The sequence below is a fragment of the Heteronotia binoei genome, chromosome 18, assembly GCF_032191835.1.
Source record: "Heteronotia binoei isolate CCM8104 ecotype False Entrance Well chromosome 18, APGP_CSIRO_Hbin_v1, whole genome shotgun sequence".
NCBI classification, from domain to species: domain Eukaryota; kingdom Metazoa; phylum Chordata; class Lepidosauria; order Squamata; family Gekkonidae; genus Heteronotia; species Heteronotia binoei.
The window spans coordinates 28,891,570-28,963,495 of NC_083240.1; the positions used below are offsets into that span (position 1 = coordinate 28,891,570).

The following is a 71,926-nucleotide window of genomic DNA, read 5'->3' on the forward strand; positions in this document are numbered from 1 at the left end:
AAGAGGGAGTTAGATAAAAATATGGAGCAGAGGTCTATCAGTGGCTATTAGCCAGTTTGTGACACAGAGTGTTGGACTGGATGGGCCATTGGCCTGATCCAACATGGCTTCTCTTATGTGCTTAAATGGGAAACACTGGGAAAATGCGGACCTTCCCCTACAAAAGTTTCTTTTCCTGTGACCTCTTCAGTGGTTCACCATGGGGTTAAAACAGTTTGGGTGAGATCATGTCCCCATCCCAGCCGTAGCCAGAGTTTGTGCCTGTCTGTGACCATTTTAGGTGTTCTGTTTGAGGTCCCATTTGGAGCCTGCAGCTGCCTGTAAGGTCAAAAGACTCAAAGGCTTTATATCGGCTCTCGACAATAGAGACCCACCAGCTGCCAGATGCCGTTTGCTTTTCTCTCTCAGACGGTGGTCTGGCTAAAACGGGGATCTGATTTCATTGGTTCCCCTTAAATTTTTAAAAGCGAGTCTGTGGCTATTTCAGCCATATTAAAAGCTGGCATCCTGTTACTGGTGGTTGCTGCCTGGAACATTTTGCAGGATCAAAGCAGCAATGCAACATCTGTGCAGAAGATTAGAGGGAGAGAGGCAAAGGCCTCGTGCCAGTCTTGACAAGGGCACATTCACCCCCAAGCATGACCCCACCCCCCATAAATCTCAAAGCACAGTAGATGCAAAATCATTGGGAGTACTTTGGGCTGATTCACTGCAAAGCTCTGGGCAAGACATGGGAAAATAACGGGAACTCTGCAAGGGTGGAGGAGTTGGATGTTTTAAAACTAAGCTGGAGAGGGGGCTACACATATAGGCCACTAAGGCCACTTTGCCCTGCCCTAGGTGGCCCAGGCTAGCCTGATCTTGTCGGATTCTGGAAGCTGTTGGATTCTGGAAGTTGGTCCTGGTTAGTACTTGGATGGGAGACCACCAAGGAGGTCCAGGGTTGCTATGCAGAGGCAGGTAATGGCAAACCTCCTCTGTTTCTCTCTTGCCTTGAAAACCCTACAGCAAGGGTGTCAAACGTGCAGCCCAAGGGATGGATTAAGCCCCCAGAGGGCTTCTATCAGGCCCATGAGCAACTCACTGTCATCTGCTTCCTTCTCTCTTGCTGCCTTTTGCATCACAAGTTGCTTTGCCAGGCTTGCTCAATCGCACAGAAGCTATAAAGCAAAGGCTCTATTTTCTCCATTGGCTGACCAGCACACGAAGCAACTTATGTACAAAAGCTCCCAATGCCCAGCCATTTCATGTTTCCCCCTGGGTTTTAGGCTCAAAGCATTGACCATGAGCTTTCTTCAATGAATCTCAATAAATCAAAAAGTAGGTTTGCAACTTACAGACACACACCCGAACAACACCTGAACAGCATGCTCAAGATTGCTACAGACATTGCCTTCAGATTTTGGTGCAATAACTCAGAGCAAGAGGTGTCATTTATTGGAAACTGTTAAACAAAATATTGCAAAAGCAATAATCTTTTAAGCATATTTTATTTTAAGTTTTTTTTTTAAAAAAAATCTTTATTTGTGTTTGTCTGTGTCCTTTATAAAGTGTACCTCTCCACTACCTGGCATTACATTTTATGACACACGTGGCCCAGCCTGACCAGGCCTCATTTATGTCAGATCCGGTCCTCATAACAAATGAGTTTGACATCCCTGCCCTACAGGGTTGCCATAAATCAGTTGCGACTTGATGGCACTTTCAACTACCACCGCAGCTGCTGCCGTGTTCCTGGGAATAAATCCCACTGAGTTACATGGGATTTACGGTACCTCTGAGTAGACCCCCCTAAGATTGCTCCTTTTAAAGTCGGCACCAAAATTCTGAATTCTGCATCACCTTAACACTGACCTTGGTGACCTGTATAAATTCCATGCAAACCAAAAACATAGCTGCCGTTTCCCCTTCTTATTTGAAAATAATTTATTCTTTGCTAATCACGGTGAGAGACAAAGAATGCTCAAGGATGATCCCTCCCACCCACTGAAAACTGAGCCTAACACCCTCTATTAAGAGTATAAGAAGAGTCTGGCGGGATTAGTCCAAAGGCCTGTCTAGTCCAACATCCTGTTTCCAAGATCCCCAGGAAGGAAGGAAGGACACAGAACAGGATAGAAAGAAAAGGACAGACAACTAGAAGGAAAAGAGGGAGGGAGGAAAAAGAACGGACAAAATTAGACTGTATTCATCTTCATCTTGTATTTCTTTTAATCTTTTTCTCTCACCTACTTAATTCACCCCGTCCCCACAGCCACCATGTGACTTTCCACCTCCAGAGGCTTCAGTCTCCGATTGAAAGGCTTCCTCTTGGGATGGGGTGTCTGTGTTACTTTGAAGAAGCTGGCAGCAACTCATGAGTAGAGATGCCAATTCCTTGCTTCAGAGTCGCCAGAAACGGGGTGGGGGGGGGAGGGGAGGGAAATGTCTGCTTGGCACTTCATTATTCCCTATGTGGAGATCGATTCTCATAGGGTATAATGGGGAATTGATCTAGAGGTATTGGGGATTCTGGGGGGGGGGGGCTGTTTTTTGAGGTAGAGGCACCAAATTTTCAGTATAGCATCTAGTGTCTATCCCCAAAATACCCCCCAAGTTTCAAAACGAGTGGACCAGGGGGTCCAATTCTATGAGCCCCAAAAAGAAGGTGCCCCTATCCTTCATTATTTCCTATGGAAGGAAGGCATTTAAAAAGGTGTGCTGTCCCTTTAAATGTGATGGCCAGAACTCCCTTGGAGTTCAATTATGCTTGTCACACCCTTGCTCCTGGCTCCGCCCCAAAGTCTCCTGGCTCCACCCCCAAAGTCCCCGGATATTTCTTGAATTGGACTTGGCAACCCTACTCTGCCTCTCCCCTGCAGGGGGCTTTGGAGAAGGGGCCTGCAGGCTGCAGTGGGGGTTGTGGGTGGCGGGGCAGGTGCTCTGCCTGTGAGATAATTTGTGAGGCCCCCCCCCCCCCACAAGATTTGGACTGCCTACAGGCCTCCACAGGGTTTAATTCGGCACTGTATCAATTTTGTGCCCCGCCTCTGCTCTTAAAACACTTCTATCTTTGGCTAACCAGGAGAGTCCATCAAAGCAAGTGTTATTCATTCCCCTTGTGTGATTCTGCTGTGATTCTTCTGTTCTTTTGGCTGGGCTGAACTGTTTAGTCTGAGGATTCCTGCAGACACTTTTGGAAGCTTGGATTTCCTCTTTCGCACCAGTCAGCTGCTGATGTGCTTCGGTATACATCAGAGTACATACATTTCGCTCATCTTAGTAAGGAAAGATTTATAGTCCTTGTAACACTCCTTGACATATGGGAATTCCCTCTGGAATGGGATTAGGAGCAAGTGTCAAATTCCTCACTAGGGCATCTGAAATACAGTTAGATTGGAGTCTAAAGAAAAGGTAGTCCCCTGCCAAGCACCAAATCGTTACCGACCCATGGGGTGACGTCCAGGCCCGTAGCTAACCAGGGGCCCACAGGGCCTGGCTCCCTGACAGTTTTTTTAAGGGGAGCTCACCACCAGGCTGATGCCTCCCTCCTGTGTGATTTAAATCACATGGGAGGGGCATCCAGGAGCAGCTGTTGCCCCTCCCATGCCATTTGTACGGCCCAGAAATCAGTTGATTGGTGGGGTCTAAATTATGCAGGAGGGGTGGCAGGAGCAATCACCATCCTCCTGCATGATTTAAAGGGCCCCCTCCCCCTGCGGCCCCTAGCTACATGGCTGGTGACGTCACATCATGACATTTTTGGCAGACTTCTTACGGGGTGGTTTGCCATTGCCTTCCCCAGTCATCTACACTTTTCCCCCAGCAAGCTGGGTACTCATTTTACTGACCTCGGAAAGATGGAAGGTTGAGTCAACCTCGAGCCGGCTACCTGAACCCAGTTTCCACTGGGATCTAACTCAGGTCGTGAGCAGAGCTTGGACTGCAATACTGCAGCCTACAACTCTGTGCCACGGGGCTCCTAGATTGTTGCCTAGGAGCACCTTAAGAGAAGAACAAGCATGGCCAATGGCTGGGGCTGATGAGAGTTGTAGGCAAAAAACATCTGAAGAGCTACCATTGGACACCCTTGGCCTAGGCTATAAGAAGATTGCCAAGACGCTGAAACTGAGCTGCAGCACAGTGGCCAAGACCATACAGCGGTTTAACAGGACAGGTTCCACTCAGAACAGGCCTCGCCATGGTCGACCAAAGAAGTTGAGTTCCCGTGCTCAGTGTCATTTCCAGAGGTTGGCTTTGGGAAATAGACATATGAGTGCTGCCAGCATTGCTACAGAGGCTGAAGGGGTGGGGGGTCAGCCTGTCAGTGCTCAGACCATACACCGCACGCTGCATCAAATTGGTCCGCAGGGCTGTCATCCCAGAAGGAAGCCTCTTCTAAAGATGATGCACAAGAAAGTCTGCAAACGGTTTGCTGCAGACAAGCAGACTAAGGACATGGATTTCTGGAACCATGTCCTGTGGTCCGATGAGACCAAGATAAACTTATTTGGTTCAGATGGTGTCAAGCGTGTGTGGCGGCAACCAGGTGAGGAGTACAAAGACAAGTGTGTCTTGCCTACGTCAAGCATGGTGGTGGGAATGTCATGGTCTGGGGCTGCATGAGTGCTGCCGATACTGGGGAGCTTCAGTTCATTGAGGGAACCATGAATGCCAACATGTACTGTGACATACTGAAGCAGAGCATGATCCCCTCCCTTTGGAGACTGGGCGGCAGGGCAGTATTCCAACATGACAACGACCCCAAACACACCTCCAAAACGACCACTGCCTTGCTAAAGAAGCTGAGGGTAAAGGTGATGGACTGGCCAAGCATGTCTCCAGACCTAAACCCTATTGAGCATCTGTGGGGCACCCTGAAATGGAAGGCGGAGGTGCGCAAGGTCTCTAACATCCACCAGCTACGTGATGTCATCATGGAGGAGTGGAAGAGAACTCCAGTGGCAACCTGTGAAGCTCTGGTGAACTCTATGCCCAAGAGGGTTAAGGCAGTGCTGGAAAATAATGGTGGCCACACAAAATATTGACACTTCGGGCCTCATTTGGATATTATCACTTAGGGGTGTACTCACTTTTGTTGCCAGCAGTTTAGACATTAATGGCTGTGTGTTGCATAATTTTGAGGGGACAGCACATTTACACTGTTATACAAGCTGTAGACTTCATTACTTTACATTGTAGCCAAGTGTCATTTCTTCATTGTTGTCACATGAAAAGATATACTTAAATATTTACAAAATGTGAGGGGGTGTACTCACTTCTGTGACATACTGTATATCTATTTCTCCTGACAATCCACTTCATGCATCTGCTCAAGTCAGTTCTAATCCGTGAAAGCTTATGATACGACAAGGCGACAAAAGCCTAAGAACGTGTTCTGGGGAGTAGCCTACACTGAAAAAAATGGTCCTTATTTCTGAGCAGACCTGCTTAGGTTTGCCCTCTAAATCACTTTGTGTTTAAAGAGACTACGGCCGTTTTCCCATTGACCTTACTCCGGAGCAACGTCCCTCTTCACCGCGCAGCGTCTGCGCGGATTTCCCACCAACTGCTGCGCACAACCAGGAAGTGCCGCGGCTTTTGCGTCGCAGATGTAAACCGCTAAAAACCAGTTTACATCTGCGACGCAAAAGCCGCAGCTCTTCCTGGTTGTGCGCAGCAGTTGGTAGGAAATCCACACAGACGCTGCGCGGTGAAGAGGGACGTCGCTCCGGAGTAAGGTCAGTGGGAAAACAGCCGACCAGATTCCAGCAGCAGTCTGACAAAGGTACATGCATTAGACTAAAATAAGGATGTTGATTGTATAATTCCCCCCCCCCCTTTAAGTTTTTTTAAGTCTACCAACTTAGCTGAAATTTCACTGGAGGTTTTTGTTTTGTTACAGCGTTCCCACTGCAGGTGCTTTTAATATTTTATGCCAATTGCAGTCAACAGCTGACTTATGGCAGTCACAATAGGTTTCAAGGCAAGAGATGCTCAGAGTTGTTTCTGTGGAACTATCCTGGCATTCCTCAGAGGTCTCCCATCCAAATGGGAGCCCAGGCCAGACCAGGCCAAGTCCTGCTTAACTTCCAAGATCTGACAAGATTAGGCTAGCCTAGGCTGTCTGGGTCAACCCAGTGTTACACTGTTTCTATTGGTTTTCTGCCTTTTTTACTTGGAAGCTGCCTTGAAATTATCTTTGGTAAAGGTGATATCCAAGCACACTAAATCAATATATTAAATAAAAATGCAATGACCTGGTTTTGCAGAAACCAAATACTTTCAGCATCTAGGGAATGTATCTTCAGCAAAAGACATTCATCTAGTTTTTTCATATCCCATCCTTGACAGTATTTAACTGAAAATCAGCTAATAGATTTTACTTTTTAAGGCTTTTCTGATTCTGACACCATCTGGTAAACACTGAGCCAAGGGCTTACTTTGACTACTGGAGCAGAGGGACCTTTGCTTGGCATACAGAAAGTTTCAGGTTCAGCCTCCAGCATCTCCAGTTAAAAGGACCAGGTAGTAGATGACATGAAGGACCTCTACCAGAGACTCTGGAGGGCTGCTGCCAGTTCAAGTCGACCATACTGACCTTGATAGACCAAGGGTCTGATTCAGTATAAGGTGGCTTCTAGCCTTCTAGTGAAAAACATGTTGATTTTGACAATTTACCAGTCAATTCCAATGCAATAGAATTTCTCGTTGGTATTATGGTTGACTTGGTCTACAATAGTCTTCGATCTGTACCCATGGAGGAAGAGAGAACTTGGTGCTAGCTGCCATTAGGATTTGGCACATGGAAAGCACCAGGCCTTTTTTTGTAGCAGGAATTCCTTTGCATATTAGGCTCCACCCTCCTGATGTGGCCAATTCTCCAAGAGCTTACAGGGCTCTTCTTACAAGGTCGACTGTAAGCTCTTGGAGGATTGGCTACATCGGGTGTGTGTGTGTGTGTGTGTGAAGCCTATTATGCAAAGGAGTTCCTGCTACCAAAAAAAAGCCCTGGAAAGCACTCCTTAGAAGTGGCTTGGCATGACCACAGGAGTTCACAACCGGGACACGGGGAGGCAGAGGGCTGCTTTGGTCTGATGGATGCTCCCCCTTGTAACCCACACGCTCTGTGTCTGTTGTGGCAAACGGAGATGTACAAGAAAGGCTCAGCACTGCCAACGAGGCACTCTTTGGCAGCCAAATCGAATCACGTCACTCGCCCTCTCTGTTTGTTTGGATTAGTCTGCTTTTCATTCACGACAAGATTATCCCTCTTGACGCAGTGCGACAAGCTGTAAGTAACAGAAAGTGACCTTGGAGGATGAAAAGGAGCACCGAGATTGTCGGATTGGATACAGACTCAATGTTCAGGGCAAGACAGACTGACACGTATCCGCCTTTCCACTGCTTGGCAATCGCAATTCACAACCAGCCATTGTGGCAGTGGCATCTGGAGCCCAAGAAAACCACCTATGTAAAAAGAGCAGGCCACAATCCTCTATCTCCAGATGAACCGATCATTGATTTATCCACTGTGTTTATTTACCTCTTTCACACACACACATACCCAAAATTTTTCAGAGCAATTCACAAATAGCACTTGAGCTCCAAAGTTTCCAATGCAGCCAAAAAAGAAAAACAAAATACCAGCCTCCCATTAGAACCTTCCTTTTCCACTGTCCCTGGCCTAAAAGAGGCTAAGCTAAATTCCATCAGAGCAAGAGCCTTCTTGGTGGCAGCCCCCACAATTGCAGACTTATCGCAGTTTTATGTTGTTAGCTGCCATGAGTCTTTGTAGAATGGGTGGGATATAAATCTAATAAATAAATGAGGAAGGAGAACATGCTGTCATCACAAGCAATTTATGCCAACCCCTTCCACAGGGTGTTCTAGACATGAGATGAGCAGAGGTGGTTTCCCCTTACCTGCCCTTGTCTAACTTGGATGTTCATAAACAGCAGCTTCTGGGTTTAGCATAAAAACAGGCACGTTTGGGAGCTGTTCCTCAAAGTTGGGCTGAACAAGAAACTCCAGGCTGGCCTTCTGAAGGAGCAAAAGGTGGCAAAAGTAGCCACTTGGAGCTGGTTCTGTCATAAAGGAACTGCTATGGAAAAAGCTCTGTTCCTTGTTGGTACCAGATATGCTTTTGCTTACAGTGGAAATGAGAAGAGGACCTCAGGAGTGGATCTCAGTGACTGAGCAGGAGAGGTAGTTTTACAACTGGAAGAAGAAGTACTTTACATCAGGAGAAGAAGTACTTTTCTCCCTTTCTTACAATACAAGGACTAATGGACACTCAAATTGCTGAGCAGACGGGTTAGAAAGGATAAAAGGAAATACTTCTTCATCCAAAGGGTGATTAGCACATGGAATTCACTGCCACAGGAGGTGGTGGAGGCTACAAAGGCAGCTTCAAGAGGGAATTGGATAAACATATGGAGCAGAGGTCCATCAGTGGCTATTAGCCACAGCGTGTTGTTGGAACTTTCTGTCCAGGGCAGTGATGCCCTGTATTCTTGGCCCTTGGGGGGGGGGCAACAGTGGGACGGCAACAGTGGGAGGACTTCTAGTGTCCTGGCCCTACTGATGGACCTCCTGATGGCACCTAGTTTTTTTGGCCACTGTGTGACACAGAGTGTTGGACTGGATGGGCCACTGGCCTGATTCAACATAACTTCTCTTATGTTCTTAAGATGGATTTCGAAGTTGGCCCCACGTTTGACTGCTGTCTTCTCATGAAGTTTCACGTTTAGAACAAGAAGTGTGAAAATGACCTGGCTGCGTCCGCAGCTTTTCTAATCCCAGTATTTTAGACTACCTATTTTCTCTGCCATGTGTAGAACTTGAAGCATTTTGACATTCCATTTGGACAGTCATGGTCACTTCCAGTGGTTTCTGTTTCATAGAGAAATACCTTAACAATTTTGACATTCTGTGTAAGCATCAGAAATCAACCTTAGCTGCACAAACTCCTCTTTTGGGGGAATTTATATATGCCATCTTGCAATACAAAACTAATGAAATACTTTACAACAAAATCCTAAAACCCAGTGTGAACAATTCCTCATGCCTGTTTGCCCAAGCTCTTGATACAAGGCTACAAAGTTGGTTTGTGGGCAGGTAGGGAACCGGCTAATGTAGTATAAATGAGACCAGTGTGGTGCAGAGGTTAGAGTATTGGACTAGAATCTGGGAGACTTAAGTTCAAATCCCTGGCCAGTCACTCTCACTCATCCTAGCTTACCTCATAAGAACATAAGAGAAGCCATGTTGGATCAGGCCAGTGGCCCATCCAGTCCAACACTCTGTGTCACATAGTGGCAAAAAAAAAAGTGCCATCAGAAGGTCCATCAGTGGGGCCAGGACACTAGAAGCCCTCCCCCTGTTGCCCTCCCCAAACACCAAGAATACAGAGCATCACTGCCCCAGACAGAGAGTTCCATCAATACCCTGTGGCTAAACAAGGCCGTGGTGAGGACATCATGAAGAAAACAGAACTATGTATGCCACTCTGCATTCCTTGGATGGAGAGGGGGTTAAAAGTTACTATATAGACTTCTGCTAGGGTTGCCTGGTCTGTGTTGGGAGACACCTTGAGATTTTGGGGTGGAGCCTAGGGAGGGTAGGGTTGGGAGAGGGGATTGATCTCAGCAGGATATTAAGGCCACAGAATTCACTTCCCAAAGTAGCCATTTTCTCCAGGGGCATAGGTCTCTGTTGTCTGGAGACCAGCTGTAATTCTGGGAAATCTCCAGCTACCACCTAGAGTTCGGCAGCCCTACATCCTGCACCTCCCACAAGCGCTCTCACGAAGGGAAGGTTCACCTGTTTGGAACTCTTTGGGTTTTTTAAGCCTGACCTAAAAGAGTTGGTCATCCTTTTCCAGGAAGAAATTTGGGTCAAAGAGCAACACCCATGAATCAGTTACCGGTAATACTACCCGATCTGTCTTGCTTACAAAGGAAAAAAAAACCCAAATCAGCTACCCAAGCAAAGAAAGAGTAGAATGGAGGGGGGGGGGGGGGGAGGATCCTGGAGCCAGACAGAAACTTGGTAGTTAATATTTCAGGTGAAACATTCAACATCAATGATCTTTATTTCTCTCCCCACCCCGTATTGCATTATAATGAAATTGCTGGCTATAGTCTTCTAATTACTCAATTGAATGACTAAAAATTTTAGGGCAATTAGATAAACAACCTCCCCCCTTTGTCTTTTCTGTGATGCCTTTCATCCACCTTCCTCTCCTTTCTAGTCTGGAGCCGTTTTCCTAACTTGGAAATGGTTTCAAGAGGAAAACAAACCTTGAAAGCAAAGACTTTTTGTCTCCCAGAATTCCCCCATGATTATGTCGCAGAGACTAACAAGGAGAGAGAGCAGGCAAGTTTCTTCTTGCTGCTGTGTAGCTGGGACTGCTTCACAAATGTGCAAAGAAATGGATGTTATCTGTGACAATGATGATGTGTTCAGTTTTGGGCACCACATTTTAAGAAGGATATAGACAAGCTGGAACAGGTCCAGAGGAGGGCGACGAAGATGGTAAGGGGTCTGGAGTCCAAGTCCTATGAGGAAAGCTTGAAGGAGTTGGGGATGTTTAGCCTGGAGAGGAGGCAGCTGAGAGGTGATATGATCACCATCTCCAAGTACTTGAAGGGCTGTCATATAGAGGATGGGGTGGAATTGTTTTCTGTGGCCCCGGAAGGTAGGACCAGAACCAATGGGTTGAAATTAAATCAAAAGAGTTTCCGGCTCAACATTAGGAAGAACTTCCTGACCATTAGAGCGATTCCTCAGTGGAACAGGCTTGCTCGGGAAGTGGTGGGCTCTCCTTCCTTGGAGGTTTTTAAACAGAGGCTAGATGGCCATCTGACAGCAATGAAGATCCTGTGAATTTAGGGGGAGGTATTTGTGAGTTTCCTGCATTGTGCAGGGGGTTGGACTAGATGACCCTAGAGGCCCCTTCCAACTCTATGATTCTATGATGTGAAAATAAGCTTTTTCCATTGGGTTGAGTCTGCGGCTCAGTGGTAGATCATTTGCTTCGCATACAGGCAAACCCAGGGTCAACATTTCTTTCTAAAACAGCCTCGTAGCAGAACTGAAGACCCTAGAGATAGCAATGCCAGTCTCTAATGACACCTGGAGATCTCCTGCTATCACAATTGATCTCCAGGTTACCAAGATCAGTTCCCCTGGAGACTATAGCAATTCTGGAGGGCAGACTCTATAGCAGGGGTGGCCAAACTTGCTTAATGTAAGAACCACATAGAATAAACATCAGATGTTTGAGAGTCACAAGACATGAACACCAGATGTTTGAGAGCTGCAGGAAAGGAAGGAAGGCAAATGGAGGAGGGAGAAATGGAAAGAAAACAACTTTAAATGCATTTCCAAGCTGCTGGCTGGTTTGGCTTGGAGAAGTGATTTAAAGAGACAAATGTCTTCTCCACACTGGCCAACGGGGGGCTGGGGGGCTTTGAGAGCCACACAATATGTGTGAAAGAGCCACATGTGTTTCCTGAGCCACAGTTTGGCCACCTCTGCTCTATAGCATTATTTGCTGCTGAAGTCCCTCCCCTCTCCAAACCTTGCTCTCCCCAGGCTCCAACCCCCAAATCCTAACCCAGAGCGAGGAACAGCTGCTGCTAGTCGGAATGGACTATACTAACCTTGATAGACTAGCAATCTGAATTCAGAACAAAACAGCTTCATGTGTGGGAACTATCAGTGCCGTTCTAAGCAGACTTACGTCCTTCTAAGTCAACTGAGGTCAGTGAGTTTAGAAAAGGTATCTTTGCTTGCTCTGTATGAAGTGGAAATAGTACCTGAATTTTTTAAACATGGAAATCTTCCACCATGTTGCAGTTACGCATAACCTATGCTAATATGGACCTGGGCTATGCTGTTCATGTCACCTTAGACCTGAATTGGTCTGGACAGGAATGTGGCTTCTCAGTCATCTGAACAAGGGTTGGAATTGCCTTCCACATGAGCAAGGCTTTTTTTGTAGCAGGTACTCCTTTGCATATTAGGCTACACCCCCCCTGACGTAGCCAGTCCTCCAAGAGCTTACAGTAGGTCCTGTAAGAAGAGCCTTGTAAACTCTTGGAGGATAGGCTACATCACCTAATATGCAAAGGAGTTCCTGCTGCAAAAAAAAAAAAGCCCTGCTCATGAGGAAATGAGTTTGGGACTTCACAGCTTAGAAAACAAGATGTTTGGATGGAACATGATACAGCATGTTGTAGAGAAAGAGGAGGGAGGTAACTTTTCTTCCCTGTTCCCCAGATGCTCCTGTCCCCCAGTGAGGATGATGGGTTGTAGATTAGGACAGATGAAAGAACATGGGAACATAAGAAGAGCTCTGATGGATCAAACCAGTGGCTCATCTAGTCCAGCATCCTGTCTCACGCAGTGGCCAACCCGTTCCTCTGGAGGACCAACAGGAGGGCATAGAGTCTGAGGCCTTCACCTGATTTTACCTCCTGGCACACGGATTCAAAGAAAAGCACTTTGGGTTTTTTTGTTTTTAAATTATCAAAAGATGTGATCATGTCCATTATGTTAGTTGACTTTAAAAGAAGACAAGACAAATTCACAGAGGGCAAGTCCATCAATTACTACCAGCTAGGATGGCTATGTAGAACATCCATGTTCAGAGGCAGAGTATCTTGGAATACCAGCAACTGGGGCCACCAAAAGAAGAAGGCTTTGGGCTCCATGGTCTTCCTGTGGGCTTCTTAGAGGTGTCTGATTGGCTTTCATGGGAAACAGGATGCTGGACCTAGATGGACCTTTGGTCTAGCAATGCTCTTATTTTGGTCTAGCAATGCTCTTATTTGGTCTAGCAATGCTCTTTTTTTTTTTTATTTCTTCTGGAATGGCAAATTTAAAGACATTATGCTTTAAGCTTTGTTTCCTATTACCTCCTTTATATTCTTGCCATGAAAACATGTAAATTACACACACTTTTAATATTTGTACTTGACTACATTTGTACATGCATACATTTTATGAAGCTGAAGCTCAAATACTTTGGCCACCAAGTGAGAAAGGAGCACTCACTGGAGAAGACCCTGATGCTGGGAAAGACAGAAGGCAAAAGAAGAAGGGGACAGCAAAAGATGAGATGACTGGAGAGCGTTGCTGATGTAACTAACACAAATTTGAGCAGACTTCGGAGCATGGTGGAACTGGCCTGGTGTGACTTTGTCCGTGGGGTCACAAAGAGTCTGACTCGACTGTGCGAATGAACAACAAAAACATTTTATGACTCTTCAGTTTTGGGAGGGAAACAAGATCTTGGTTAATTAAAATTGTGCTTTCCAAAAACAGCACTGAAAAGTTACTGCAGCTTCTGTGGAGGGATGTCCTTCTGTTTGGCTGTGTTTGCCTCTCCAGCCACATGTACGACTTGAATGCCGTGTGAATTCTACGGATGCAAAACTGTTGGTGGGCAGCAAATGCTTGGAATGGTGCTGAGGTCCAGTTGGTGTGCTTTTCCAGGCTTGCCTCTATTGTCTAAACTTAGACTGGACATGTTTTCACTCCTGAGTGATTCTATATATAGAGGGACAATAGCCATTGTGTGGTGCTGGCTTGCTGGTTGGCACAGAAGGTGAAGAGCAGAGTTTTCAGCATGGTAGGTTTTGTCTTCTGTTCCCTTCTTTCCTTCATTCTCTCTTTCTGGTCTTTCCTCTCCTCATAAGAATCCTGAAAGGCAAACTCATTCTTGGTATTTAGTTTTGCATCCTCTCTTCTTTCATGCAACCATCAGCTTCTTCTTTCTTTTTGATACTGTTATGAGGTGGGATGATTCCTAGTTCCCAGACCCAGTAAGGAGTCCACTCTAGGGATGCCAGCCTCCAAATGGGACCTGGGGATCCCCCAGAACTACAGCTCATCTCTAGACTACAGAGATTAGTTCCCCTGGGGGAAATGGATGCGTTGGAAGGTGGACTCTAGAGCATTGTACCCTACTGAAGTCCTGCCCTCCTCACACTCCATCCTCAAATCTCGAGGAGTTTCCCAACCTGGCTCTGGCAGCCCTTCTCCCCCCCACATTCCCTGCCAGTGGGCAGGTGGGACCTAACAACCCAAAGTCAACTGATTGAGCAAGAAGCACTGCCATCTTGGCTCAGGCCTTCTGCCACTTAAGAACGTACCCCCAGAATCCTTTGTGGCAGTGCAAGGGATTCTGGGGCACATTTATACTTCCCCTCTGCCTTAACTTGTTATACCTTCACCTCAAATCCCTCAACAATGAGGGGACTGATGAGACCAAGTTGCTAGAGGTGCCCATCAAAAGTTTGCCTAGCTAGTCAGCTAGGAGCAGCATCAACCTAGCCTATGTCACCATTCCAGGCTGCATGTTTTGTTCACAGCTTAGTTTCCTGTACTAAGCACCAAGGTATGGGGTGAGGGTCCGTACTGACTTGCACTTTGAACATTACCTGGGATGTTTTTTGGCTGGTAAGTTGCCAGCTCAGAGGCACTTGGAAGTTGGATGAGAAATCTCTTGCAGTCGTAGCAGAGACACTGAAATACCTGCGACTATCCCTCCTAAGAGAGACCCACCTCTCTCCCTCCTTGCAGGCTTGTAGGAAGGCAAATGAACTAGGTTTTCTTTAGCAGAGTAGACATTTGGGCTGGCCAGCTGAGAAACTGTAAAGACCATTGCACTATATGATGCTTGAGGGTTCTGGCGAGGCTGCCTCTTTCATTTTAGCGGTAAGTGCCGCCAGTTACTTTATTGAATGTTTGGCTTTCAACTGCTTTCTGGGAGGCTGGAGCCTACCACTTTTTCACAATTTTTGTTCTGTGCAGCTCCTGTGTTCCTTCACTGCTTTGATGTAGTGATTTTTTTTTAAAAAAAAAATCTCATTCTTGTCTTTTTAAAGCCCTGAAGGCTCAGGCTAACTTTGATCTTGTCGGCTCTCAGACGTAGGGTCAGCCCTGTTTAGAACTTAGATTGGAAACCACCAAGGACGTCCATGGTCTCTATGGAGAGGCAGGCAATGGCAAGCCACTGCTGTTCCTCTATTGCCCTACAAACCCTAAAGGTCGCCATAAGTTGATTTTGACTTGACCGAACCTTCCACCATGCCTCCTTAAAGCCCCGTGAGCATGCAAATGAGGATGAAAAGACCCCTTTAAAAACAGCTGTGCCCTGATGTTTAGAAACTCCTGACTTTACAATGACAAAATTAACGGTTCAGCCCTTTGCAAAGTTACCCCAGTGTCAACTCCTTGATTTCAAGGGTCTTAGATTGGCATAGGATTGCACCATTAAGCCCGCTGTTGTGTTCAGATGACTCTTTTGGAAAGTTGTGTTTTGATCCTCACAAGTGTTTTTAAAAACCCACAGCATTATGCAGAGCAGTGATGTGCATTAAGACATGATCGAACCTTGTCGCTCTGTGCCTTGTATAAATGCCTAGACCTTTTTAAAAAAAGATGTCTGTGAACATCTAGTGGCTTTGGTGTGTCAAATAACTGAAAATGTGTGTGTGTGTGTGTGTGGGGGGGACTTTTCAAAAGATAAAAAAACATTCAGAAACCATGCTCTCCAAACCATGCTTCTTTCCCTGCCTCCTAGATAAAGTTTTTAATGCCTATCTGTTGTGCCAGGATTTCTCTCTGCATCCTCTTTCATTCCAATTTAAATGGGAATGTTTACAACATTATTCTTGGAATCGCACCATTTGCCACATCTTCCAGTTCCTTCTTGTACAACTCCCCCTTACCATGTGAGAGAGCCAGTTTGGTGTAGTGGTTAAGAGCACGGATTCTCATCTGGGAGAACTGTGTTTGATTCCCTACTCCTCCACCTACACCTGCTGGAATGGTCTTGGGTCAGCCATAGCTCTTGTAGGAGTTGTCCTTGAAAGGGCAGCTTCTGGGAGAGCTCTCTCAGCCCCACCCACCTCACAGGGCGTCTGTTGTGGGGAAAGAAGATAAAGGAGATTATAAGCCAATCTGAGACTCTGATTCAGAGAGAAGGGCAGGGTATAAATCTATGGTCTTCTTCTTCTTGTTATCAGTGCACACACGTGTCTCAGTGAACCACTGTTGATGTGATCATATGTACAGCCTTTGTGTGACAGTGTTTGCATCAAGGTTATTTTCGTGCAGTCTTTTACTGATGGGAGGAAAAAACACCTCACCCAAAGAACCATGTTGAAAACAAGGACTGCTTTTTTGGAGGGGAGAGTCAGTGTTTTATCAATGCCCACACGCACATCAGTAATGCAGCAGGGAATAATGTGTATGAATGGATGAAGTTGAAAGCTGAGCATGCATAATGTGTATGGTATATAAAAGAGGGGGGGGGGGTGAAAAAACACCCCAGAAGGTTTCAAAGTGTCATATTTCCACTCAAAAAACAAAATCAGGTAAATTCAGAACTCCAGACTTTGCGGTGAAATTTATAGAAGCAGAATCTTGGAGGTGCCATTTCTTTAGACAATCTTGTCCCAGTTTCATCCCCTGGCTTGCTATATGGAGAGGTTCCTCCTGGTTCCCCCGCCCCCCATGTTGTTGTCAGAATTTGGGGATGTTCTCTATAAATTCTAAGCCTTTTGTGTGCCAGAAAAATGCTTTTCGGAAGCACCTGGAGTCTCGAAGAAACATCCGACAGATTGGAAATGCTGGAAGGAAGGAACTCAATTCTCCCCCTTCCCCGATCTCCCCAACTGAATAATGATGGTAATAATCCTAATGAAGCAACCTGAGGATGTCTGTAGATAAGGAAGCGATCGTTCTTTATTAATCAGAGAAATGTATATGCAATTATGCTAAACGAACTCTGCAGGGAGGTTTTCCTACTCCCCTTGCAGCCCGCCCCCCTCACACTACACAATGTCTTTAAAAGATTTATAAAATATCACCCAGGGTTCGTGGCGTCGTAATATTTCAGCTGTTCTGCAATATGCAGTTCAAAGGGCTATTGGCGACAAAGCGCCATTGTCAAAATGGGTGTGGGGATCGTTAAAAGGCCAGGGACTCTGGCAGTCCGGAAATCAAGAGGCTGAGGAGAAAGAAGGTCAGCTTTTGAGCTAGAAACATCTGCTGCTATATACTGGACTCTATGTTTGGCGGGTAGTTTTCACACGCACCCGGGCTACTGTGGGAACACTAAGGACTCTGGGATACATTATGAGTTTGGACTTCAATAAGAAGCCAATGAGCAGTTCTGGCACAAAGCCTGACTGCCGTGATTTGGTATGGGGATCTGGGGGGTGGTTCTTGTGCGTGTATATAATAGGGCTACCAAGTTCCTGGGCCAGGTGGGGGTTCCCCCATCCTGGAGGTTCCCAACCCGCCAGTCCACATTGGGCTGGTGGGGGGATCCTCCCCCGACATCACCGGCGCGATGACGTCACTCGGAAGTGATGTCATCACATTGTCGATGTTGAGCGCTGGCCACTTTAGGAGCGTCCGGGAAAACTCTATGGTACTGGAGGTCACGGGGGACTTGGCAACCCTAGTATATAAGCAGGGTTGTGGCCCCACCATGTTGTCTTAGTATATAGTTACTAATAAAGCATGATTCCTGTTTTTCTCCGATGCATTGAACGCAGTATTTAACACCTGCTTTCTGACATATGGGAGGACCAGAACGGGCACTGTTGTATTGCACGTACCAACAGTCTCAGTTTACGGGGACATTCCCTGTTTTCTGGCACCCAGCCTTGGAAAACAGAGTTGCTAACTTTAAGGTGACACTTGGAGATCTCCCACTATTACAGTTGGTCTTCAGGTGACCAAGATCAGTTCCCCTGGAGAAAATGGCTGCTTCAGAGGGTGGGCTCTATGGCATTGCGCCCCACTGAGGTCCCTGTCCCTGTTCAAACCCCGCCCCCCAGGTCCCACCTCCCAAATCTCCAGGTGTTTCTCAACCCAGAACTAGCTACTGAGATATTTGGTTAACATAGGAGAGTTTTGCTCAGTCATAGAAGCATGATACTGAGTGCAGTGAATATTTATTATATGTATGTAACACTTGGCCCCTCCCCTAAAATCTGTGTGATTTAGTTTGGCCCTATCAAGTGGAGCTCTTGTTTCAGTTTCCAGTTTGGTATGTTAGCTGAAGTTGTTGGTTGTTGGAGTTGTCTCCTTGCAAATAAATGGCTGATCTTTTGAGCCAGCTTGTCTCTGCTGAATGGGCCTGAGAACATGTGCCTGAGTGAGTACACTACCCTGGGAACCCACAGCCAAAGGGAGACGTTGCTATCTGTGCTCTCTACTTGGGAAGGATTGTGACTCAGTGGCAACACTCACGTCTTGCAAACGGGAGATCCCAGCTTCAATCCCTGACTTTAAAGAATCTTAAGTGTGTGTGTGGGGTGTGTAGGTGTGAGTGTGGGTGTGGGTGGGTGGGAATAAACTGTCTGCCTGAGACCATGGTGATCCACCACCAATCAGAGTAGAGAATACTGAGCTCAACAGATCAATGTCTTCATATACAAAACATAGTGATGACCAGGGGCCATTTTGTAGAAAAATAGGTGATGGAGTTCATTAATATAACTCATTAGCATATGCTGCCCCAACCACCAGCCAAAAGCAACCCAGTGCAAGAAAGGAGAGCCCCGGGCAAGTGAGGCCTGCTTGGGCTGGCTAGAGATCCAGCCAACCAAGCAGGCCTTGCTCACCTGGGGCTCTCCTGGGCCACCCCCCCCCCCCAGTCAAAAGGCCAGCAAGCAACCCACTGCCCAAAATCACATAAGAAGTGGAGAAAGGGTGGTGTGGGCTTCTCCAGGGGTTGCTGGGAGTGTGGCAAAGCTCCTGTTGGCTGGCTGGCTGCCCGCTGTCCTAATCCAGGGATTGTTATGCAGCTGTACCTACTATTCAAAGGACAAGGTAGGTGGGGAGGAGGAGAGGGGTGCTGTCAGAAAGGTTCAGGGGCTGCGCTCCTGTGAGCTCCTGCTGAATTCAAGGCCTGGTGATGACCATAAGATAATTTTATGGCATGTAGGTTGCTGGCTAGCTGCCCTGACCTAGATGTTCCAGGCTAACCCGATCTCATCAGATCTCAAAAACTAAGCAGGGTCAGCCCTCGTTTGTACTTGGATGGGAGGCCACACAGGATGTACATCCTTGCTATGCAGCGACAGGCAATGGCAAACCACTTCTGTTCCAGTTCTGTGCCAGTTTGGTGTAGTGGTTAAGTGTGTGGACTCTTATCCAGAAGAACCAGGTTTGATTCCCCACTCCTCCACTTGCACCTGCTGGAATGGTCTTGGGTCAGCCATAGCTATCACAGGAGTTGTCCTTGAAAGGGCAGCTCCTGTGAGAGCTACTCTCAGCCCCACCCACCTCACAGGATGTCTGTTGTGGGGGAGGGATATAAAGGAGATTGTGAGCCGCTCTGAGACTCTGATTCAGGGAGAAGGGCAGGGTATAAATCTGCAATTCTTCTTCTTGCCCTGAAAAGCCCAGGTGAGAAGACAAATGGTACAAAGGAAAGAATCTTTAATGATTGTATAACCCCTACATGTTTTGCGTGCAGCTTTGTCAGGGGGCATCTTTCAGATTCTTTTTAGATCTGTTCCCATATGTACCACTTTAGCAGGCAGTAGCTAGAAGCTAAGATGACTACAGGAACTTTCACATTCAGAAGCAGTAAACCTCTGAATACCAATGCTAGAAGAGAGCACCAGGGAAGGCCTTGGCATCTATGTCCTGTTGTTAGCACTCCAGGGCATCTGGCTATTGTGTTAAACAGGATGCTGGGCTTAGATGGACCGCTAGTCTGATCCAACAGACATCTTCTGATCCAACAGGACTCCTCCTTCCCCAAACATTCTGGTTTGAATTCTTATCTCCTAATTTTGATATCTCCTAATTTATCTCCTAATTTTGATCCAGATGGCCCAGGCTAGCCAGGTCTCATCAGATCTCAGAAACTAAGCAGGGATATAGAATCATAGAGTTGGAATGGACCACCAGGGTCATCTAGTCCAACCCCCTGCACGATGTAGGAACTTCACAAACACCTCCCCCTAAGTTCACAGGATCAGCATTGCTGTCAGATGGCCATCTAGCCTCTGTTTAAAAACCTCCAAGAAAGGAGACCCCACCACCTCCTCAGGAAGTCTGTTTCACTGAGGAACCGCTCTGTCAGGAAGTTCTTCTTCATGTTGATCCAGAAATTCTTCTGATTTAATTTCAACCCATTGGTTCTGGTGCTACCTTCTGGGGCAACAATTCCACACCATTTTCTATATGGCAGTACTTCAAGATGATGATCGTATCACCTCTCAGCTGCCTCTTCTCCAGGCTAAGCATCAGCCCTAGTTAATACTGGAATGGGAGGCCACCAAAAAAAGTTCAGGGTTAGTGCACAAAGGTAGGTAATGGCAAATCACCTCTGTTCATCTCTGGCCTTTAAAACACTGTGGGGTCACCCCTGTAACTTGACATCACTTTCCACCAAGCTGTCAACCATAATGCCTGTTAACCATAAGCACTACACCTCTGAATACTGGTTGCTATGGAGCAATAAATGTGAAGGCTTTGGGCTCTGCGTTCCTGTTTAAGAGCCTTCTGGTTGGCCATTGTGGGAAGGAAGTTGCTAGTGGAAATGGATTTGTAAGTCAGATCTGCTAAGGTTTGATAGAAAGGCATAAGGCCAGGTCTGTGTGTTCTCAGCCAGTCTTTATATTTAAATGTCAGAGTCCAACTCTCTCGCCACAAATCAGTTCAGGTTGCTGACTCCATCCTAGCTCACCTTCTTCCATCTCATGCAAATGGGTCGTGGGCTCTTGCACCAGTAGGCAGTTGCTTCTCTCTCCCTACCCCAGAAATGTTTTATATATTCAAAGATCTCCTCTCACTGATGAATCTAACCGCTCTATGCTGAAAGGAATCTGAACACGAAGCCCTTTTCCGTTCTCAGATACTCAGGCATCACTTTATTGGCATGCATTGTGATGTCATAAACCAAGACGCTTGGATTAGATTTATCATCTAATTATAGCAGAACTGGAAAAAGGAGGGATAAAAAAGAAATGATCATAGGTATGGAATGCTTTCCATAAAAGGAGAGGATCAAAAGATTACAATACACTGACTGCAAATGGAATTGGTTCCAGTAGGGTGGAGGGGCAACCCAAGATGTGGATGGCTTGAAAACAAGGTAGACCTAGGTGGCTGTCTAGGGCAGCTCCTTTTAAAGGGTAGCCTTGTGGCTGTAGAGCAGATTGACAGGAAAGTCTTCCAGACCCTCTGCTGTGTTTCTCCATGCAGTCAATTCATGTCTGCTCCTTGGACTTGAGTGCAATTATAGACCAATTGGCTGGCTTGCGGACAAATGGGTGACCCTCTGGACTAGATAATAATAAAATAGGAGGCACTTCTGAGCATGTGCGGTGTGTTTTGCTCAGCCTTTAGGTTTTCTGGGCTTCTTGACCTGGTGTTTACAATTCAGCATCCCCCAGAAGAAGCCATACTCTCCATCTCTGATCTTTACCCTGAATGGCAGCGCTGATTCATGTTGTCAATCATCTTTTTCAAAAGTTCCAGGAGCAGGGCAAACCACAAAATATTGGGCGTGCATCCTCCCCATGATTGTCCAGATATGCACTGTCTCACCACGTTTTCTTGAACATGGAAATGTGTGCATTTTGCATGTGCACAAAGCTTTGTTATGTGCAGACCAGAACCCTAGAAAATCCCGTGGTCAGTTTGTACAAAGCAAAGAGGTGTATACATGCAAAAGAACATGTCCCTCTGTTGAGACAACATGGTGCCTCCTTCTGTCAGGATGATCTATGTGCAATGGATTGGTACATGTGAATAGGACATCTGCATTGGTGCATGGTTGGTACATGTGAATATACTTCTGAAAACCATTTGTGCCATTTTGCCTAGGGGCTCATGTGGCTCTCAGCAGCCCTACCTGGATGTGTCCACCTGGGTCCAATATCATTCTGGAACAGCCGGACAGTCACAAGGGGGTTTCCAGAGAGACGCTGTGGCTGCAGTGAATGTCTTTGGCTTCCTTCATGCTCACACGCTCAGCTGTTGGAGGGCTTACTTGAGAGACTCTCATGGCTACCCTCCCCCTTTGACCTTCATAAGGCAGGATATAAATATTTGAATGAGTAACATGAAACAAAATACATAACCTGCCAGGTTATAGACAGTTTTAGCAATGACTGATCCCGTGGAAACCCATGGGTAAGATACGCAAAGCCATGATTTGTGCAAGCCTGGGAATCATTATTCGCATCAGGCTTTGCCATTCTTAAGTTTAGATCAGTGGCCCCCAACCTTTTTGGCACCAGGGACTGGTTTCGTGGGAGACCATTCTTCCACAGACCAGTGGGGGAGACAGCACTGGGGTTTTTGCCCCTGCCCACACCACATCCCTGCCCCCCATGGGGGTCTTTAAATGGGTGGGGAGACTGAGGCTGTTTATGCCTCCTCTCTCATTTAAATACCCCCACCAATCAGCTGATCAGTGGAGGTCTATAAATGAGGGGTAAGCTAAGGTCACAGCAGCGCTGCCCCTTCTGCCAGCCCAGGACCCGGGCGGACGAAAGAGGCGGTGTGGCCTCGCCATGCCACCTCTTTAGTCCTGGGCTGCTCTGCCTTGCTCCGTGGCCCGGTTGTTAACAGGCCATGGACCGGTACTGGTCCACAGCCCAGTTGTTAGGGACCCCTGGTTTAGATTATAAGTACTGTGGGAGTAGGGACCTAACTTTGACCCATGAAACTCTGTTAAGCCTGGTATGTGAGAATGGTGTTGGAAAGTGGTCTCAAGTGACAGCCGACTTAGGGCGACCCTGTAGGATTTTCAAGGCAAGAGATGTTCAGGGGTGGTTTGCCTTTGCCTGGCTCTGCATAGTGACCCTGGAACTAGCCTGAGCCCCCCACGTCAGGGCAAGTATGTGAACGACACTATATTTATCTTTGTTATTCTGTGAAACCGGCACGCAGGTCATTCATGCTATACCAATACTAATAATATTAATATTTATGGTCCACTTTTTTACCAAAACGGCACATGGAGTAGGTTACAATGCTGAATACAATATAAACCAAAAGCAATACTCAGATTAGTGTGAAGCAATGAAAATACTGGCTACAGTGCAAGAAAAGTAAGTCAAGCATAGATTCTTGCACAATCCAGTAAGTGCAAGAAAAGTAAGTCAAGCATAGCATTAAATCAATAGATGCTACACATGGCAAGTATTGTCTGTTTTGCTCTTATTGCCACTGCAAAAGCAGAGGTATTTGTATTGCTAACAGAGCATCCATGCAGGAAAACAGAGCATCCATGCAGGAGTTCTGTGCATGGCCTCCTCTACCAGCCACCAGCTCCCTTGCATTTCCTTCTCCTGCACAGCCAGAGAGGGTCTCCCCCCACCCTGTTTTTAAAAATCAGCAATTGCTGTTGTGCTATAGTGCAGGAACGTTAGAATGATCTGTTGCCATGATCTACAAGTTCCTCTCAAATTCCCAACTTTCATTTAGAAGGTCCCAGGTTCAATCCCCAGCATTTCTAGTTAAGTGGACCTGGTAGTAGGTGATGTGAAAGACTTCTACCTGAAACCTTGGAGAGCGTCTGCCAACCTGAGTAGATCGTTCTGACCTGATTCTGTATAAGGTAGCTTATATTGTCCAGAAGTCTGAGAACAGTACAACTTAGGGTTGCCAATCCCCAGGAGGGGGCAGGGAATCCCCTGGTTTGGAGACCCTCCCCCCGCTTCAGGTTCATCAGAAAGCGGGGAAGGGGGAGAGAAATGTCTGCTGGGCACTCCATTATTCCCTATAGAAACTGATTTCCATAGGGAATAATGGAGAATTGATCCACTGGTATCTAGGGTTCTGGGGGGGGGCTGTTTTTGGTAGAGGCACCAGATTTGTAACATAGCATCCAACACCTTTCTTCAAAAGACCCCTCAAGTTTAAAAATGATTGGACCAGAGGGTCCAATTTTATAAGCCCCAAAAGAAGGTGCCCCTATCCTTATTTCCAATGAAGGGAAGGCATTTAAAAGGTGTGCAGTCCCTTTAAATGTGATGGCCAGAACTCCTTTTAGAGTTCAATTATGCTTGTCACAACCTTTCTCATGGCTCCACTCCAATGTCTCCTGGCTCCACCCCCCAAATCCCTTGAATTGAACTTGGCAACCCTCGTACAACTCCTGTTGGCCCTAGCAATTAATTTTCTAATCACGAATGAGTCAACAGGTGCTAAAAGCAGGATGAGTTTGATTTTCAAATGTGTTATTTGTGAAGACTGCATCATCGCTAGCTCTACACAACTATTAAAAGCAGCGGATGTGTGCATTCACTTTTGCCTCTGGTGACCTCTGCTTTTGGGAGCTCCGGCTGAAGTCTTCCTGAGGAACAACCCTAGCTCCTAATCATTATGCCATCCCACTCTAAATATGCATCAGATGAGGGCTGGTCCTACCACTAGGCAGACTAGGTGATTGCCTAGGGTGCCAGCCTTCTGGAGGTGTCAAATTGGGCACCCCCCCCCCATGTGACTTGGTGATGTTATCAGTGCAGGGGGTGTGCCAGAAGTTAGCCTTGCCCAGGGTGCAAGACAGTCTGCATCAGGCTGCAAAACATCTCACCATTGGGAGCCCCAGTGGCTAAAAGTGTTGTGTTACTGCTCATCCCTAACTGTGATTATTCATTTTTTTAAAAAACAACTTGATAGGCTCCCAAAATGGCAAGGAAGAAGAAAGAAGGAGGCGGCTCCAACGTCTTTTCCATGTTTGATCAAAGCCAGATCCAGGAGTTTAAAGAGGTAGGTTTGTTGTAATACTACGAAGGGTTGTCAAGGTGTGAAAAGTCCGTTGTTGACTGATTCATGACCTGAATGATAACCTATTAGTAGTCATTCCTGAGACTTCCCCTGGCTGATTCCATCAGATGGCAGGCCCATTCTTGACCCAAGAACTGGTCACCAGTATCAGATATGGAATGTAGATTCCATATCTAATACTGGTTGCTAATGGATTATTCTTTATTAAATGCTTATATGTTCCTCCTAAAAAAAAAAGCCCTGGTTTTGGTGGTCTTTATCATTACAATTGGAGGAACTTCCTAGAGCAGGGGTGGCCAACGGTAGCTCTCCAGATGTTTTTTGCCTACAACTCCCATCAGCCCCAGCCAGCATGGCCAATGGCTGGGGCTGATGGGAGTTGTAGGCAAAAAAACATCTGGAGAGCTACCGTTGGCCACCCCTGTCCTAGAGCACCACCCGGCAGTGACATCTCATCCTTCCCAAACTCCACCCCCCCCCCAAGTATTACACTCCGAATCTCCTGGCATTGGCCAAGACAGTGGTGGTAACGCTAGTTAGTGATGTGGCTGTCATGTAGGAATTTTCAGAGGACAGTCTAGGAAGCCCTGGAAAACCCAGTCAACTCTTCTGAGTGGTGCCACTGCCCTTCCTGTGGGATTTAAAGACCCCACTGACCAGCTGGTCGGCAGGCTGTTTAAATGGAGGGGGAGGATGGCCTGGCTGCTTCTGCTGGTGCTCCCGTGTGATCAGGAGAGTGCCCAGGAGTAGGTGCCGGTCTCCCGGGCGATTTAAAGGCCCTGCTGATCAGCTGATTGGCAGGATCTTTCCTGGGTGCAGGAAGGGCAGTGGATGTTCCTGGGCGCCCTCCCATGTAATTTAAATCACCCAGGAGGGAGGAGGTGGCCACCATCCTCCCAGGGCACATTCAATTTGGAATCTCCCAGGGCTAGCACACCCTAGGTGATTGCCTAAAGTCACCTAATGAGCATGCCGGCCCTGCTTCTGAGTGGTGTCTGGATGGGGCTCGGCTGCTATCCAGGGGCTAACAAGGAAGGTGGGAATGGTTTGGGACTTGGGAGCATTGGCTGCAGCCCAGCTCCTCTCTGTGCTGAGTGCTGATTTACTAAGGAGACGGTGAGGTGGGGTTAATGAGGCTTCTTACCCACAGAGATTTTAAGTGTCTTAATGCATAATAGTCTGGTATGGATAGTCTGGTATGGGCTGCTGTGACTATCAAGATTCATGTGGGAAGGTCCATAAGAACTTTGGCTTCAACAAAGTCAAGAGCCAGGGATAATCACAATCATTTTAGCCAGAGGAATACCAAGAAAGGCCAGCGTTGTTTACCTATGAAAGTATTGGTGTGCTAGCAAACAAAAATGGTGGTGGTGGTGGTGGGGGGGGAGAAATGAAGATTGTACTTGGTTAGACACACTGGGAGCCAGCTGACCCCCAGAGGCAATGGGAACCACCTGGCAATGGACAGGTCCAGGTGATGATGACAGACATAGACCATCTCCTTTGCCTTCTTCCACGCTGCTGGCCTCAGTGGCACTGACAACCTCTGAGGACCTTGGCTGTGTTGCTTTGGTGGAGAACTAGCCTTGTAGGCCAAGCAATGTGGTCTGGGGTGCAGTTGCACAAGTTTGCCAGGGGGTTGGTTACCAAGTACAAGCCTGGTTTTCCCCTTCCCTTCATCTTTTATGTTTCTCAACAGGCATTCACGATCATGGACCAGAACCGAGATGGTTTCATTGACAAGGCTGACCTTAGAGACACCTTTGCGGCATTAGGTAAAAACAGATGTTGTCTACTAACAGTAAGCTAAAATTGCTGCTTTGTGGTCTCTGTTGAAAAAATGCAGAAGGCATGATGATTCTCAGTTTTAATGTTGAAGTGATATGCCCGCCAGTGTGAGGTAGAAAAGAAGAGAAGGGGGAGATTGGATTTATACCCCACTCTACACTCTACACTCGGAATCTCATTGATTTACAATCTCCTTCCCTTCCTCTCCCCACAACAGACACCCTGTGAGGAAGGTGGATCTGAGAGAGCTCTGAGAGAACAGCTCTGTAAAAACTGTGGCTTGCTCGAGGTCACTCAGCTGACTGCATGTGGAGGAGTGGGGAATCAAGCCCAGTTCTCCCAGATTAGAGTACACACACTTAACCACTACACCAAGCTGGCTCTCAGTGTAGTGGCTCTCTCTGTAGTGATTGAGAGTGTTGATCTAGTATCTGGGAGACCGAGGTTCCAATCCCCACTCGTGCCATGGAAGCCCAGCTGGGTGACCTTGGGCCAGTTACACACTCTCAGCCCAGCTTACTTTACAGGGCTATTATGAGGGTAAAATGGAGGAGAAAAATTATATAAGCCACTTTGGATGCCCATTGTGGAGAAAGGTGGGGTACAAATGAAGTAAGTAAAACTAAATAAAAATCTGGAAAGAGGTATGAGCAGGACTTTTTGTGTAGAAAAAGCCCAGCAGGAATTCATTTGCATATTAGGCCACACCCTCTGACATCACCATTGATTCCCGCAGGGCTTTTGTAGCAAAAGCCCAACAGGGACTCATTTGCATATTAGGCCACACCCCCTGCTTGCCAAGCTAGTAAGAACTGCATTCCTGTGCATTCCTGCTAAAAAAAAAAAAAGCCCTGGGTATGGGTATCTTTCCACTTGATTCCCCCCAAGTTACTTGCTTATAATCACATAAATACAAACAACAGGTTACCCACAGTATACCTTCTCCCTTTTATCTGAACACAAGTGATCCCAAGGGTCTTCCTTTGGATCTAAAAGAAGTTTACTTCTCAATATTTTAAAATATCAAAAACACACAGCTTATTCCAGTTCAGTAGATTTCTCCCTAAAAGGGCTACTGTTTTTAAACAACACTGTGAAGACCATATTATTAAAATTGGACTCACAGGTTTAGTGACTGATTGGGCACAATGCTCAAAGGAAAAATCCAGAAGGGTCAGTTCTATTGTGTGTTCCTCTTCCTGATGGGTAGCTGTTCTCCTGGCTGTACTGCATGTTTTCTGTGCAAAATTGATTTTACAGAACGAGAGCCATCCCACGCTCTCCTGGTGCCAAAATGTGTGGCTGGCATTCTTTCTAAAGAGCCGTGATCCTTCTTTCTGTCCTCAACCCTTTGATAAAGAGCCCTCCCCCCTTTTCAACTAAGAATGCCCTCTTGGGTATTTCCAATTTTGGCTTCCCATCTGGACTTTTCGAGTTGACCCACTTATTTTTGAAAGCATCCTGTAATTCCTTCATGTTAAGATTTCTCATCATGAATCAATTCTCTGAATATGGCATAGCTAATAGGAGGTCAGTGATTGCTTATTCTTCATGGCCATCCACAAATGAAAACGTACATATGTGGCTGGACACATTGGCAGCAGAACCCACATGATCTATCCCAGGATTTCTATTGTCCTTTGCAAGTGCTAGAAACTAGAAGATAATTGGTTACATATAGTTCTCAATTGAACTGGTAAGCTCTAAAGGACAGACTGTTGGTATTTTATACCAGCCTGGCCAATCTACAGGCTTGATACTACCTGCCAGTCTTAGGAGCTAATGCAGCACACCATGATTTTCTGCTTGGGATAGAAGAATAAGAATAAGAATTGCAGATTTATACCCCACCCTTCTCTCTGAAGCAGAGGCTTACAATCTCCCATATCTTCCCCCTACCACAGCAGACACCCTGTGAGGTAGGTGGAGCTGAGAGGGCTCTCACAGAAGCTGCCCTTCCAAGGACAACTTCTGCCAGAGCTATGGCTAACCCAAGGCCACTCCAGGAGCTGGAAGTGGAGGAGTGGGGAATCAAACCTGGTTCTCCCAGATAAGAGTCCACACACTTAACCACTACACCAAACTGGCTGTCAGAACAGCCCCAGTGATTTGCAAGCACCACTCTATTCAGACCTCTGAGGTATCTTGGCACCTAGCAAACATCCTGAGTATCTACTTGGTGTAGGGCTGCCAAGGTCCCGGACTGGGTGGAAGTTCTCCCGCCCTGGAGGTTCCCAACCCACCAGTCCACATTGGTCTGGCAAGGAGATCTTCCCCTGATGTTGCCAGCATGATGACGTCACTCGGAAGCATGCAAAAATAGTCCCCCACTGGAGGTCATGGGGGACTTGGCAACCTTAACTTGGTGACAGATTGCTCTCCCAGCTCACCCCACCTTCAAAGAAGTTTCTCTCCTTCAGTTCACTGCCACCAGTTAGTTGTTTGTGGAATTATCCACAGAGATGGCCAGTACTCCCAGCTTCCTTTCCTGCATTGCCATTCTAAAGCTTTGCATAGTGCCTGTGTTTCCCACTACTCGGTGACTGGTTACCATAGGAACAGCATAACATACTTACACACTCCTGGAAAAATGGTGATTTAGCAACTGACCATGTCCCTGCCCATGGCACCTCTTTTAAATAGCGTGTTCAAACAGTGGAGTTCAACATGGTACAGAGAACGACTAGCAGAATTTTAAATAGTAAAGAATGTGTTAAAAATAAAAGGTCTACACACATACTTTCTAATAGCAACAGATTGAGCAAGGAATGCAAAAGAAAGGTGCAAACATGCAGTTCCCCTGTTCCTCACTCTATACCTGCCCTAGCTGATCTTATTCGAAGGCAGGCCTTTTAACTTTGTAGTTACAGTTTGCTAAAAACTTCCCTTATCTGTGAGTCTTTGTCTAGGCAGCAGCCCTTTGACTGCTTCATGTAGCAATGGCAGCTGTCAAGATGGACCTCAGATGTGAGAGCTCCCTTGTCCAAATGAAATTCGCCAGAATGAACCTCCCATTCTCCCTTTGTGTTAAGGTATTTAATATCTTCTGTTTCTCCACCCTCCTTGTGGGTCAAATAATCCTTTCCTAAAATCTCCAGGAAGATACAGTCCAGTCCCTTGCTCTTCCAAGCCTCGATATTCCTTCTAGGTATCCAATTTCAGCTTAAGTGTGAGATGGCCTCTTTGTTGTCTCTGGCCAGGATGTCCGTTAGCATTTTCAGAATTTGATGACTGGCAGAACAATCTGAGAATGCTATAACAATCTGAATGATCGACTATGGGGCAAGCACACGAAGCCAGTTGCAGGTGGGATGTCTGATCAAAACTTCCCGTTACGAAATAAAACGGTGTAATTAGAGGCACGGCCAGATGACACCAAACCTGTAGTGTGACTGCAGCCTTAGCTAGCATAGTGCTGATACAACAGACACCTGCTGTGCAAATATCCAGAGCAAAGTGAGTACAAGTTTCCCCCCTTCTTAAAAATAAAGGTTAGCAACAGGCAACCCGACATATCCTACCCCACCCCCTGACACAGCCCAGAAAAAAATTATGGGTTATGGAAATACCTATTGCGGATCAGATATTAGAAAGTATATTTTGGGCTATGTTTTACCACTGTTGCTTTATATAACAGAAATAATGCTGTGATTTTATAGGCCGCCTGAATGTCAAGAATGAAGAATTAGAAGAGATGATTAAGGAAGCTCCAGGAGCCATTAACTTCACTGTCTTCCTTACAATGTTTGGTGAGAAGCTAAAAGGTAAGGGTAGCGAGAGTGAACTCTGCTCAGTTTGCTTTAGAATTGGCTTGATGAAGAGCACCTAGAGGTAGAATGGTCTGTATGGTGCATAAATCTATTTATGCCAAAGCAACTGCCTTTTAATGTTTATCTAAGGCACAGGTCTCTTTTCACATATGCACAATATGACATGCAGAAATCCAACTGGTGACAGCCAATGTAAAATAATGGTTAAACTAGGAATGGAAAGAACTGGATTCAAATCCACCTCTTCCCATGAAGGTTGGCCCACTCAGTCTAATCTACCACCCAGAGCTGCTGTGAAGATAAAATGGAGGAGCAGAGAACCACAAGGACCCTGTGATGTAGGATGGTGTGGTAGGCAGTTGGCTCACAGTCATCCAGTGACTAGTAAGGATGTGAACTCAGATCACCTGCTCTTGATACTCTAACCCAGGGGTCTCCACACTTTTTTTTTTAGCTTGTGGGCAACTTTGAAATTCTGGTGGTGGGCACAAACACAAAATGGCTACCAAAGGAAGTGAAGCCTACCACAAAATGGGGCATTTCAGTCCTTTGGGGGGCGTAAGTTGAGCCAACTTGAATTCTTTCATAAAATATATATTATTAAAGGCATCAGTGTTGGGGAGGGGAGGTCTTCTCAATGGGGGGAAATAAAAGAAAGATTTTGCATTCTGTCTTCCTCCTGGTCTTTTAAGCTTCCAAGCTCAACGATATGCCAAGCATTCCCTATTGATTAGCCGACGCATCAAGCGGTCCTTTTGATGAAGTGCGGCTTCTCTGTGTGGTGTACCAGTTGCATTTCTTCCGACTCTTTGTAGAAAGGAGACCCATGTGGTTCACATTAACACAAAACGCTTAGTTTAGCTGTTGTTGTTGTAAGCTGCTCATCTGGCATCAGAATACATATAGCTGTTCAAAGCAGCTAGTTTGCTCCAGGAATTCCCATCTCTCTCTCCCTCGTCTTTGCCCTCAAATGAATCTTTGACGGCTTGAATTGATTTCCAGCACAACTAATTTTGTTCTATAGGAAATCACCTCTCTCCAAACATGCAGCATGCTTTTTTGGCTCTGATAGGAAAAAGAATTGTGCCACACACACTCAAAATTGCTGTTTCTATTAAGCTTTGGTCCAATTAAGGAAATGACCAAGAGTCTTTTATGGTTTGTTTTGTGCAACAAATCCAGGAGAAGGACATGAGGAATTTAGGTCCATTTTTCCCTTAATTAAGTAGAGAAAAAGAAGAGTGAGGGAAGAGACATAATCATAGAATTAAATTAGTTTAATGGAACCGTGGGAATTGTAGTTCTGCGAAGAGTACTAGAGAGCATGCCAAACTACATTTCCCAGAATTCTTGCATGGTTGGGCCATGATGTCCTAGATGTCAAGGACAAAGGCCACTTCTGGGAGCACTTTTCTTGCAAAAAAAAAATACCCTCTAAGCTAGTGGGGTTTTTTTTGCCCTTTTACTGAGTTGCGGCACATGTTCGGATTCCAGTTCTCAAGGCTTCAGTAACTGAGTGCAGAGAAATTAAGTGTTAGGCACATGTGAACTGGCTGATGCTTGTACAGAAGGAGCACTTAACATATGTCTGATTCTTTCCCTTTTAGGCACCGACCCAGAAGAAATCATTCTGAATGCTTTTAGGGTTTTTGACCGGGAAGGAAAAGGTTATGTAAAAGCAGACTAGTAAGTTTTTTCCTTAAACAACACTTCTTTAATTTTTGTGTATTGTCAAGTTTGGGTCATTGTTATGTGAACGAAGAGTAGTAATTCCTCCTCAGTTTTTTTATCTTGTATATTACAGTGTACTTGTACAGGTGACATTTCTAAGCTTAATTGACTAAACAAGACAGCCAGTTTGGTGTAGTGGTTAAGTGCATGAACTCTTATCTGGGAGAACCGGGTTTGATTCCCCACTCCTCCACTTGCACCTGCTAGGATGGCCTTGGGTTAGCCATAGCCCTGGCAGAGGTTGTCCTTGAAAGGGCAGCTGCTGTGAGAACCCTCTCCAGCCCCAGCCACCTCACAGGGTGTCTGTTGTGGGGGAGGAAGGTAAAAGAGATTGTGAGCCGCTCTGAGACTCTTCGGAGTGGAGGGCGGGATATAAATCCAATATCATCTTCTTCTGATGTCACAGAATGTTCACAGCAAAGCAGATTTCAGTCCAACTTGTATAAAGGAAGGGAAGTTGGCAGTTTGGCTAGGAATAAACACATTAGAGCAGGTTGGGAATTAAAGGCAAGGTCCCAGAATGGTAGGATGATGAAGGTTAGGGAGTCTGTGGTGATTTGAAGAAAAGGGCAGAGGGACTGGTACTGAGGTAAAAATGAAGTGTATGAAAAGGGAATTCTTTGCAGTGTTTAAACATGCAAAAGAGGCTTGATGGTATGGAAGATCAAAGAAGAAGTGAGAAATGCTAGGGGACAGGGTTGCCAGCACAAACTCAAAAAATGCCAGAAGATTTTAGGGGTGGTCCCTGGGGAGGATAAAAGTTGGGAAGGATGTGTCACTTCCAGGTGACACTTTAGGAATTCCCTCTAATCTCTATGTCAAACACTATAGAGAAATAGGGAAATTCCTAGACTGTTGCTTTGGAGGCCATTTCCCATCACTTTTCTGCTCACATCTTCAGATGGGGGTTTACTCATTGCCGGTAGATAAGTCTACTAGTGAGTCAAGAAACAAGATGGCTGCAGGAGGTAGTTGCTGAGTTTAGATCCTGACAGGGGACTTCCATCACTGGTAGCTTCTGCCTTTCTTCCAGCAGGGTTTCCTCGTCAGTCTTAAGGAGTCAATGAAGGCCAAGAGATTGTAGGGTAGGGTGCTGAATTTCAAACACTTGTTTGAACTAAATAGCGTTTCATTGGGCTGTCACTATCTACTATGGATTTAACCTCCGAAATAATACATACTTTTCACACTAACCTTGATTTGGAGAAACCTGAGTGTAACTGGAGGAAAGCTTTGTTTTTATGGTTGCAAAGTACAAGCCAGGGGCCTGGGAAGAATCAAGGAGATAGCATCAGGGAAGGCCTTGGCATCTATGTCCTGTTTAGCCCTCCAGGCAGGGCCAGCCCTGCCACTAGATAAACTAGGGACAAATGATTGAGAAATCCCCATCCAACTAAATCTCCTTTTCCCCCATCCAGGATTCGATGGGCTCTTTGGAGCCTGAGCAGGCCAATTTCATCATCTTGTTTTCTTCTCCTTTTAATTGGCTCGTCTGCTCTCAACATCCTGTGCCTCTAGGGGCACACCTCCCTTACCAGGCTGTATCTTTTTTTTGAGAGGAGAGGTTCCTTTTTTCTTTTATTTCTTTTTTTTATTTTGGCTAATTTACAAATGCATATTATTCTGCATACCTGGGGAGTCCCTCAAGTATGCAAAAGCACTGATCTTCTCTGTGGGTGGCCTATTTTATTCTGCTTCCACAGTCGGCACAAGCCACCCACTCTACTACTAGCTACGGTAATAATAATGCATTAATCAACCCACACTAAACACCGTAATACCAGATGTACAAATAGATGTGGATGCCTTTCAACAAAGGGGAGAAGGATGAATGAGGCTTGCTGCCATTTGAAAATCAACACATTTCTCGTATTTGCATTCCAAATGGCTACCAAAATCCACAATAGGAGGCAAAATGAAGCCAACTACGTATCAGCAGAAACCCATCTTTGATTGTATCATGATAGTTGTGTTGGAGTAAATCAGGAGTTCAGTTTCCACAATACTTTGGGAAGTGGATGGTCAATGGATTCAAGACAGACAAAGGAAGTAGTTCTCTACTCATTGAGTAATTACACTTTGGAATTCACTGCAAGCAGGCATAAGAATGGCCAGGAACTTAGATGGCTTCAAAAGGGGATTAGACAGATTGTTAGAAGATAGCATCTGCCACTAGGTAAACTAGGTGATTGCCTAGGGCGCTGGCCTTCTGAGGGTACCAAATTGGGCATTTCCCATGTGACTCGATGACATTATCAGTGCGGGGAGAGCACCAGAAGTTAGCCTTGCCTAGGGTTCCAGAAAGTTGAGGGCCGGCCCTGCCTCCTGAGCATTTGAGCGTTGTGTTAAACAGGATGCTGGACTAGATGGACCACTAGTCTGATCCAACAGATATCTTCTGATCCAACAAGATCTCTCCTCCCCCAAGCATTGTGGTTTGAATTCTTATCTCCTAATTCTGATAGGGCCCTGCCCCAGATGGCCCAAACTAGCCTGGTCATGCCAGATCTCAGAAGTTAAGCAGAGTTCGCCCTGATTAATACTTAGATGGAAGGCCACCAAGGAAGTCTAGAGTTGCTATTCAGATACAGACAATAGCAAACTACCTCTTTATCTCTTGCCTTGAAAACCTTACAGGATCACCATAAATCAGCTATGACTTGATGACACTTTCCACCACGTGCATTTTCTCTAGCAGTGACAGAAGTTGCTTCTTCTTTTTTAACTCAAAATAGGGGGAGTCTCTGCATTAAGAAAAAGCAATTGCAAAAGCTGCATTCCCCCCCTCCCCAATTAAAATAAAATAGAAGTAACCATAAGTTGTAGTTATCCCCTCTGCTTTGAGTAATAGACATATGGGATGAGCAATTCCTCACCAAACCAAAACACAATGTATTTGCCGACGGCAGAGTATTGAAAAGACAACCATGGGATGTGTCTTTTTGGCTGTAGGACCACCCTGAAGATCCTCATTTCCATCTGTATTCTTCAAATGACTAAAGAGCTTCATCTAAGGTTCTTTGCAAGCTTCAAGTGACATGAGTACATAAGAACATAGCTCCCGGATACATAGTTGCAAAGTATAGATCTAAGCTGTATAAACTTTGGCTTTTCTTGACTTCAAAAGGTCACTTTCCCATTCTCCCAGTCCCAAAGCTTGCCAGCTTTGGTTTTCAGTTGCTTCATTTTGTCACCACAACAGAACAATTTTTGCTTATTAAACCCTAGGGCAATACCGATCGTCACAGAACCAAACCATTAAATCAGTTCCATGACTGTGTTTGAATCTCGACGACTTATCCATAGATCCATATGATTCCAAAGTTCAGTCTTTTGACTTTGTTTTTTTAAAGGGATGCTCACGCAGTTCTTTGAAAGCCTTGCCTCTTTCAAGACAAAGCTTGCTATTAATTAATGATGCTCCATATTTTTAAAAGGTAGGGGGAGGAAACGGCAGGATGGCGCCCCCACAACCGGCCATGCGTGACCTTTTAATAAGAACTTTCATATAATTAACATCCTTTTGGGGGATTTCATTTTTTCCACTGCGTATTCACCTCTCACTTGGAAACTCGTGACTCATTCGGAAGGCTGTTAGAACCGATTGCCAGCACAATGACAACTTTTTTTCTTCCTCAGCAATTTAAAACACACGTGCGCCTGTGCACACACACACACACACACACACTGTCCAGCCATTCTCTACAGGGTTTAATTTGAGAAAGAGTCTCCTCACGAAAGTGGTCTCCTCACGTATGTGTAAAACTGGCCCACTTGTTGCAAAAGGAGACTGTAAAGGTCCTGTTGAAATCTGTGAGGTTACTTATGAGACAGTGTGTTGAGGGAAAAGGTTATGAGTGACATGGCATTTCCAGGAGTCATCTAGGGTTGCCACTCCAGATCCAATTCAAGAAATATCTGGGGACTTTGGGGGTGGAGCCAGGAGCAAGGGTGTGACAAGCATAATTGATCTCCAAAGAGAGTTCTGGCCATCACATTTAAAGGGACCACACACCTTTTAAATGCCTTCCCTCCATTGGAAATAATGAAAGATAGGGGCACCTTCTTTTGGGGTTCATAGAATTAGACCCTCTGGACCAATCTTTTTGAAACTTAGAAGGGTGTCTTGAGGAGAGGCATTGGATGCTATCCTCAAATTTGGTGCCTCTACCTCAAAAAAGAGCCATCCCAGATACCTACAGATCAATTCTCCATTATACCCTATGAGAATTGGTCTCCATAGGGAATAATGGAGTGCCCAGCAGAGATTTCCTCCCCCCCCACACACTTTCTGATTGCTCTGAAGTGGGAGGAGGACCTCCAAACTGGGGGATCCCCTGCCCCCACCTGGGGATTGGCAACCCTAGAGTTACCTTACAATGCCTGCCTTGTTGGTAGCAACAGAGTTCTGCCAATGTATACCAACTGAAGACCAGTTGACTTGGGGAGTTCAGCCACCCAGTCCAAACTCTTTTATGGCCTGGCAGGAAAAAATGCTGACTAAAGTGGGGGAAGAGCCCAGGCTAGCCCAATCTTGTCAGATCTTGGCAGCTAAGCAGGATTGGCCCTGGCTGGTAGTTGGATGGGAGACCTCCAAGGAACAAGAGGGTCGTGATGTGGAGGCAGGCAATGGCAAACCACTTCCTAACGTCTTTTGTCTTGAAAGTCCTACAAGGACACCATAAGTCCCCTGTGACTTGATGGCACTTTCCACCACCACCACCACCACCACCACCACCACCACCACCACCACCACCACGGGGAGGGCATGATAGAGGCCTTATAAAATTATGCACAGGGTGGAGAGAGTTGATAAAGAGAACTTTTCTCCCTCTCCCAAAATACTAGAACTAGAAGGCATGCAATGAAGCTGATGAGCAGTAGATTCAGGTCGGACAAAGCGAAATACTTCTTTATACAGTGAATGATTAAATATGGAATTTGCTGCCAGAGGATGTAGTGATGGCCATAGGCATAGACATAGGGCCTTTTCACATTTACCGGTGGAAACCGGAAGAGAGTCGGTATTGTGCTGCCTTGCAGTAATCCAAGACAGGGATGGGAGTTTTCAGACACATGTTTTTTTTCCCGGTAGGGTTCCGTGATTGAAGCAAGCTATTTCACACTGTTCCGCTTTTATCTCGCTTCCACCAGCGCCAGCTGTTTTCACCTGCCGCTGCGTGATCTCTGGCTTATTATTTTTTTTTTTGGAACCTCGGGCAAAGATCGCTATAGCGCTATAGCAACGTATCACAACAGCACCACCATAGAGATGGCTAGACTCCATTGAGCTAAGTTACCAAGTTTCAGTGGCGGCAATCTCTGGCATCTTAATGGAACCCAGGCATCCCTATGGTGATGCTGTTGTGATCTTATAGCGATCTTAGCCCGACATTCCCCCCCCCCCAAAAAAAGCCGGAGATCGTGCACCAGCGGGCGAAAAAGGGCGTGAAAACTGCTCCCGGGTTAGATACTGGACATTTCACACAGCGCCCCATACCGATTTCAACCCAGAAGGAGGGGTTGAAAACTGGAAGAAACTGCTCTTTGTTAGTAATGACTCAGGCATGCCTCACTACCGGGACAGCTGCGGGACTGTGTGAAAAGGTGACAGTATTCCTGAAGCAGCCAGTTACTGAGTCGGGTCTGTCTGAAATGCCAGCAGAAACCCGTTACTGTTCAGTAACTGGCCAGCTTCCATACCGGAATACATAGGTTGTGTGAAAAAGTTCATATTTAAAAGGGAATTAGACAGGTTCATGTAGGATAGGTCTGTCAGCGATTACTAGCCACAGTGACTAAAGGGAACCTCCATGTTCCGAGGCAATCAGTCTCTGAATCTCAGTGTCAGGAGGCAGCATCAGGGGAAAAGAAGAAGAAGAAGAAGAAGAAGAAGAAGAAGAAGAAGAAGAAGAAGAAGAAGAAGAAGAAGAAGAAGAAATTGAATTTATATCCCTTCCTATAATCTGAATCTCAGAGCGCTCACAATCTCCTTTACCTTCCCCCTCCCCAACAGACACCCTGTGAGGTAGGTGGGGCTGAAAGAGCTCTTACAGCAGCTGTCCTTTCAAGGACAACTCCTACGAAAGCTATGGCTGACCCAAGGCCATTCCAGCAGTTGCAAGTGGAGGAGTGGGGAATCAAACCTGGTTCTCCCAGATAAGAGTCCGCACACTTAACCACTACACCAAACTGGCTCAGCCCCTATGCCTTCTTGTTGGCTGTCCAGAGGAACTGGTTGGTCACTGAAGAAGAGAGCTGTGACTCACAAAAGCTCATACCCTGCCACAAACTTTGTTAGTCTTTAAGCTGCCACCAGACTCTTACTCTTTTCTGCTGGTTGGCCACTGCGTGAGACTGGCTGCTGGACTAGATGGAGCACTGTTTTCATCCAGCGGGGCTCCTCTTATGTTCTCCGCCCCTGTTTATTAACTTATTTTATTATTTTGCACAAGCTTTCTACCCACACACATATAAGACTGAGGGTGGTGCACAGTAGGCATAAATCAAGCTAGAAAGGTGACCCTTTCCCTTGAAAACATATCAAAAGAACTGTCGCTTCCCTAATGCTCCCCTGTGCCAGATGTGGACCTCAGGTTGCCTCCTGCTAGTTCCCCCCTCACACACACACATGGCGTGGTTTTCGTGTCATCAATCTCTTATCTTTTCTATTGTAGCTTCCATTTTGTGAAATGCCTCAGGAAGTGGGGGGGGGGGGCTGCTGTCTCCCTAGACCTTTTTTATTTGCCAGGAACACCTGTGTGCATTATGTGTCATCTGTCAAGTCACTTCCAACTTTTGGTGACCCTGTGAATGAATGACCTCCAAAACACCCTATTGTTAACAACCAACTTTGCTCAGGTCTTGCAAACTGAAGGCGATGGCTTCCTTGATTGAGTCAATTTATCTCATGTTGGGTCTTCCTTTTTCCTTGCTGCTTTCAACTTTTCCAAGAATTATTCTCTTTTCCAATGAGTTTTGCCTTTTCTTAATGTGACCAAAGTAAAATAGCCTCAGTTTAGTGATTTTAGCTTCTAGGAAGAGTTCAGGCTTTATTTGATCTAGAACTTGCTTGTTTGTCTTTTTTGGCAGTCCACAGTGTCCGTAAAAAGTCTCCTTGAACACTGCATTTTCAAATAAATCTTATTTATTTATTTATGTTATACCTCACCCTCCCGGCCAAAGCGGGCTCAGGGCGGCTTACAAGGCCAATTGGCAGAAACAATACATTACAAACTCTAGCTAGTAACAATAAAACAATGCAGTGCTATTTGTACATTAATATTGGCAGATGCAGCAGATCTTATTCCCAAATGTCACATCCAAGTGCACCAGATGGAAATTAAGTATGCCTGCCTCCAAGTGGGACCTGGAGATCTCCTGGAATTACAGCTCATCTGCAGAGTGCAGAAATCAGTTCCCCTGGAGAAAATGGAAACTTTGGAGGGTGGGCTTTATGGCATTGTATCCCATTGAGGTCTCCATCCTCCCCTGGCTCTGTTCCCAAATCTCTAGGAGTTTCCCAACCCTAAACCTCTCCACTGCCACCCTTAAAAGTTGCCTACCATTCAACCCCCTTCAAAAGATTGGCAAAGAGGCAGGCCTTGCATTGCCTTCCAAAGATCTCTAAGGAAGAACCCCTCTTCTCCTCTTCCAGGGCTTCATTCCACTGAGCTGGAGCCCCCAAGGAAACAGTTCGGGCTCTGGTTGATGCCGGACAGCCCACCCTAAGTGGTGGAATAGCCACCAGATGGCTCCCTGATGATGATCTAGGGCTGCCAAGTTCCCACCCGCCAAGCAGGGAGCAGGCGGCTGAGGGAATCCCTGCCCCCAAAGAGCCCTGTCGATGTGCACCATCCCCGATGCGATGATGTCACTCAGAAGTGATGCCATCATGCTGGGAATGCTCTAGGAGTTGCTCTAAAAACTCTATGGTACCATGGAGGTCTACTGTGAATACCAAAGCATTTCCAGTGTGACGTTCAAGTCCCCCGCTGCAGCAGCAGAGGGACTTGGCAACCTTATGATGATAATAATAATATAATAATGAATTTTAATTTATATCCCGCCCTCCCCGCCGAAGCAGGCTCAGGGCGGCTCACAAGACATAGTACCTTGTACCATGATACAACAGTAAAATTCAAAACAATGACAATTAAAATACAATTACATATAAAACAACATTAGATTAATAATTTAAAACCCCAATAACATACTATGGTGCTACAGTTTTGATGTGCATATAGATCTCATTTTTATATTGAAGCAATGGTTCCACCTTAAAAGGCCAGTTGGAAGAGGGTGGTTTTGGTGAACGGGACACATGGAAAGGGATGGTCCTTCAACTATGGGGCTCCCAAGCTGTTCTAAGGTGGGAATTGGCTGTGAGCCACAAGCCCCATTGGGTGAGGGCCTTGCCCAGTTTCCTGAAACTTGGGGCAGATGCTACACTGGGGAGCAGAATTCGGAAGGGCCACAAGGGACATGTATCACTGCTGTAAAGAGAATAAGCTGCTGGATAGGAAATAAATCCCAGATAATCTATTTAAGTGCTCTGAAGAGAATTTAGGGTTGCCAACCCCCAGGTGGGACCTGAAGATCTCTCAAAATTAGCAACAGAGATCAATTCCCTTGGAGAAAATAGCTGCCTTGGAAGGTGGACTCTATGGCATTATGTCCTGTTGAGTTCTTGTTCCTCCCTGAACACTTCTTTCTTCAGGCTCCACCCACATCTCCAGGTATTTCCTAACCATGAATTGGCTACCTTTGTAGACACACAGCCCTTCATGATGACCATAAACAAGCAAACAAAACCTTTTTAATGCCTAGGGTTTAGTTGGTTGAACGTTAAGGCCATTTCTTGATGCTTAAAGCCCATCTAGGAGACAGCTACAACCGACAAGTTAAAGTAATGTGTTTAGCAGTGTGGCCACAACGGATGCCATCTCCTGCCCCACATCAAGGCTGATGGGTCAGACAATGGTTTGTGTAGGAAAAACGGTAACCAAGGGTCCGCCAATGCGGTCTAAAGATCTATACCGCATCACAACTGTATTATTGGATTGGTTTTAAGTTAATATTTTAATGTTTTATTGCTCTATATTGTAATTTTAAGGTTTTACTTGTTATTGTATGATTGTAGAATGTTGTTAGCCGCCCTGAGCCTGCCGTGGTGGGGGAGGGCGGGATATAAATGAAATAAATAAATAAATAAATAAATAAATAAATAGATCCATTTGGAAAGTCTTTAACTTTTCCCCTCTAGGAGAAACAAATAATATGGAAAACATTAAAAAACAAACAAACACCCTCCCCCAAAGCTCCCAGCTTTTCATTTTGGAAAATTTGAGCCTTCCTTTCTCTATAAAATCTATAAAATAAATAATGGAAACTGTGCTGGGATTCTTCACTTTGTCCTCCTCATGTGTAACACCACCAGAGGCTGCAGGGTTGTACATCAGAAGCTTATAATTAGATTTGATCTTTCTCCCTTCCCCACAGCCCCATTCTAACCTTTGCCCCAAATATCCCCCCCCTCCCAAACTCTATATGCAGGAGATTATAAGATGCCAAATGTTGCTGGGTTTATGAAGAAAGAGAAGTGGTGGGCTTTGAGGCTGTTCTGATGCTGAACTTCGGAAGCATAAGTGTAGGGAAGAGTCTAATTCCACCTGAAGTGCTAAAAGATTCAGAACAGGACTTTTTTTGTAGAAAAAGCCCAGCAGGAACTAATATGCATATTAGGCCACCCCCCCCCCCCGATATCACCATTGTTTTGCGCAGGGCTATTTTGTAGAAAACCCCCAGCAGGAACTCATCTACATATCAGGCCACACCCTCTGACACCGAGCCAGCCGGAACTGCATTCCTGCTAAAAAAACAAAGCAGCCCTGATTTAGAGTGAAACTGAGCCCGCTTTTGTGAACCGGAGCCTGCTTTGTCAGATGCACGCATGAATTGTTAAGCTGGCAGATATGAACACATGAAGCTGCTGAAGGTCAATATTGTCTACTCAGTCTGGCAGCAGCTGTCCAGGGTCCCAGGCCCTGTTCCTTTTAACTGGAGATGTCGGGGATTGAACCTGGGACCTTCTGCATGCCAAGCAGATACTCTTTGACTGAATCACAGCCCCATCCCTGTGGCCTCCCATATACACAGATATTGAGATAAACAATATAAACAGGAGGGCCTAAAAGTCATAGAATCATAGAGTTGGAAGGGACCTCCAGGGTCATCTAATCCAACCCTTTGCACAATGCAGGAAATTGCTGAGCAGACAGGTTAAAACGGATAAAAGGAAGTACTTCTTCACCCAAAGGGTGATTAACATGTGGAATTCACTGCCACAGGAGGTGGTGGCGGCCACAAGTATAGCCACCTTCAAGAGGGGTTTAGATAAAAATATGGAGCACAGGTCCATCAGTGGCTATTAGCCACAGTGTATGTGTGTATATAACATTTTTTGCCACTGTGTGACACAGAGGGTTGGACTTGATGGGCCGTTGGCCTGATCCAACATGGCTTCTCTTATTCACAAATACCTCTCCCTAAATTCACAGGATCAGCATTGCTGTCAGATGGACATCTAGCCTCTGTTTAAAAACCTGCAAGGAAGGAGAGCTCTCCATCTCCTGAGGAAGCCTGTTTCACTGTTTCACTGTCAGGAAGTTCTTCATAGTGTTGAGCCAAAAACTCTTCTAATTTAATTTCAACCCAATGGTTCTGGTCCTACCTTCTGGGACCACAGAAAACAATTCCACACCATCCTCTATATGACAACCTTTCAAGTACTTGAAGATGGTGATCATATCAGCTCTCAGGTTTACCGTGTCTGCCCTTCACTACCAGAAGGTCCCAGGTTCAATCTTTACCATGTCTGGTTAAAAAGGTCCAGGTAGGAGTCAAGGGGAAAGATCTCTCCTTGAGACCCTGCCATCGGAGTAGACAGTACTCGCCTTGATGGACCAATGGTCTGATTCAGCATAAGTCAGCCTGGGATAACAATGTGTGCTCCTGGTCTTCTGCAGTGGGCCAAATAGCTCCCCACACCATTTCTGTTTGGGGCAACAGTGCAGGTAATGGAAAGCTGAAACTCCTTCTGCGTATGTGTTGTGGTCTGATCTGGAGTAGGACCAGTGCACACGACATGAGAGAACATGCAAACTGCGTAAGACTGTCATGGAATTCACAGGCTGGGTTTGGGGTCCCTTCCACCCTGTATCCTTTAAATTCCATCCTGTAGAAACCAACCCTCAGGGTCCCCCCCACTTTTGTTTCCCTTGGCATTCCTCAGATAAGGATATAAGAAGAGCTCTGCTGGATCAAACAAATATTCATTTAGTCCAGCATCCATAGGTTGGCCAGACAGATGCTTCAGGACATCTGGTTTCTAAAGGTGCAGATCAAAACACAAAATGTACAGTCCAAAAGTGAAAGGCTCTAACAAGAAATGTGTGAAATTCTGAATCCATAGAGGAAATGGGGGAAGACAAGTAAAATGGTGTTGCAATATGGATCTCTTTCTTTCTGTTTCTCATGACACTGAAATCTTCAACCCAGGCAGTCCTTCATCTTGTGCTTGGGAAGGCCTCAGGGATTATAAACTCAGTCTCAGCTGTGTTTTAGAATTGACTTCAGGAAGGCTCCTTGTTTTTGGTCTTTCACATATCTGATGAGATCACTTGCTGGTAGGGTGGCCAACTGATCTGTAGACTACAAAGATCAGTTTCGTTTTACCTGCCATGAATTTGTTGCTGATTGGTTTCAGTCAGTTGCTGCACTTGAGTAGGAAGCGCTACCTCAGAAACTTCCTTTAGGTGAAGCTGACAGCAATTTAGGGATGCACTGGGAAACTCTAAATGGAGGTGTGTTTAGTCCCATCAAGTTGGTTCTTATTTATGTCACTCCTATGAATGAACAGTCTCCAAAACATCCTATCGTTAACAAGCTTGCTCAGGTCTTGCAAAGCGCAGTCCGTGGCTTTCTTGATTGAGTCCATCCATCCCATGGTGGGTCTCCTCTTTTTTTGCTGTGTTCAACTTTCCCTAGCATTATTGCCTTTTCCAGTCATAATGTTCTCATAATGTGACCAAAGTACGATAGCCTCAGTTTAGTCATTTTAGCTTCTGGGGGAGTTCAGACATGATTTGATTGAGAACACACTTATTTGTCTTCTTGGTGGGTCCTCTGATCCTGTGAAACTCTCCTTCAGTGCTACATTTCAAATTAATCAACTTTCTTCCTGTCAGCTTTCTTCATTGTCCAACTTTCACATCCATATAGAGTGATGTGGAATATTATCTGAGTGCCCTCTGACCTGGTGGTTCTTGTATGTTTTTACATTTTGAATTCTTATCCATTTGGATACCAAAGACATTTCTCCTGTCAGAGATTTTTTTCTGCTCCCCCCCAAATTCCTCAGACGCTTTTTGCCTGAGCCAGAGCCACCAAGTTTGCACCAAAATTTAATAAAGGCGAAAACTGGAGACAATTCTAGTGATGATTACAGTGAGAAAGGAGAGAATGTAGGTATGAATGAAGACACTTCTGCTTTTCGGTGATAATGAAATGAGCACTATATTTATACCTGATTGCTTCACAAAGCAGTGACCAGTTTCTAGAACAGCTTCCAGAACATGCATAAACGGGTTCTGCACTTCACCCATGAACCTTCACACCCTTGTCTTGAAATCAATTTATTTGTTTCTTTTCTTTTAAACAGCATGAAAGAAATGCTCACAACACAGGCTGATCGGTTCACTGAAGAAGAGGTAAGATCCCCCTCCACACCCACACATACACACCCTTTACTCAAACATGAAAGGTTTCCATTTGGCAAGAGAGATTTCCCCTTTTTGGATTTCAAAGCTGAGACTCGACATGATGAGCCACAGGGATCTGTGGGTGTTTGGTTTCTAGGGACAAACATGAAAACAGCTATTCATGGTCCGATCTATGTCACATCAGAGGATACCACGGAGGAAGACTAGGCTACTGAATGTGATGTTTACGGCTTTCTAGAGCTATACATAAGGAGTCATATTTGGAATTCTGACACAGCATGATGGGTGCAGCCACAAAATGGCTGCTGCTGGTTAAGAACCCCATCTTATCTCACCCACTTCCTAAAAACGCTTTGCGGGCAACATGAAAGGTGTCAACAGGGCCCTGACCTGGATAGACAAGCCTGATCTTGTTAGAGTTCGGAAGCTAAGCAGGGTTGACTGCGGTTAGTATTTGGATTGGAGACTGTCCTTGAAATATCCAGTGAGGAGGATGGGCGGGGCAGGCTTTATTCAGCCACCTCTATGAATATCCTCCAGGCTCCCAGTAGGGGTCAGTCATCAGAGGCCAACATGACTTCCAGGTGCAGACACACACACACACATGCAATGTATACAAAATACCAAAGACAAACAGTGTGCACAGGATTGGGGACCCATGCTATATATTATGGATTTGTGAGAAAACTGATGTCAGAGTTGCCATTTTCAATAGAAACACAATGTCTTTTTATTCTACCTCATTCTATTCTAGGGCAATCCTGTTAAGCGCTATTAGGGTTACCAGGTCTGACTCAGGAAATATCTGGAGACTTTGGGGGCGGAGCCAGGAGCAAGGTTGTGACAAGCACAACTGAACTCTGAAGGAAGTTCTGGCCACCACATTTAAAGGGACCGTGCTCCTTTTCAATGCCTTCCCTTTGCTGGAAATAATGGAGGATGGGGCAACTTCTTTTGAGGTTCATAGAATTGGACCCCCCAGTCCAATCTTTTTGAAACTTGGGGATTATTTTGAGGAAAGGCACCAGATGCTATGCTGAAAATTTGATACCTCTACCTCAAAAACAGCCTCCCCAGAGCCTCAGATACACATGGATTGATTCACCATTATACCTCGCAGAGACCAGTCTCTGTAGGAAATAATGGAGTGTCTAGCAGACGTTCAACCCTTTCCTCGTTTCCTGATAACACTGAAGCTGTGGAAGTGCCTCCAAATTAGGGGATCCCTTGCCCGGAACTGGGGATTGGCAACCCTATGGGCTGGGTAACCTGGAAACCGCAGCTCATTCAAGGCCAGCTAGATGTTGCTTCTTAAAATAAGCCTGGATTTGAGTTCCCATGACTCAACCTGTATTCTTCACAGTTAGATGGCAGCTGAAGGAAACAAACTGCCAGGGTACTGCAGGGCCCAATTCAGAATGCTACATACACAGACTGATCAACAGGGCAAATAATGACTCCACTGACTGCAGTTGTCAAGTCCATCTTGAGAAATTCCTGAAGGAAATTTGGGATTGGAGTTTGGGGAAGACAGAGTCTGAGGAGAAGGGCAACTCTGAGGGATTTCCTTATTCCATATTAGGGTTGCCAACTTCCAGGCTAGGCTTGGAAATTTCCTGGAATTACAAGTGATCTCCATTTACGGAGATCAACTCCTGTGGAGAAAATGGCTGCTTTGAAGGGTGGGCTTTATGGCATTATAGACCGCTGAGGTCTCTCCCCTCCCCAAATCCCACCCTCCGCAAGTTCCACTGCCCCCCCAAATCTCCAACAATTTTCTAATTTGGATTTGTCAGCTCTATTCCATAGAGTTTACCCTCCAAAGCTGCCATTTCCTCTACTCTAGAAAGGCAGCTGTAATTCCAGATGGCAACCATGCTCCCAAGATCCATTTAGAAAAATGGTGCAGTGGGAAAGGGGGTTATTGTATCTTACATTTTAGATTTGTAAGTTGCCTTGAGCCAAAAAAGGAAAGGGGGGATATAAATATTTTAATAAATAAATAAATATTCTCATATTCTTCTCTCTGACTCAACTGAAGCATTATCTTCTAGTGTGAACAATGGCTCAAATCCTCAAGGACCTGGATTTGCCTAGAATTTTGTGTGTCTGAGGTTCTTTCCCAGTTTCCTGTACTTTTAAACTTTTATTTCCTACTTATTTCTCAGGTCAAGCAGACTTTTACTGCCTTTCCTCCCGATCCCTCTGGTAACCTTGACTACAAGAACCTTGTTTATGTTATTACACATGGAGAGGAGAAGGACTGAAAGATGTCAAGACAAACCATCAAGAGAGCATTGTTTGCCACAGCCTCTCTGGATTACCCAGCAGGGCTCCATTTCGAAGTGCCATGGAATTGAATCCTGTAAAATGATCCGAATGAGATTAAAACCATTACACTAAACGATCTTTTTCTTATGATGACTGAAGATACCATTTCTGTTCCATTCCCCTCCCTTCACATATTCTCATTTTCAACTGTTATTCTTGTCAGCAGTATGCAAGTGGAATGTTCTAGAAACACTCTATTTTTTATAACTTGTTGATACTTCTGACATTCACCAAATGGTCTGCCAGCCAGCATGATGTTGTGTATTTATTTATTTAGTAAATTTCTATCCGGCCCTTTCTCTGATGACCTCTCTCCTTCTCCACGTTATCCTCACAAGAACCCTGTGAGGTGGATTAGGCCGAGAGAAAAAGAGTGACTGGCCCAAGGTCAACCAGAGAACTTCTGGCCCAAGGTCAACCAGAGAACTTCATGGCTGAGAGAAACCAGGTCCTAACCTGACACTCTAACCATTACACTACACAGGCTCTTCTTTATTAAACAATGGGAGAGAAATGGGGGAAAATATACATTGGCGAAAAGTCTGTGGGATGGATGCATATTCTTTTAATCTTCAACCTTTGAGTCACACTTCAGCAGTCTCAGAACCTCCAGAACTTTCACATAGGGATATGAATGTATTTTCACAAAGAGATCTCCTTATCTCTACTAGAAATGACTGCTGTGATCATCTGGGAGAATCTCAAAGGACAGTAATCAACACAGCTTCTTGGCTGCCACAGGAAATCTTTTCTCACCTATCCCAAAGCCTGATAAAGTGTGTGAAGCATGAAGACCTGTGTATGTGCAGTTTGCCATGACTATTTATTGGTTTAAAATCCATGTCCTTTAGGGAACATGTGTGTGTTTGGAGGGGGGGGGGAGTGTTTAAAGCAATTTACAATAAAAAATTTAAAGTACAACATGCAATTAACTACAAAATCACCAAAACAGCATTAAAATCTTTTTAAAAAACAGCAAATAAAATCAAGGATAAATCCATTGTTTACTAAACCAAAATTACCTTCTGTAGCAGCCATTTTGTGGCAGTCATTTTGTGATTGTATCCGTGAAACTGTATCAGAATTCCAAAGATGCCTGCAGGCTGAAAAAGGTTGGAGACCCCTAGCTTAGAGCTTCAAAATTCAAAATGAGGACTCTGAATTGGGTTTAAAAAACAAACTAGAAACAAATGAAATTAAATCAAGGTTGGAGTAAAAGGATCAAAGTGACTTGTTGCTGTCAACATCTGAGTAGGCACATTCTCAGCCAGTTGTGTCTGATAACCTTGTAAAGTAGTGTGTGGTACAGTTGTTCTGTTTGGATGTCACGTAACTGTGGCCAGCTCATATGTTCTCAGCCTGCACAGGAAATCCCCCTCCCTTTGCCAATCTGAAGCTACTTTAGAACTCATATCCAAATTTACACTCTGTATGTGTGATAAACTGAAGCAGGAACTCATTTGCATATTAGGCCACACACCCAGATGTCAAGCCAGCCAGAACTGCATTCTGGTGCATTTCTGCTCTTAAAAGCCCTGGTGATAAACACTATTCCAGATGGCAGCCGGAAGTTGGGTTTTTTAATTGTAAAGTAATATGAAAAAGACAAATATAGCCATTGCTCATAAATTGCTGATATCTGCCATTCCAGAACAGAAGTCTTGGCCAACCTAAATATTGTTCCAGAATTCTTTTTACCAACTTGATTATGATATATCTTTACCCTCATTACAGATTTCCTTTTGTGAGCTGAAAATAAATACACAATGCCGTTGTTCATAGCTCCACATATTATCAGGAGATGGTTTGAGTCTTTGGTCCCATCCATACTACAAACTTTCATCAGCTTTATTCCATTCTTATCATATCCCTCAAAGAATCCTGGGAAGTCTAGTTTGGTGAATATGATGAAAATGGATCGCAACCCTTAGCCCTATTCCCTCTTCTCATAGGAGAATAGTTTGCAGGGTCCTATGGGAACAGGGAACAACTGCTGTTCATCACATTTAAGTTGTCAGTAATTTTATTATGTCACCTGCTGGGGCAGGACACCTACTGGCATCTGCCTGCTGTTCTTGTTGCTTGGCATAGGAGGGTGGGGGACAATGAGGGGGGAATGTCACTTCCATTGTGAACCCAAAAGTGACATCACAACATCAGCCTGCTGTTCTAAGATCTTCCCAAAACTCTGATAAATCATAGAGAGTTTTTTTTTTTTTTGGGGGGGTGTCATTTTAGAACATCAGGCAAAAGTGACATCACTTCTGGATTGAAGCTGGAAGTCATGCTGAATGTTATTCCCCCTCCCTGCTCCCGCTCACCAATTGCCATCCTATGGCTTGCCACCCAGGTTGGTTTATGGATATGGATGGGCAAAAAATGGCTCAGAAACTAAAGTTCATGATGAGTTTTGGCCAGCTTGTGGTTTTTGCAAAATGAAGTTGGTGGCAGGTCAACTAGCACAAACTTTCCACAAACTTTCAAACGGTTCATGAAAGTTCCAGACAGACCGTCTCTGCTCAAACAAAATCTTTACCAAATCTTCAAATCAACAGGAGGGGGTGGAATTCTCCAGCCTTGGAAACACTGCTATCAGTTTCAAACTAGTCAAGTCAGTTTCAAGAGCCCCCACCCTTTGCCCACATTCTTTTTTTGTAGGGCTTTTTTGGTAGAAAAAGCCTATCAGGGATTCATTTGCATATTAGGCCACACTCCCTGACATCACCATAGTTTCACACAGGGCTTTTTGTAGAAAAAGCCCAGGAGGGACTCATTTGTATATTAGACCACATTCCTTGACACCAAGCCAGCCAGAACTGTGCTCCTGTGCATTCCTGCTCAAAAAAAGCCCTGCTTTTTTGCATGGAGCTTGCAAAATCCCTCTTGCTTAGATCTGTGTCTCTGTGCTTTCAGATCAGTCCAGTTGAGCTGGCATTGCCGTTGGCACTGGGTTCTGCTGGGCATTCTGTGACTGTACTAGTTTTGCTGGGCTTGCAAAATTGCCCCCTTTTTTGGTTTGTAATTGAGCTGCCATTGCCACATTGGCACTGGGTTCTGCTATACACTAACACAATGCACTGGTTCTGCTGGGGTCGCATACCCTCCCCTTGCTTGGAGTGTGAGTCTGTGCTAGACATCAGTCCTTTTGAGCTGGCATTGCCACAGGCACTGAGTTCTGCTGGACACAAGTACTTTGCACTGGTTCTTCTGGGCTTCTAAAAATGACCCCTACCTCCAGTTACTACTGCAGCAATTCTCTGGGACTTTTGATTCTGCTCTGCTGAGCTTCTCCTATCCTTGCCTTGTTTGCTGTTTTTCTCCTCCATTGGAAGCAATGGAGTTTGAGGGCACCTTCTTTGGTGGGCTCAGACCTTTTAAATCCAATCCTCACCAAACTTGGAGGGCAGGTACAGGAAATTCCCTGAGATGAAGAAGAAGACCAGAGATTTATACCCCACCCTTCTCTCTGAATCAGAGTCTCAGAGTGGCTTACAATCTCCTTTATCTTCTTCCCCCACAAGAGAGGTAAGTGGAGGGTGAGAGAGAGCTCTCACAGAAGCTTCTCTTTCAAGGACAACTCCTGCAAGAGCTATGGCCATTCCAGCAGGTGCAAATGGAGGAGTGGGGAATCAAACCTGGTTCTCCCAGATAAGAGTCCGCACACTTAACTACTACACCAAACTGGTGTTTCTAGCTTGCACAAGATCTGTTCTATGCACGATACACTCCAGGACATCCTGAACCTGTCAGCTGCCATTTCCCCAGAAAGCACTTTCGTGGGGGCACATTCTTGTGGGGGGGCATAACTCAGAACTCATAAACCAAATCCTCACTGACTTGGAGGGCAGGTAGAGGAGAGTTAGCTGAAAAGCCCCTGTGAGTGTGTAGGGCTTTTTTTGTAGCAGGAACTTCTTTGCATCTTAGGCCACTCACCCCTGATGTAGCCAGTCCTCCTGGAGCTTACAGTAGGCCCTGTACTAAGAACCCCGTAGACTCTTGAAGGATTGGTTACATCAGAGGTGTGCAGCCTAATATGCAAAGGAGTTCCTGCAACAAGAAAAGTCCTGGTTTGGTGACTGTAGCAAAAGGGGGGGGGGCAGTCTACCAAGACACAAATTTACAAACTGAACTGGTTGGTTTGGCTCTTAAAAGTTAATGACAGTTCGTGTTTGCTATGATGAACTGAATGGCATTTTCTCAATTTATGCTCATCCCTAGTTATGGACATTAATCGCCTTGTGTTTTCAAGAGGCATTGAAAGTGCAACATGGAAATCACACCTATTGGGAGGATCTACGGATGGTTGGAAGGCTTCTGGTAGTCTGAAAAGTTCTCCAATCTTCCTTGGTGAAATATCAGAGGGGATACTTCAGGCCCTGATATGCACTAGCTACACAGCCAGGCCACCCCTAAAAATAATTCTGTTCTTCATCAGAATGCCCTAAATCCGCCTTGGTTGTGCAGTGTTTTGATAGAGACTTGCATAGCACCACACACTGCTTTTGGCCATTTCTTCGTGAAGAGCACATCATTTGCTGCATGTTGCACTTGGTGTGTCGTAAGGCTTCTAGGGTTCCATAATAAACACCAGCTTGGGGGTGGGGATGGAGAGGTAATGAAGCACCAATAATGGAAACACTGACATAAGTTCTTACTGTAACAGTATGATTAGCAGTGCCCATAATTCAGCGCGGCCCCAAAGTGCTTTCTTTGGCACAGTCCATGTTATATATTGCCTGGCTTTTTTTAATTGGCTAAATTCATAAGCTTCTGAAGTGTCCACCTGCCAGGCTCCAGAATTTCAAGTGGCGTGATCGAGAGGGTGGCGGGGATGGTGGTATGGTTTGTGTCTGCTTGTCAGATTCTGCAAGTGATCACCCTGATCCGCGTAAACACCGGGAAGGTTCTGCAGAGTTTTATCTGAATTAGTAAAGGGGGCAAGATGGCTGCGTCGTCGGCCTCTTTGTGGCTCGTCAACCACACTTGCAGACGCAAGTCTTTTTCTTTAATGGGAAATGGGAACAAACTTGATCCAAGGAAAAGTTAGAGCAGAATGATGCAATCGGTCAGCAAACATGAGATTGAATAAACTCTAAAAAAGCAACAGAGTGTTTTTAAGTTTCACCTTTCCAGTATTTACACAAGGTGACGAACAAAATTCAAAAGAAGGGAGTAAGTGCAGAGAGAAATCAGTGCCCCGCCTCCAACATGACATGATTTCTGGTATGAATCAGAAGTGACATCAACACATCGGAGTGATACTCTAGCATTTGCGTGACACTCTATAGCGATACCATTGAGTTTGGGATGTATGCTGGAGCATTGCCTTCCAAATAACAGGCCTTTACAGGCTTATGAATCTGTCTTTTATTGAGCTTCTCTTCTTTCTTTTTCTTTTTGCCCACTATTCGACAGCCAGGGATTGAACTTGGAATCTTCTGGAATATAAAGTGGCTTGTAACAACTGTTACACCTCCTTCAAAATGCATTACTGTGGAACCCAAACAGATCCCAGAAAAATGGGTGTCTATGCATGAATGAATTTCCCTTCCCAAAGATTACACTCAAGAAAAGTTGAATTGAACCAATGAAAATCATAATTGCTAAGAAGTTTTTTTTAAGCTCTCAAAGAAGCAAACATACCAATAAACAGGACATTTCCAGAGAACGAGGAGGGGTTTTTTTGGCAATCAAAGCATCAAACATCTGGATCTGGTTGCCAAGTGTTTAAGTACCATCAAAGCAAATGGTATTAATAAGCCAAGGAGACATTAGACAGACTGAAAACAAAGGATGGGTGGGAGGGAGCAGCTGACGTGAACCTCCCTGCCACGGATTCACTGGCCTTTAAGGGGTTTGTGTTCCTAATTCCTTTTCATCATGTAGTTGCAGCAGTGCTAAAGATGTCTTGGTGGTATTTTGGAAATGGCAACAAGGCAGTCTTTTGGGTAAGAGTCAGACAGCACCTCCCGAGTGTGTAACTCTCCTCTGCGGAAAACAACGGAACATGAAACTGATTAGCCAAGCTGTGAATTATTAGGCATGGAACTGGAAAAGTAATTGACTGTATGATGATGTCCATGTAGAAATCTAAGGTGCAGCCACATCTGGAATACCATTCCAGTTCACACTGGCTATGACACTGACCTAGAAATTAGAAAGACCTAAAATCTCACTTACAGAATGAACTTTTTTATTCATGGGAGTGGGAAAATTCTCTTTCTTTCTTTCTTTCTTTCTTTCTTTCTTTCTTTCTTTCTTTCTTTCTTTCTTTCTTTCTTTCTTTCTCTCTCTCTCTCTCTCTTTCTCTCTCTCTCTCTTTCTTTCTCTCTTTCTCTCTTTCTTTCTTTCTTTCTTTCTTTCTTTCTTTCTTTCTTTCTTTCTTTCTTTCTTTCTTTCTTTCTTCCTTCCTTCCTTCCTTCCTTCCTTCCTTCCTTCCTTCCTTCTCTCCCTCCTGTCAGCTGCCTCCATTAGACTGCCCAAACACATGTACAGATACCTTTCTTACCACCTTGGCTTTATACCCCCCACCATTAAAAATATGATTTTTGTGCAAACCAAAGAAGAAGAAAAAGGAGGAGGAGGAGGAGGAGAGGAGATTATTGGATTAGTAGTTTGCAATCTCCTTTCCCTTCCCCTCCCCACACCTTGTAAAGTAGGTGGGGCTGAGAGAATTCTCCCAGAACTACTCTTGAGCAGAACAGCTTTGAGAGAACTGCTCAGCCTGCTCAGGGTCTTCAGAATAGTCCATTGTAGCTGTAGCTGGTCCTATTTTGTGGATTTTTTGAGCCATATGTGGACCCACCTTTGACTTTGGTTATGAGGATATTCCACCTTCATGGAACTTTCTTCTTGGCAGAAATGGGGGGGTTGGCTTCTAGTAAGTCTCTCACCTTAACCAGACCATCCCTGGAGCTCTTTAGCTTCAGGAAGGTGGTTTCATCATGTCATTTCATGACACACCCTAAGTCATAACTGGTCTCAAGACAAAGTATACTTTCTTGGATAGTTCCCAACCACAGTAGCGCAATGATTAAATTGAACTACCTCATATGGTCATTGTAAGAATCAGAACACCTTCAAAATGCCCACTGACAAGCTTGTGGTTTCAGATCTGTTGATGGTCAATTGACTCTCATGTTATATGTTAGGATATCAGCTGGGCCCTGTTGGATCAGACTTGTGGTCAATCTTCTCCAGTATCCGTTTCACACAGTGGCCAACCAGTTGTCTCATTAAACAGGATATGCAGGCCAGGGTTTCTCACCACCTTAGCACTGGTACTCAAAGCTTTACTGCCTCTGAATATGGAGGTTCTCTTTCGTCATGGTGACTAGTGTCCATTGATGGACCTCTCCTCCATGTCTAATCCCCTTAATAGATGACTGTCAGTATGCATGCTCCTTAATTATGGTGGAAGATCTTTATTTCCTTATTTAATATAGTTTTTTAGAAAGATAGTTTGTATGTTATCTGAGTGTCGAACTTAAACTATATTGAATAAACAATGGTTATAAGCAATAAATAATTAAATCTGAGTTTTCTGCATTTCATGATGTGACTACTTCCAAGGAGCTAGTCAATTTCACACTGCGTGAAATTGCATCAATTTCACATTTGCCTTGTGCAAATTTCACCCATGATATTCTTTTTGTGCCATTTCATAGGTCCTTCTACACATTTGGTCTGTAATGTACATGCCTTTTCCAATGTTCCTTTGTGCATCCGTTAGATGTGCAAATAATGTTCCCTTCATATGAAAGCCATACCAAATTCAAACACAACAGAAACCCCTCTAAGCAGAAAGTGGAGCCCACAAACGGTTGACCAAAAATATAAACAAATATATAACAAAAAAAAAAAAATGGAGAATATGTGCTCACCTCTACATACGATTGTCCCCACAAGGGCTAGTAACATTGACTGCCTGACACTCTATCACATTTTTCTCTTGGCCTTCTTTCAACGAACTCAGGGCAGCATGATTCTCCCCATTTTATTCACACAACAACCCTGCAAAGTAAGTTGATGGACAGTAACTGGCTCAATGTCACCAACGGTGGGGATCTGAACACAGATTCTGTAGGTCTGCATTGTAATGACAACACATGACCATCTCTCCCCATATGTCCCCCAGAGGGTACTTAGATCTGGGACACAGAATCTGCTATTGATCCCCAGGCTGAGGGAGGCAAGATTGAAGACCACCCATGAGAGAGCCTTCTCTATAGCGGCCCCCTATTGGTGGAATCAACTCCCGGAAGAAGAGCCTTGTGAGATCTTGCCTAGTTCCACAAGGCCTGTAAGACAACTCTATTTCGACTCACCTTCAACTGATAGTAGTATCTGAGGATACCCAAGAGGGCTGAAGACACTGGAAATAACACTAGCACCAAATTGGTTTAATCTGTTTTAATTGTTCATTGTTTAATCCGTTCGGTGTTTTAACTGTTAAAGTTCAGAATTGTAAATGTTTTATTGTTGTGAGCCGCCCTGAGTCTGCTTCGGCGGGGAGGGCAGGATATAAACCCAATAAAATGAATAAAACTAAATAAATAAATGATGAGCTCCCTATTTTGTACCCTGATTTACTAAACTGGGTTATAGCACAGAATCCCTGAATAATTAGTCTGAAGTTGGATACTCATCTGCCTTGAAGTGGTGGGAAGGATCAGTTTATAGCCCTGTTGAATGACCCTAAATAATAATATTAAGAAGGGAGGGACAGATTGAACAGTCGCTTCTCTCTGAGGAAATTGCCGACTTGGAACATATGTTGCCATGCAGAAATGGAGAGAGTTTTGTTCCCTCCTGTTTGCTTTGGCTTGCCCTGCCCTGTCTCCTGCCTCCATTTAATTGGATAATTCAATTAACTTTTCAAGTTCTGTATCAGTTGCTCGGACTCGGGTTTTTCTCCCTGAAAAAACCTATTGAGCTGATGAAGAAGGTTTACATTTCAAAGCTTTCCTGTTCAAAGATAATGAAATCAAACCTACTGCTTACTAAATTTCGTTCTTCCTTTCTGTGTGTATTGGATGGAAAACACAGTAGACAGATTTATACAATTAAAATATGTGAGGCCGAAAACAAGCTCTTGGGTTGAGTGAAGACTCCAGGTACTTTTTTGACCTTGCAAAAAACTAGAGAATTTACAAGCCAGGATTATTAGCAAAAATACTGCTTTCCTCTTTGAAAAATCGTCTAGTTCACATTATACAGCATTAGTGATGGTAGGCTTGCCACCTGGCAATCAGCTGCAGCATTTGTGAGTTGGAAGCGTTGAGAGAACAGCGTTGTGTGTGTTGTGATGTCACTTCTGTCAAACACCTGGAAATGATGTCACAGTCAGGGCTTTTTTTGAGCAAGAACACACAGGAACGCAGTTCCGGCTGGCTTGGTGTCAGAGGGTGTGATCTAATATGCAGATGAGTTCTTGCTAGGCTTTTTCTACCAAAAAAGCCCTGGTCACAGTTATCCTGCCATGTTCTAGAGGGGGGAAGCCATCTTTCTGGTAAAGACCACAGAGATTTGGTGAATTCGTAGAGTGTCACTCACAAGGTGGCTGTGAGGTCACATCCATGTTTTCGCAACTCAGTTTAGAAGTCCTATAGGACCCTGATTCTGGTTGACACCATGGCATAAGAGGAGGAGGGCTCTGGCTGCTCCCCCTCACCATTGTCCCTAGCTGGAACAGCATGGATGGTGTCATAGGCCCATGGTGAGGGGACAGCACATTCAATTTTTGGACATGTTTTTAGCAAGAACCACTGCAAAACCAGTCCTGACTCAGTGAAAGACAGATCATCCGGGTGGCTACAGTCAGTAGCTGGCAAGGCCTGTCTTTCTCTCCTAAACCATCCTGGCTGATTTACAGGCAAGCCATTTTTGCAGGTGCAGTTAATCCTCTTTTGGAAGCAAGGAGACTTGAGTAGTGTGGCTGAGTGCCATCAAAAGTAAACAGGTTAACAGAGGGTCAACAAGGCCTTGGGAAGCACTATCAGTGCCGGATGGGCCATCTCAGCTTCTGAGCTCCTGTAACTAGGCTTGCCAGGTCCGACTCAGGGAATATCTGGGGACTTTGGGGGTGGAGCCAGGAGCAAGGTTGGGGCAAGCATGACTGAACTCCCAAGCCATTTTCTCCAGGTGAACTGATCTCTGTCGCCTGGAGAACAGTTGTAATCCCAGGAGATATCGAGATGCCACCTGGAGGTTGACAAGCCTAGCTCATATTTCAGGAATGTAGGTAAAGCCCTTGCCTGGCAGGACTTGGGACTGGCAGTTGCTTCATACCTTGAAATAGCTGCCACTTAGGGTTGCCAAGTCCAATTGAAGAAATAGCTGGGGACTTTGGGCGTGGAGCCAGGAGACTTTGGGGGTGGAGCCAGGAGATGTTATGGGTGGAGCCAATATCAAGGCTGTGACAAGCGCCGCAGCCGCAGGTTCCCGCGCCGCAGCCGCACTAGCAGCTGTCCCTCCCTCCTCCTCCCGCTCGTCCTCCCTGCCCCTCCGCGGCTGCCTGAGGCTGGAGGCCTGGGTGAAGCAGGGCGGTGGCACGGGCATGGAGAGCAGGGCCGGGGGCTCGGGGCCTCGGGGCCTCCTCCTCGGCCTCCGGCGCTGCCGCGCTGGTGCTGGCGGGGCTGTGCTGCACCCCTCCAAGAGCTCCCTCACCGCCCTGGGCCGCGCCTGGCTCCGCCGCCTCCGCTGCTCCGGCACGGCCGATCTCCTCGCCGCGCTCCTGCTGCCCCTCTGCTGCGCCAATGCCGCCAGCGAGGCCCTCGGCCGACAGCTCCTCCGCCGCCTCCTCCTGCTGCTGGGCGCTGGCGGGCCCGCCGCCTATGGCTTCACTGGGCGGGGAGGGGGCGGCAGCGGCTCGCCATTACCCCCCTCCCCCCGCTTCCATTTTTGGGGGGAGCGGGGGAAGAGGGTGGAAATCCTGGGGTCCCCCGCCAGGGCGGGAGGGTTGGGACCCCTACTGCCACTGGAGGAACAGGTGAGTTGCAGGCCTTCTTGAGGTGTAAGCCTCATGCCAAGGAAGGAAGTAAATGTGACTCTTTTGGTTGATGGCAACTGTGTAGGGTTGCCAGCTCTGGGTTGGGAAATTCCTGGAGATTTTGGGGGTGGAGCCTGGGAAGGGAAAGACCTCAGGGGAATATAATGCCATCAGGCAAACTAGGCAATTGCCTAGGACACTGGCCTTCTGGTCACAGCAAATTGGGCATCCCCCATGTGACTCAGTGACATTATCAGTGCCGGGGGGGGGGGGGGGGCACCAGAAATTAGCCTTGCCTAGGGTGCAAGACAGTCTAGGGCGAGCCCAGTCGAGATCCAGTTTGGTGTAATGGTTAAGTGTGCAGACTCTTATCTGGGAGAACCAGGTTTGATTCCCCACTCCTCCACTTGCACCTGCTGGAATGGCCTTGGGTCAGCCATCGCTTTCACAGGAGTTGTCCTTGAAAGGGCAGCTGCTGTGGGAGTCCTCTCAGCCCCACCCACCTCACAGGGTCTCTGTTGTGGGGCAGGAAGGGAAAGTAGATTGTGAACCGCTCTGAGATTCGGAGTGGAGGGCGGGATATAAATCCAATTTCTTCTTCTTCTTCTTCTTCTTCTTCTTCTTCTTCTGTCTAATGCCTTAGAGATCACCTTTGAAAGCAGATGTTTTCTCCAGGGGAACTGGTCTTGGTAGTCTGGAGATAAGCAGTAATTCTGGGAGACCTCTTGCCACCACCAGGTGGTTATCAACCCTCGGAAAGGGCAGCAGTGCTCCAAGTGACTCTGTATGGACTATAAAGTGATCCGCCTGTAATCCAGGATTGCAATAAAGGCCCTACACAGAGTTTTAGTTCTTCACAGTCACGGCAGTTTGCAGATTCTCCAGCAGTACTGAATTCCCTGTAGAACCGACTTTTTACACAAAGACCCATCCCTCCTGTTTAAACCATACCAAGTTAACATTGTCTCTTTCACCTACGATGCTGCCCTTTCTTTAAAAATCCAGATAACAATCTAGTATCTTTTTTTTTACAGCAGAGAAAAAGGTTCCTGAGCTTTGCCCAGACCCTTGAGACAAAATGATTTGTGATGCAACAAAATGTGGGCTTGCCAGGAAGCTGGAAGGGGAGAAATGAATATTCTCATGATTAAAGTGCTTTGGATGAAAAGACATCTATTGCAATGATAGTTGCCTCCTGAACACTGAAACAGAGTAAGATCTGGTGCAGCTCTAGGTAAAATATTAAAAAAGACACATATAGATAACGCTGGAAGGGTATGAGGGAGCCATCCAAAATGCCACTTGGCTTGAGCGACGCCATTAAAACAAAACCTGAAATGTTGGTTTTCATCTGACACTTCCCAGAACCTGTGATTTCCAAACTGCGACAGTCAATTACTGTCTCCCCGTTAGGCCTCTTGAGTTGTGCCAATATCAATTTTGAAAGACCTATTTCTGGTTCCACCTGATTAAAGTAACGTTAACTGGCCAAAGATCATAATCTTGAGAATATAGACACCTGGGCAGAGGTTAGATAGATTTATGGAGTTTATAAATTTTGTAGTGTTTTGTAGCACAGTGTCGTTAAACAGGTTGTGTCTTGGGGACTGATAGATGCTTCAGCTGTCCTGTTTTATCCTGTCTTGGCTCCAGTTATTTCTGACGACGTTTCTTTGGTGCCAAAAGAAAGTTCAAAATCTGGCACCCATCTTTGGTGGACAAGGCTTCTTTTCTCCCCCCTCCCCTTTTTAGGGTAACGAGGAACAGCTAGCTAAACAGGTTGTGTCAAAGGGTTTGATAGATGCTTTAGAATTAGTCACCTGTCATTCACCAGTTTGGAGCTTATTGTGTGGAAAGGTACAGCGGAGAAGAATGAGGTGGCTTTGCTGTAGTTTTGGCTCGGCTCCTAATGAATTCAGGATGAAGTCTGAAGTTTGCCATTATGAGACCCCTCTTTCAGTCTTCAGTATCATCATGAATATTTATATTATGACAACAAAGTTTTCACTATTTCACAGTCAAATTAGTTATTTTTCGCTTACCAATTATTGGGAAGAAGAAGAAGAAATTGGATTTATATCCCGCCCTCCACTCCAAATCTCAGTCTCAGAGCAGTTTACAATCTCCTTTATCTTCTTCCCCAACAACAGAGACCCTGTGAAGTGGGTGGGCCTGAGAGGACTCTCGCAGCATCTGCCCTTTCAAGGACAACCTCTGCCAGAGCTATGGCTGACCCAAGGCCATTCCAGCATGTTCAAGTGGAGGAGTGGGGAATCAAACCCGGTTCTCCCAGATAATAGTCTGCAACTTAACCACTACACCAAACTGGCTCTCAGGAGACCCGTCCCTGACCTGGATGGGACAAGCTATTCTGACCTCATCAGATCTCAGAAGCTAAGTAGGGTTGGACGTGGTTGGTATTTGGATGAGAGACCTCCAAGGAATTCCAGGGTCATGATGTGGAGGCAGGCAATGGCAAACCACCTCTGAATGTTTCTTGTCTTGAGAACCCTACGGGGTCACCATAAGTCAGCTGCGACTTGGTGGCACTTCCCACCACCAAGGCAGAGGACAGTAAAAATGAGAGAGCTTCAACTGGTGTTGGTGCTCGGCTCCTAATGACTTCAGGAGGGAACTCTGAAGTTCACACTTATGAATCTCCCTTTCAAACATTGTTAATATTATCATGATTGTTAATATTATTATTAAGACAAGGACATTTTTTTCCCCTGGCATGAATGTCTATTACAGCAGGGGTCATTTCATAGAAAAAGAGGTGCCGGAGCTCAATAGCACAACTCATTTGCATATCACACAGCCCTGACATCACCGGAAGGTGTTCTAAATTGTATCAGCTCAACATCTACCTTTAAAATGCTTCTTGAATTATACCTGTTATAATAAAACCTGACTCCCATCATACTTTTTAAATTACTTTCCTCTATGTGGCCATAGTGGCAGGATGAAGATTTCCATCTCTCTTCTTTACATGTTTTGGTTATTTCCCCAATTTTTGTCCGAGAAATATTAGAAAGTTTGTCAAACATTAGAGTTCAGCAAAATTCTAACAGGAGGTTTGAGCAATGGAGCCCAGAAGCAAGGGTTTTTTTTTTTTGGGGGGGGGGGGGAGGGGGTATGAAAGAAAGAGCACAATAAAATTTAGAGGTTCTGGAGCTCCACTCCTGTGAGCTCCTGCCCAAAATGAGGCCTGATTATAGGAATGAATGACTTTGACAGAGATATCCAGCCAACTGTTATAAGGGCTAGATCCAGACAGTTTTTTGTAGCAGAAACTCCTCTGCATATTAGGACACACACCCCTGATGTAGCCAATCCTCCTGGAGCTTACAGTAGGCCCTGTGCTAAGAGCCCTGTAAGTTCTTGGAGGATTGCCTACATCAGGAGTGTGTGGCCTAATATGCAAAGAAGTCCCTGCTACAAAAAAAGCCCTGGCTGGATTTAACATAAGTGCCACTTTGTTGGTCAGGGCTATGCATGCGTAAACTTTATAAAGGTGGTTTCAGATGTCAAATGCTGGGAAGCTAAGAAGGTGGGTGGGATCCTCTTGGGAGTATCAGGTAGGCTTGCCAATCCCCAGGTCCCAGCGGGGGATCTCCTGGTTTTGCAGGCTCTTTCCTGCCCCCAGCCAGCTTGCCAGTGGGAGAGAAACCCCACCCCCGCAGCCACCATGTATCTTTCCACCTCAGAAGGCTTAAGAAGACGCTTGGGAACAATTCACTTTTAGAAAGCTGTGTGTGCCTTTAAATCTTAAGCCAGGCTGAATGGGGGCAGGTAGAGCCTGCAGAACAACGTGGCTATTGTGAGGAAAGGGAAGCAGCCCTGTGCCTCCATTTGTTTTACAGTTCCTCCAGGAGTCCTTTGCACAGAAAATAGTAAATAATATAGTAGAACAATTTTTTTTAAAAAAAAATGGCGATAGCAGGGGAATGGTCAAACATTCAGATTGTTGCAGCAGCCTCTTTCTTTCTTTCTTTCTTTCTTTCTTTCTTTCTTTCTTTCTTTCTTTCTTTCTTTCTTTCTTTCTTTCTTTCTTTCTTTCTTTCTTTCTTTCTTTCTTTCTTTCTTTCTTTCTTTCTTTTTTGTCTTTCACCCATGTGCATAAGCATGTATCCATAGCTCTGGCTCCTTTTTGACAGCTCCACAATTCCTCTGCCACGTACTCTGGTCCCTCTCAGCTTCCTTCCATTTGCCTCTCTTCCTTGGAATAAAGTGGGGGGGAGTTCAGACAGATGTGCGAGTAGTCACATTGACTTCAGTACATTTACTTGTGTCAACCATGGAATGCTCTCAAATAGAAACGCTGGTGCAGATCAGGAGAGAAGGACTTGTGGAGGAGGGGGCTGTCGCTTAGAAACAATTCCCTGGACTCCCAATCCGGAATGACTACTTGGGGATTTGACAATGCCAGGGGTGATTATGCACTTGATGCACCCATTGCTACCTGATCCAAAAGAGAAAAAAGGAGGTGGGAACAGAAGGGAAGTTTCAGACTTCCCAAATGGCTTGACTTTGCAAATTCTGTGCGGCAGAATTTGCCATTTTAGTACCTATTGTTCTCTGTAATTTTAGATTTTATATATTTTAAATTGGTTTTTTTTACTGTTGATTGTTTTTATAATGTAACCCGCCCTGAGCCTGTTCTACAGGAAGGGCAAGCTAAAAATCAAGTAAGATAGATAGATAGATAGATAGATAGATAGATAGATAGATAGATAGATAGATAGATAGATAGATAGATAGATAGATAGATAGAGGAGTTCAGGCATCCAGAAACATGCAACAAATGGGGATTGGTAAGCACTGGGCTTCCTCTGGTGGCTATTTATTCTGCATCCAACTCATCTTACAATAGGGTGAGTATAACTGGGGAACGGCTGTCAGATATGGCTGTGTGAACGTGCCCATTTAATCCATTAGGGACCAGCAACTACATTAGGCCAAACTACCCATCTAACTGCAGCCCACATTTGCTAAGTGCATTTAGGGTCCATGTATGATGGTAAAGACCTCTGTGAAGGGGCTATGCTACTTTTGTCTCCTGCGACCACATTGTCAAACAAGGAGATTACGGCTGCCAGCTGGGCAACCAGCAGGACGTTTAAGGGAGTAGGTCCATGCAAATAGGCATTGTGCCAACCAAAGCTGTGACGTTATGTCAGGCACAAATGCGGAAATGACATCATTGCACTGGTGCAAAGCTCTAGGATTCCACCCCCATTCTGGAATTCTAGAATTTTGTGATAGCCCCATGAAGTCAGTTCCAGCTTTGCATGGGAAGTGACATCACATGTCACCATAACACCTGTTTTCTCCCCCCCCCCCCTCATTTCCCCCTTGGTGATCTACTGAACAGTTGTGGTAGGGTTGCCAAGTCCAATTCAAGAAATATCTGGGGACTTTGGGGGTGGAGCCAGGAGACTTTGGGGGGCGGAGCCAAAAGCAAGGGTGTGACAAGCATAATTGACCTTCAAAGGAGTTCTGGCCATCACATTTAAAGAGACTGCACACCTTTTTCAATGCCTTCCTTCCATAGGAAATAATGAAGGATAGGGGCACCTTCTTTTGGGGTTCATAGAATTGGACCCCCTGGTCCAATCTTTTTGAAACTTGGGAGGTATTTTGGGGAGAGGCACTAGATGCTATACTGAAAATTTGGTGCCTCTATCTCAAAAAAAAGCCCCCCCAGAGCCCCCGATACCCGCGGATCAATTGCCCATCATTCCCTATGGGAATCGTTCATGGAGGTGCATGATGGTTGTGCGGATGGGGCTTCCCCCGCCGGCTAGCTGGCTGGGGGAGGGGGGAAGCCTGTAAAACCGGGAGATCCCCCTGTGGGACCTGGGGATTGGGAAGCCTAAGTTGTGGTCAACTGGGGCTGCATGGTAAGGTGGCTACCTTAAGGAAGATCCTTTAACCCAGGGGTGTCAAACTCATTTGTTATGAAGGCCAGATCTGACATAAATGAGACCATGTCAGGCCGGGCCATGTATGTACCTATTGAAGATTACGCAGCAGAGATATAAGCTTTTTTTAAAGGACACAAACATGACTAAAGATTTTTTTTTTTAAAAAAACTTAAAATAAAACATGCTTAAAACATTAGAACTTTTTGGTCCCAAAGGTGCTTTCTTTGTATCTCTCCCATGGGATCCAGGGAACTGAGCGAAGGAAGCTCTGGCTCTTTCCCTCCCTCCCCAGGGGACCAGGAGGGGGAGGAGCCTCAACCAATGGAGGAAACTGAGGTTTTGCTCTGTAGCTCCTGTGTGATTGAGCAAGCCTTGCAAAGCAAGCTGAGATGCAGAAGGAAGCAAGAGAGAGGGAGAAGGAAGCAGACAAGAGCCAGTTGCTCAGCGGCCTTCTAGGAGCCCTCCGGGGGCCTGATTCAGCCCTTGGGCTGCATGTTTGACACCCTTGGTTTAATCAGTACAGTTGACTCACTAAGATTATCTCAAATACCATTAAGCTGAGGTTTTTTGAGACAATCTGACAAGATATCACTGTCATCTTCCTCACAGACCATTTAATGTCTTCTGATGAAGTGACAAGCAGTTACTGACCTTTTGGTGACAGTGGCTGTGGGGGATTTGACCTTTCAAGAAAGCATATTTGGTGTGTACATAATGAAGTGGAATGTCCCACAGGTTCCTGCTGAACTTCCGAGAGCCTAAGGGGCTGAACTTGGTTCCCAGTTCTTTACTCGTGACTTATTCATGAATTCAGCCAAAGAACATGGAGGAGACTTTAAAAGCTCTGAACCCCAAAATAAGGTTTAAAAAGGGAAAGGTAGTCCCCTGTGCAAGCACCAGAAGAAGAAGAAGATGATATTGGATTTATATCCCACCCTCCACTCCGAAGAGTCTCAGAGTGGCTCACAATCTCCTTTACCTTCCTCCCCCACAACAGACACCCTGTGAGGTGGGTGGGGCTGGAGAGGGCTCTCACAGCAGCTGCCCTTTCAAGGACAACCTCTGCCAGAGCTATGGCTGACCCAAGGCCATGCTAGCAGGTGCAAGTGGAGGAGTGGGGAATCAAACCCGGTTCTCCCAGATAAGAGTCCGCACACTTAACCACTACACTAAACTGGCTCGTTTCCAACTCTGGGGTGACATTGCATCACAATGTTTTCACTGCAGACTGTTTACGGAGTCGTTTGCCTTCCCCAGTCATCTACATTTTCTCCCCAGCAAGTGGGGTACTAATTTTACTGACCACAGAAGGATGGAAGGTTGAGTCAACCTTGAGCCGGCTACCTGAACCCAGCTTTCACCGGGATTGAATTCAGGTTGTGAGCAGAGAGCTTCGACTGCAGTACTGCAGCTTTTCCACTCTGTGCCACAGGGCTCTTTTGGACCACCACAAATCACACACACCCACATTCAAAGGGACAGATGGTTTTTCCTAGTCCAAAGCACAATTCTTGTGCCAGCGGCTCCAAAAATGGGGCATCCTCTGGACAAGCACATAGGTGGACACTGGGCCAGGCTGCATCCCAAAACAATCTTTGGACCACCCCAAATGACACATCATCACATTCCAGAGACTGTCTCCTGCAAGAAGACGTACAATGGTGCCTAGTCTAAACCCTGGTTCTGGAACCATAAGCTTCTATTTGGAGTGCAGGTGCATTTCCTCAGATACATAGAAATGGAAGTTAATGTTTCATATGTTGAGATGGTTCACACCAAATATTTGCCTAAACTCCAAACCACTTTTTGTTGTTGTCGTTCAGTTGCACAGTCAAGTCTGACTCTTTGTGACCCCATGGACAAAGTCACGCCAGGCCCTCCTGTCTTCCACCATCCCCCAAAGTCTGTTCAAATTCGTGTTTGTTACATCAGTAACGCTGTCCAGCCATCTCATCTTTTGCCGTCCCCTTCGTCTTTTGCCTTCTGTCTTTCCCAGCATCAGGATGTTCTCCAGTGAGTGCTCCCTTCTCATTTGGTGGCCAAAGTGTTTGAGCTTCAGCTTCAGCATCTGACTTTCCAGGGAACAGTCTGGGTTGATTTCCCTTAGGACTGAACATATGAACCTATGAAGCTGCCTTATACCGAATCAGACCCTTGGTCCATCAAAGTCAGTATTGTCTTCACAGACTGGCAGCGGCTCTCCAGGGTCTCTAGCTGAGGTTTTGCACACCTATTTGCCTGGACCCTTTTTTGGAGATGCCAGGGATTGAACCTGGGACCTTCTGCTTCCCAAGCAGATGCTCTACCACTGAGCCACCATCCCTCCCTAACTGACTGATTTGATCTTCTTGCAGTCCAAGGGACTCTCAAGATTCTTCTCCAGCACCACAGCTCAAAAGAATCTGTTCTTCTGCGCTCGGCCTTCCTTATGATCCAGCTCTCACAGCCATACATTACTACTGGGAATACCATCCCTTTGACTATACAGACTTTTGTTGGCAGGCTGATGTCTCTACTTTTTATTATACTGCCCAGGTTCGCCACAGCTGTCCTCCCAAGGAGCAAGCGTCTTTTAATTTCATGGCTACAGTCACCATCTGCAGTGATCTTGGACCCCAGAAATGTGAAGTCTGTCACTACTTCCATATCTTCCCCTTCTATTTGCCAAGGTGTGATGGGGCCGGATGCCATGATCTTAGCTTTTTTGATGTTGAGTTTCAAGCCTACTTTTGTGTTCTCCTCTTTCACCCTCAACAAGAGGTGAAACCACTACATCAAACCAAACATGGGAAGTGACATCACATGTCAACACAACACCTGTTCCTCCCCCCATTTCCCCCTTGATGTTCTACTGAACAGTTGTGATCAACAGGGGCTGCATGGTAAGGTGGCCACCAGTTTGGTATGGTGGTTAAGTCCCGTGGACTCTTATCTGGGAGAATCGGGTTTAATTCCCCACTCCTCCACTTGCAGCTGCTGGAATGGCCTTGGGTCAGCCATAGCTCTTGCAGAGCTGTCCTTGAAAGGGCAACTTCCATGAGAGCTCTCTCAGCCCCACACACTTCACAGGGTGTCTGTTGTGGGGGAAGGAGATCATAAGCCACTCTGAGACTCTGATTCAGAGAGAAGGGTGGGGTATAAATCTATGGTCATCTTCTTCTTCTACCACAGAGGCAAACTGGTATTCCCAGCGGACTCAAAGCTGATGTTCATAAGCTCTTCTTAGAGTCAGTTTGGTGTAGTGGTTAAGTGTGCGGACTCTTATCTGGGAGAACCGGGTTTGATTCCCCACTCCTCCACTTGCACCCGCTAGCATGGCCTTGGGTCAGCCAGAGTTCTGGCAGAGGTTGTCCTTGAAAGGGCAGCTGCTGTGAGAGCCCTCTCCAGCCCCACCCACCTCACAGGGTGTCTGTTGTGGGGGAAGAAGGTAAAGGAGATTGTGAGCCGCTCTGAGACTCTTCGGAGTGGAGGGCGGGATATAAATCCAATATCTTCTTCTTCTTCTTAACCACTGCTAGCTCCTGCGAGGAAGAAAAAAGTTGGGAGAAAGAGAAAGCTGTTTGCTTTGGTGGAGAGATGCTTTTGAAGGAAAAGCAGGTGGGTGCCCAAAAACGCTTCAAGGGGCACTATGATGGTTGCCCTTCCTCCAGCTCCAGAAATTCCTCGGGGCAACGCTTGGTAGGGTGGAGTTTAAGGAGGGGAAGGAGCTTAGCAGAGATGTGATGCCACAGAGTTCAGCCTCCAAAGCTGCCATTGGGGATTGACCTCTGTATGCTGGAGATCCATTGCAATTCCAGGATAAATCCATGCCTGCCTGAAAGTTAGTAACCCTAGGCAAGGGGTGTCAAACATGCAGTCTAGGGGCCAAATCAGGAAGGGTCATATCAAGCCCTTAAGCACCTGGCTGTCATTTGCTTCCTTCTCCCTCTGTCTTGCTTCCTTCTGCATAACAGCTTGCTTTGCCAGGCTTACTCAATTGCACAGGAGCTACAGAACAAAACCTCTATTTTCTCCATTTGGTGAGGCTCCCCCCGCCCCAGTCCCCTGGGGAAGGAAGGAGCTAGAGCTTCCTTTGCCCAGTTTCCTGGATCCCATGGGAGAAGTACAAAGAAAGCATCCTTAAGACCAATAAGTGCTACCGTTTTAAGCATGTTTTAAGTTTCAAAAAATATATATTTGTGTTGTAAGTTTTTTTAAAAAATATATGTGTTCTTTATAAAATGTATATATCTGCTACCTAATCTTAAATAGGTACACACATGGCCCGACCCAACATGGCTCAGCCCAGCCCAACATGGCCCGGCCCCTCAAGGTCTCATTTATGTCAGATCCAGCCTTCATAACAAATGAGTTCAGCACCCCTGCCCTAGGCACCACATTGGAGATTACTATATATTGAAAAATTGTAGGTTTCTCTATCCCCCCAAATCACTTTTTGGCTTTTAACTCAATGGACACTAGAGTTTTGCAAAGTAAAGAAATGCACGATCTAGTCTGCAGAGTAATCACTTCCCCAGTGTGGAATGGGTCCCACTATGATCCTTAGGGAGAGAAAAAGAGGGCTTGACCTACACAGAGTGTTGCTGTGTTCACCTGTATATTATTAGATGGGCTTGCCTGAAGCACAAGGTGTTCATTCTCCAACACTGTGCCCCATGGAGAAAGCAGGCCCAAGGCTTTTAAAGGTGCTGTGCATTATTGATTTTGCAAAATGGCAACTCCGTGTTCTGTCATGGATTGTATTTATTAATTCATCTGCATTATGTAGTCTCTGGTTCCTCAGGGCTCATCCCGGGAATGGTTCGTTTCCAATGCACTTATTAAATGATCCTTGAGCAAAAGCGGCTGTGTGGGAGAGGCAACAGGAGAGAAAAGAAACTAGAGATTGCTTAGAATGGATCCATCGTGACAGAGCCCAAATTAGGTGGCAAGGGTTTATAGAAAGGGCTTCCAGGTCGCCAGCTCCAGCTTGGGAAATTCCAGGAAATCTGTGAACAGTGCTTGGGGAAGGAATACTATGGTGAGAAGAGGGAGCTCATTGGGGTTTGAGATGCCAGACTCCATCCTTGGAAGCTGCCATGTCCTCCAGGGGAAGCTGATCTCTGGAGTCCGGAGATCAGTTGTACTGCCAGGCAGGGCACTTTTTTGTATGAAAAGCCCAGCAGGAACTCATTTGCATATTAGGCCACACCACCTGATGTCACCATTGTTTCACACAGGGCTTTTTTGTAGAAAAAGCCCAGCAGGAACTCATTTGCATATTAGGCCACACCCCCTGACACCAAGCCAGCCAGAACTGTGTTCCTGTGCGTTCCTGCTCAAAGAAAGCCCTGCTTCCAGGAGAAATCCAGGCTGCACTTGGATTTTGGTTACCCTACTTGCAAGTGTCATGGCCTCGAAATGGAGGACAAGAGGGCCGTGTACACTTCTTGCAGGAAGACCAAGATTTTAAAAAAATATGGTAGTGGTGGAAAGTGCCATCAAGTTACAGGCTTCCTCGGGAGGTGGTGGGTTCTCCTTCCCTGGAGGTTTTTAAACAGAGGCTAGATGGCCATCTGACAGCAATGAAGATCCTGTGAATTTTGGGGGAAGTGTTTGTGAGTTTCCTGCATTGTGCAGGGGGTTGGACTAGATGATCCTAGAGGTCCCTTCCAGCTCTATGATTCTAGTTTATGGCAACTTCATGGGGTTTTCAAGGCAAGAGACATTCAGAGGTGGTTTGACCACACCTGCCTTGGTGGCTTCTAGGGTTGCCAGTTCCTTCCTGGCCACCGACAGGGGATAGCGGGGCAAGGTTGACAGATCCAGGTTGGAGACTGGTTGGGGATGGAGCCTGAGGAGGACAGGGACCATAGAGTTCACCCCCCCCCCAATCATCTGTTTTCTCCAAGGGAACTGATCTCTGTAGCGTGGCAATGAGCTGTAATTTCAGGGGATCCCCAAGTTCTACCTGGAGGTTGACATCCCCAGTGGCTTTCCTATCTACTGATGAGATCAGGTCACCCTGGGCCATCCAGGTCAGGGCATTAAAAATGCTAAATAAATCACAATTTTTAAAATCTGCACGGATCAGAATGGGTCAAAACATCCAAGATGAGCCATTGGAGACCATCTTTGCTGTCAAATAGAATGGCCAGGATCTCTGTATCCACTAACAAAACGTTGGAGGATATGCCAGTAGCACCTTCTTTTAATTTTATTTGCTGGGAAATTGGCTCCTTGATGGTATCTTTTTTTTCCCCTTCTCCTTTTCTAATTTGGAAATTATTGGGTTGTCCAGTAGCTATTACCTGGTTTACCAACAACTGCCGTGTAATTTCTGAAAAACGTTTTGAAATGTGTCTCTCAAGAAGAGACATTGTGTGCTTTTGCAGTAATTAATGGTTCGTCTCTTGGAATAGCCTCCAGAAAACTAACTCATGTGTTTGACAGCAAACATGAATAAGCTTGTAAAAATTTAGGGGAATTACAAGGCCTGTGTGAGCTTGATCGGTTTGAGGCAACCATGAGAAGGGCGGATGGGTGAATGGCAAGCGAGCGTTCCAGGGAAGGAAGGAAGGAAGGAACCTTCCAAGCAGGCTTGGGGGTAGAATCCAAATGTGGTGGAGTGAACTGGGGCCAGTTAAGATCCTGGGGGGAGAGGTGCAATGGTTAGAGTATTGAAGAGATCTTAGGGTTGCCAGATCGGAGTTGGGAAATTCCTTGAGGTTTGCGGGTAGAGCCTGGGGAGGACAGAGACCACAGTGGGGTACAGTACTATAGAGTCCACCCCACCCCAAAGTATCCATTTTATCCAGAGGAACTAATTCCTGTAGTCTTGAGATGTCATTCTGGGAGAACCCCGGGTCCCACCTAGAGGCTGGCCTCCCTAAAGAGACCACAGACTGGGCTGGGATAAGACACAGTGAGGCCCTAAACTGTATCAAGTTTAATAGGCCCTAAGGCAGGGGTCCCCAACCTTTTTGAGCCTGTGGACCCCTTTGGCATTGTCACAGTGGGGAGGGCGGTATAGCCACATCATGGTGCCACTGGAGGGGCAGCTAGGCACAAAACCACAGCCTCCCTTCCGTCGCAAAGTGAAGATCCTTGTAAAGTGGCAGCAGCTGCTGCCAAAGCAATATTTAAAAAACGTTGCACAGTCAGTCAACTCTCCAATAGTAAATCAGAGGGCTTGCTGCGCAAAGGCCTCACCTGGCCTCACCCCCTTGGCGAGCACCAGGAAAAGTGTTGGTGAGTGCCAGGGTGTTCACAGGGACCATGCTGGAGAAGCCTGCCCTGCAATATTACCAAAAATGGTAATTTGTTTTAAGCAGTCCTCATTTTGGGCAGGAGCTCACGGGAGCAGAGCTCCAGAACCTCTAAGTTTTATTGTGCTTCATTGTTTAATCCCCTGCGGGAATGGTGATGAACTCTAAGATTTGACAAACTTTCTAATATCTTCACCCACAAAAATGGGAAAATGACCAAAACATATCAAGCAGACAGATGGAAATCTTCCTCGTGCCACTGTGGCCGCGCAGGAGAAAGTAATTTTTAAAGTATGATGGGAGTCAGGTTTTATGATGACAGGTATAATTCAAGAAGCATTTAAAGGTAGTTGCTGAGCTGATGTAATTTAGTCCACCTTCCAGTGATCAGGGGGTGTGTGGCATATGCAAATGAGTCGTGCGAATGAGTTCTGACACCTCTTTTTCTATGAAATGACCCCTGGATTTAAGTACAGTATTGGGGCTTTTCTGTATCTAGAGGCCCCTCATAATAATCTGAGGCCTTAAAGTGTAGTTTATTTAACATGCATGTAAATCCAGCTCTGGACTCAGATTAAAATCCCCAGTCATG

General features: G+C 45.7%; 1 protein-coding gene across 1 annotated transcript; it reads left to right on the forward strand.

Moving 5' to 3' along the window:
- The first annotated feature begins 13,547 nt into the window (after nucleotides 1–13,547).
- On the forward strand, nucleotides 13,548–47,253 carry MYL10 (myosin light chain 10). The gene is made up of 7 exons (XM_060258910.1): nucleotides 13,548–13,621; nucleotides 24,661–24,750; nucleotides 26,468–26,543; nucleotides 30,216–30,320; nucleotides 31,934–32,012; nucleotides 44,779–44,827; nucleotides 47,008–47,253. The coding sequence occupies exons 1-7, from the start codon at nucleotides 13,619–13,621 to the stop codon at nucleotides 47,104–47,106; spliced, it is 501 nt and encodes a 166-aa protein (XP_060114893.1). The 5' UTR covers nucleotides 13,548–13,618; the 3' UTR covers nucleotides 47,107–47,253.
- Nucleotides 47,254–71,926: the final 24,673 nt, after the last annotated feature.

Coding starts and splice junctions, on each gene's coding strand:
- MYL10 (XM_060258910.1), top strand. Junction 24,751..26,467: donor AGATCCAGGAGTTTAAAGAG/GTAGGTTTGTTG, acceptor GTTTCTCAACAG/GCATTCACGATCATGGACCA. Junction 44,828..47,007: donor ATCGGTTCACTGAAGAAGAG/GTAAGATCCCCC, acceptor CTTATTTCTCAG/GTCAAGCAGACTTTTACTGC.